The following is a 70944-nucleotide window of genomic DNA, read 5'->3' on the forward strand; positions in this document are numbered from 1 at the left end:
TCAATGATGCTCACATAAAAGATAAGAATTGAAACATAAAGAGAGCATCATGAAGAATATGAATAGCACATTTAAGTCTAACCCACTTCCTATGCATAGGGATTTTGTGAGCAAACAACTGATGGGAACAATAATCAACTTGCATAGGAAGGTAAAACAAGCATAACTTCAAAACTTTAAGCACATAGAGAGGAAACTTGATATTATTGCAATTCCTACAAGCACATATTCCTTCCTCATAATAATTTTCAGTAGCATAATGAATGAATTCAACAATATAACCAGCACCTAAAGCATTCTTTTCATGATCTACTTGCATAGAAATTTTATTACTCTCCACATAAGCAAAATTCTTTTCATTCGGAATAGTGGGAGTATCATAAGAGACTTGAATACTATAAATTGTTTCCACATTAATAGAGTAATGTTCAGAGAAAGGGTACTCATAATCATGACAAGTTATAAATATAATCATCACTACTCTTTATAGCATAATTTTCATCACAATAATCATCATAAGTAGCAACTTTGTTCTCATCATAATCGATTGAAACCTCTTCTGAAATTGTGGATACATCACTAAATAAAGTCATGACCTCTCCAAATCCACTTTCATAAATATTATAAGATTCAACATACTCCAAAATAGTGGGATCATTACTTCCTAAAGTTGACACTCTTCCAAACCCACTTTCATCAATATAATCATCATAAGTAGAAGGCATGCTATCATCATAACTACTTTGCATATCAAAACTTGAGAGGCTAAGAATATCATTATTATTAAACATAGCATCCCCAAGCTTGGGACAAACATTAATTGCAGCAAATATATTCTCAAATATCTCATCCTCATCAAACATAGCTTCCCCAAGCTTGGGCCTTTTCATATCATAAGCATAATCACTCTCATCATTAATAGTATGGATCGCACCAATAGTATAGCAAACATTATTATCATATTCTTCCAAGCAAGTGCCAAAAAGATTTTCAAGATCATAAGAAGTATCATTATCTTCCCAATCATAATTATCACAACAATCAATAGGCATAACGAGATCATCATCAAGTGCATCATCTTCCACAATTATTTTTGATTCATTTTCATGAGGCACAACAATAATAGGAGCAACATTATTTGGGAGGGATACCTTTTTACCTCTCTTCCTTTTTCTTTTCTTCTTCTTCACATTATGTGTGGGTTCAATCCTCTTTTTGGAGCTCCTTATTAATGAGATTGGTTGAATAGAAGGCTCCTCCTTGTTACCTGATTCATCATAAGAAATAATAGGAGGATATTGGGAAGTCTCTTCCCTTTCATTAGTATTCTCTTCATCTTCTATTTGTTTTCTTTTATTTATGTAGTTGGCAATATAAGGATTTTCAATACAATTCACCGCACAATACATATAAATCTTCTCTAGATTAAAATCAAGAAATCTATCAAGATTAAATTTTGGAATACCCTCAGTTATACGTTTCATTTCTTCATACCCCAAAAGAAGGCTAAGCTCTTTATGATGCTCAAGGGTAATCAAATTATCACAATATTTAGACACGACTTGATCATGAAACAAATAGCATTGGAGCTTTAAATGACCATGTTCATTGCAAAGTTCACAAGGGGCAAAAAAAATATTGAATCTTTCAGCACATTCATCTAGCTCTTCTTGCAACAATTTGGTTTCTAAGTACTTATGCCTCTTGCAATATCTATCTTCCCTATTTGGTGTGTACTTACAAACCCAATGCACTCCACAAAATTGACATGTTTATAGGAGGCATTTTCATCATAACCAGTGCAATCATTATTAGTACTATGGATATTCAAGGAGTTCATACTAACAACATTGCAATCATGCTCATCATTCAAAGATTTAGTGCCAAACAATTTAATGCATTCTTCTTCTAACACTTTGGCACAATTTTCCTTCCCATCATACTCACGAAAGATATTAAAAAGGTGAAGCGTATGAGGCAAACTCAATTCCATTTTTTTGTTTTCTTTTATAAACTAGACTAGTGCTAAAACAAGAAACAAAAAGATTCGATTGCAAGATCTAAAGATATACCTTCAAGCACTAACCTCCCCGGCAACGGCGCCAGAAAAGAGCTTGATGTCTACTACACAACCTTCTTCTTCTAGACGTTGTTGGGCCTGCAAGTGCACAGGTTTGTAGGACAGTAGCAAATTTCCCTCAAGTGGATGACCTAAGGTTTATCAATCCGTAGGAGGCGTAGGATGAAGACGGTCTCTCTCAAACAACCCTGCAACCAAATAACAAAGAGTCTCTTGTGTCCCGAACACACCCAATACAATGGTAAATTGTATAGGTGCACTAGTTCGGCGAAGAGATGGTGATACAAGTGCAATGTGGAAGGTAGATATAGGTTTTTGTAATCTGAATATATAAAAACAGCAAGGTAACTAATGATAAAAGTGAGCGTAAACGGTATTGCAATGAGTTGAAACAAGGCCTAGGGTTCATACTTTCACTAGTGCACGTTCTCTCAATCAATAATAACATAATTAGATCATATAACTATCCCTCAACATGCAACAAAGAGTCACTTCAAAGTCACTAATAGCGGAGAACAAACGAAGAGATTATGGTAGGGTACGAAACCACCTCAAAGTTATTCTTTCCAATCAATCCGTTGGGCTATTCCTGTAAGTGTCACAAACAGCCCTAGAGTTCGTACTAGAATAACACCTTAAGACACAAATCAACCAAAACCCTAATGTCACCTAGATACTCCAATGTCACCTCAAGTATCCGTGGGTATGATTATACGATATGCATCACACAATCTCATATTCATCTATTCAACCAACACATAGAACCTCAAAGAGTGCCCCAAAGTTTCTACCGGAGAATCACGACGAAAACGTGTGCCAACCCCTATGCATAGGTTCATGGGCGGAACCGGCAAGTTGATCACCAAAACATACATCAACTGAATCACGTGATATCCCATTGTCACCACAGATACGCACGGCAAGACATACATCAAGTGTTCTCAAATCTTTAAAGACTCAATCCGATAAGATTACTTCAAGGGGAAAACTCAATCCATTACAAGAGAGTAGAGGGGGAGAAGAAACATAAGATCCAACTATAATAGCAAAGCTCGCGATACATCAAGATCGTGCCAAATCGAGAACACGAGAGAGAGAGAGAGAGATCAAACACATAGCTACTGGTACATACCCTCAGCCCCGAGGGTGAACTACTCCCTCCTCGTCATGGAGAGCGTCGGGATGATGAAGATGGCCACCGGTGAGGGTTTCCCCCTCCGGCAGGGTGCCGGAACAGGGTCCCGAGAGGTTTTTGGTGGCTACAAAGGCTTGCGGCGGCGGAACTCCAGATCTATTCTCTGTTCTGGAAGTTTTAGGGTACGTGGGTATATATGGGTGAAAGAAGTACGTCGGTGGACCTCCGGGCTGTCCACGAGGCAGGGGGCGCGCCCCCCACCCTCGTGGGCAGCTCGGGACTCCCCTGGCGTGCGCTCCAAGTCCATCCGGTAGCTTTCCTTCAAAAAATAACTTCTCCAATTGATTTCGTTCCGTTTTGACTTCGTTTGATATTCCTTTTCTTCGAAACACTGAAATAAGCAAAAAAAACAGCAAATCTGGCTGGGCCTCCGGTTAATAGGTTAGTCCCAAAAGTAATATAAAAGTGGAAAATAAGGCCCAATATTGTCCAAAACAATAGATAATATAGCATGGAGCAATCAGAAATTATAGATACCTTGGAGACGTATCAGTCACTTTTATGTAAAACATGCGGAATTGTTTAGTGTTGTGTTTTCTACAGAACATGAGTGGCTGGAGATTCCTAAGGCAATTTGTTTGTTCGAATCGGATGCTGTAGTATTTCAGCGTAAATACTGTTGACCACTAGTCCCTCCTGTGTGTCAGTTCTGATGTCAAGTTATTACAGTTTAGGTGCATCCTACTACTGAACTTAATTGCAACGGCAGCGTGAGTGAATGGACTCACCAGTCATAGCATTTCACCTAAGGGAGAAATTTGATTATGCATGTCTCACATAGCATACACCCTTCCCCTTTTAGCAAGAGGCGCTCAGTTCAGCGAGTTTACAGTTTCATACCCTTATGTTCTCATGTGGCGGCTATCTAAAATAAAATGCCTGAACATCCGTCCTCCAAGCATGCCAACTGTTTGTGTTAATTACCAATTCCATTTTTTCTGGGGGGTCGAGCACCACCATACTAATACTAACTTTGTATCCATGATTTCCTCTGGTGCAGGCCCAGGGCATTAGCACCATCCCAACGAAATTGACGGACCAAGTAACCAGCTGCCAAGTTCTTCAAGGTAACTAAATGCTTTACAAGACTCTAAATAGCCAATGCGACTCTGTTTTTAAGACCTTTTGCACATTTATAAGACCCTGATCATGGACTTTTGGGGCCTTCATTTTTGTTGGTGGTTCTGAATTTGTGTATCTACAGTTCTACAAAATTGATATGACTGATTGTTTTGTTACTTGGACAACCAGCTTTGCTGGTGTTTTTCATAGAGCTTTGCTTAGCAGTGCTGCAACTCATTAGTAGATTCAGAGTTTCCATTTACATCATCTGGGATATACTTGATGCGATTACGAGTCCTACCAAGTAGTGAATAGTATAACATTTTAATTTGGAATCCCACCTAGCAGTATTCTAGGTGCCTGCCAGTCAACTCATCATATCATATGAGCCCAGAAACACCGACCAGATCACACTTGTACTAATTTTCTCAGTATTTAAGCAAATCAGGAAGAACAGATCTTATTGGCTATAAGCGTGCTTTCTAGTACTTATTAGCTGTGTTGCAACTTGCGAGCAAGTTGCGGGGTTTCTGTACATACTTTGTGGTGCTATGTGTCATGCGATTCTTGGTTCTAATAAGTATTGGCTAGTTCATGTTCACGTTATAATCCTATAAGATTGGGCTATAGTTGCGAATGCATCTCTGTGGCAATTAATGGATTCTGTCTAAGGCTTTTGCTCTTTGGTGTCACCCTGCCAGTGCATCACTTAGCATAGTCTGCATGTTAAGATGCTCAAAGCGAAGGGCGCGATAAGTGTTTCCTTTGCATATGATTGGTTACTGATGATGATACTGCCTCTGGAATAAATAGGTGGGATCCTCAAGGGCCATTCAAACCATTGCATTTGATGAATCCGACAAGACTATCTTTTATTCACTCCATACTCTATAGACATTTCAGGTACACTTAATGTATCTTGCATATGGTTGCTTTTTTTGCAGGTTCGTGAAGAGAACTGATCTGGTTTTGTGAAGGAAGGGCGAGAAAGATTATGTGGGGATCAGATTGTCCATGGCGACCTAGGAGGAGCAGCACCATCTCAGGTTTGTCACTTGCTCCTCCACTTCTCTTATCTTCTTCTCCATCTCCCCATCTAATTCATGCGTTTCTTTGCAGGTTGCTCCGATATGGTTGTGTGAAGGAACATGCAAGGTCTGCTACTGTTGTTGTGCTCCCTTGAACGATCTGGTGAAGGACAATTTTCCATTGGTCGTCCCCCCATGCTATCTCTCTCTGCTGCATAGTTAGGTTCAGTTTTTTTTCTCTTTCTAGTTTAAGCGTAAGCAGATTCCAGTAGGTCTCTATGTATGTGGATCATGAGTTAGAACATCTAATCTAATTACGGACCGCAGACTTGCTATGTCATGATCAAACTTGCTTGCATTCAGTTCAGAAAATTTCTGAATTCTCTGGTGTTTGCTTTCACTCAATGATTGTGGTACTGGTAGTCAAATTAGATGCCTCCTTTGCTGTAATTCACTCGTTTCCCTGTCATGGTTTATCTTGAATTTTGGTAGTGTGACAAACACATTAGCAAATCTAAATAACTTTGACATATTTGCTCTATTATCTTGCACTGGATTGGCACCTTTCATTACCCTGTACAAATATATCTCAATTCCGCTAACACTGATCCTTGTGTATGGTCTTAACCCTTTTGGTTGCATGATACTTCTATATCTGTAGCCTTTAATGAATTAAATGTATGATTGTGATGAGAATTATATGATACCTACCTGTTTTTATCCTTGATCAGTATCATTTATGGTCTCTGTTCTTATTACTTGTTGTACGTTTAGTGCCTATACATTGTTGTGTTTTGCAGGTCTAGTCCTTCGCTGTTATAGTTTGAAACCACTTCATAACTCATAATTTGTTTGTCATGATTTATTGCTTATGAAAATTATTACAAATATGTTGAAAATTGCATAGAAGAATTTTGTGCCATCTCTGCAACTGTGCTAGATGTGATGTTCCTGAAACTTATTATGGTATCTGTACTGTCCTTATGTTGCAACACTACAGTTATTATTTCTCATCCTTACGCAGACAAGAAAGCTAACTTTGCTCTAGCCTTCTCATCCAAGAATAGAAATAAATAAAGGTCGACACATCTTTAAAATGACATGTCAAACTTAGTTTTTGAGGCTATGTTGCATTTGTAGTTCTTGCTCTGTTAAATTTGAGGCTACGTTGCATTTGTAGTTCTTGCTTTGTTAAATCTGAGATTGATGAAAATGGTATATAGAAAGCAAAAAATTGTAGCCACATAATGATGTTGTATGGTACCCCCAACAAGTAATATGCTTGAATCAATTTGATTTTTCCTGATTATAATTATCTTACAGTATCGTGATGTTGGTAGGTATATGCGAGTCCGGCAGTGCGGTGGCAGTCCCCGTGGAATGAGCGCTGGACTACTCCCTTGGCCAGGCGTACTTGTGCAAGCACGAATGGAGCGAAGACTTACTGTTGGTGTTGCCCGCCAAGTTCTCCAGCCCGTGGTGAACCGAGGCTATCTCAAGTGCTTCGTTGGTTGGGTTGCGTTCTTTGCTGCTGGTCTCATGAATGGGGTACATTTCTGAAACTGAACTAGCTTGAGTGCCTATTTTCTTCTTAAGTTGTCATTTTACCAAACATTTGTTGATTGTTGAAATGTTATATTTAGTTCCTGATTAATGATTTTCATCAATAAATTGTTGGTCACACGAGTCAAGCTTGTGCTCATATTTAGCTAGTTTTGGATGTATGTTGATCCAAATGTCCAGAAAAATAGAAGCTAACCATGTCAAAAGTTAGAGCACTGTTGATTGCTATATTAGGGCAGCGCTGACCATGTGTTGTAGAAGGAAGTTATTTTTCTTGAAGTAAGGGCAAGGAGGAGGCAACACGTTGGAAGCTGGATGACCCAGGGATGGATAATATGTGTTGGTCTCGCCATCTACCTGGCCCTTTTGTTGATAAATCCATTGCGCAATGGTAAGCTTCTTGTGGCTCCGCTTTGAACTAGTGAGACATGTTGTATCTGCATGAATTTGGTCCATCTTAATAGTATGGAATGCCTTTACAACAATATATGTGATCCTTGACTAGTTAGTTTCTAGAATGCTAGTCCGTATGGAATCTTTTTTATATCTTTTTTAATGCGAGTCAGCACCAATCCTTGACAGGGTGACCGTGGAAGGGATGGAAGTTCATATTGCTGTTTGTAATGAAGGTCACAGCCTAATCCTGACTATGGTCGTCTAGTGAGTATGGCATATGGTTCATATGACAGGAGCATGTGCCCAGTTTGTGATCGCTATTGACAGGAGCTCCATTCTGAAGAAGATTGAAGACAATTGTGGAGTTGTAAATTACTGTAGCTAGCTATCACACTTGTAGAGCTTGTAATATTGTGATTCCAATTGTATTACGTGTTATTGGTAGAGCAAGAGCTCCATACTGATTCTGGCTGTTATTATTTGAAGTATTACATGTGTTTTCTGTCTGTTTGAATTTAAATATTTGTTATTTGTTCACTGGCATATTGAAATCTGAAGGACATGACCTTGACATGAGGGACCCACAAAATAGAACCTGACATTACGGACCCACTTACCAGAATCTGAAAAAACAAGAAAACAAAGGCCATGGCTCAAAAATAAAAAGGCTAAAATGTTGGGCTATGCCTATGTAGCTGACAAAAACTGATATATAAAATATAAATAGGCTGAATTGATGGGCTTGGCCCATGCAGCTCATGAAAATTGACAAAAAACATAAATTGGCTGAATTAATGGGCTCGGCCCATATAAACACCGAATTGGACCGGGCTGATTCTTGTGCCACATCAGATTGCCACGTCGGATGCCTACGTGGCCTCGGGAGGCTGCTAGTAACTAAAACAAAACAGTAGGCATATTTTAGTCGTAAACGTCTACGACCTTCTCACAGAGAAGGTCGTTAATTTCAGTTTACGACTGCCAGCTTTTGACCATCTGTTTTTGGTCACAAAAAGGTCACAAATGGAAAATAATGACCATTCAGTGACCAATAGTCAAGGTCACAAGTTGACATATCTCTTGTAGTGTAGGGCTGGACCAAAAGCTCGTAGTTTGTGAGCTTAATGAGCACTCGACAACTCGGCTCAATAAGCTCGTAGCTCGGTTCTTAATGAACAGAGCCAAATACTGGTTTCATCTCGTTAAGCTTAGAGAGCTTAAAGAGCGAGCTAACGAGTTTCACGAGTAGCTCGTTAAGCTCGTTAGTACATCACAACATATAATTTTATCCTCTGTGACAACATTTTTTTAGCACATCTACCGATCTATTCAAACCAGTTGACCCAACCTAGCCGATAGGTGGCGAAAAAGTAGTGCACTTCCTCTTGTCGTCACCATCTTTCTTCGTAAAAACTCCGCCTACACTCTCATCATGTAGGCCGTAACACATCACAGTTTGTTACGAGCGCTCTTAAGCACTCACGACCTTAACGAGCTGTAAGCGAATAGAGTCGAGCAGGGCTTTCTACCCGTTAAGATTAATGATCTTTAATGAGCACGAGCTTAACGAGCCGAGCCTTAATGAGCCGAGCAGCTCGTTAATCCACGCCTACCGAGCACTGAATTTGGAGGCAATAACCACCAACTAATTTGCATATACAGATGCCAATTCTCACAATCTAATTAATTAATGAATATGACAAATCTTTTGCCAAAAAAACTTCTTTCAAAAATAGTATATGTCAATTTATACATAAATGATGGGAAGAAATGGGTGAAGAACACTTTGTCCATCTCCTTTCCTTTTTTCCAACAAGAGAACATGTCGATCCTTGTACAAGAGAGATATATAGTTGATATTGATATAATGTTTTTAAAAATGAGGTACCTATGGTGATACATTAATCATAAAAGAATTACAGATCACTAGCCTCACAGGCCCCATCATTGGCTCACATTGCAAAGTGTTTCTTGTTAATTAAGATGTTCTATTTTACGATCCTTTTAGACTGCTAGGTTTAGGGTGACTAAATAGAAAGTTGACGCCATGTCATGGCGTTAATGCCCCTCCTCGTGCTCTAGCGCAAACCTGTAACCTGTGGCCCTTTGAGTAATGCATCTAGGTGGGGATGCTCTCCCCCTGTCGATTGTTCAAAAATATGTTCTAAATGCTAACTAGCGTAGTGGCCCACTTAATTGTGTGGCTAGATTTCTTACCGTTTCCATATTTGCATTGGTATTTGTTCATTGTAGCATTTATATCTATGAATTAAATTTTCATCGATTTGATATATGCAATTCTTAAAGATTTACATGGCTTAATATCGACCTTACATTAGTATAAATTATAAGATTTGCTATTGTTTTTTTATTAATTGTATTAATTTGTGTTCATTCTAGCACTTCTATGTACATGTTAAACCCACATAATCTTCAATGATTCATTTCCTAGATTTAATCTAGAGATCTCTTTAATCTACATTGTTTCTAGATTTCCTAAGATGTTATATTAATCATACAATTACATATCACTTGTCTAGTGTCCCTATCGTTGGCTCAAATTACAAAGTATTTATCAGTGAACTGAAATCTATTTTACAATCTTTTTGGACTCTACATAAAAATAGGAGCAAGTATGTATTTAAATTTTCTTTTCAACAAACCCAATAATGGCTAGTTACTATCAAAAAGTTTCCAATCTTTCCAAATTCCCAGGAAGATAATAGGATGACTTCAATAAACAGTGGCACGAATGATACTTATTGTTTGTCAGGTAAGAACTAGTGATCATAGTCTAATGCTAGCTAGCATAACGACCCATTTAATTGTGTAGCTAGATTTGTTAAGGCTTCTATACTGGCATTGATGTTTGTTCATTGTAGTAGCTTTTTCATAGATTAGATGTACATAGTTATTTATTATTTACAATGTTTAATCTTCATTGTACTTACAATTTAAAACTTAGATTTGCTTACAACATTAAACCACGCTTGAGTTTGTACATATATGACCATCTTTACTTACTACATATGCGCAACTTACATTGAACTGCTCTTGACTTTCACGTAATTAATGACAAATTTAGGCACCTATGAAAAACATGAAGTAACTTCTTAGGATTGGCTATTGCTTTGTTTAGTGAGGGTCAGGGTGAGAAGGGGGGAATTAAAGTAATTGGATATGGTCCTAGTGACATTACTCGATGTAGTAACATTGTTCACGGCATACTCTTGAGTTTGGACGCAATTAACTATTAAGCACACAACGAAACCATGAAGTAGAGAAGCAAGTTCAAAGTAGACTTTCAACTTAATAATGTAGTCCATACACCAAGCTTTAGCCTAGAAAGTAAATCATATGGATCTAGTGGCATCGCTTACGACATCCTCTTAACTTAGTCAACTACAGAAATAAGCCCCCCCCCCCCCAAAAAAAACCATGAAGCAAAGCAACAAGTTCAAAATATACCTTTAGCTTCATAATAGTAGCTAGTACACCATGCTCATAATAACCTGGAAAATAAATCATATGAATCTAATTACATCGCTCACGACATACTCTTGACTTTGTGCTTTTAAAATATGTAATACTTTTAGCTTATATGCAATCCATGAAAGATTCTCTGTGCTTTTAAAATATGTAATATCAAATAAATTCAATACAAGATCTCACAATAGGGAAAAATAATATATTTATATTATTAAAATAATAGCTAAAAAAGAACTACCTTCGTCCACACATGCTAAATAGTTATGATGGCCAAGATTTAAATCTAGGCATGAAATGTGGAAGGTAACTTATGCATGCTCGCACAAGAATAGGCATCAACCGAGTCAATACAAAACACTATATTTTTCTAAAGGAACATATTTTAGCATTACAATACACACAAAAAAGGCAACATAGCCCAACAGTCGACATGAATCCTAAATGAAAAATCAATCCATCGATATGTACAACCACAACCGACATATCACACAAACCACTCCGAGACGCAAACTCTTGAAACTATTCTTACTCGATTTGACAAAAAGCTTAAGGCATGGTCAATTCAACCAAGAGATCACTTGTAGATGAAACGATTTCCAAGTTACATATGTTCACATTGGAAAAAAGTTATATTTGTTCAATAAATCACTTATTTCATATGTATACCTATTTATAAAATAAGTTATTCCAAATTGTATCCTTGGGCTACTTGTAATTCGCCTAAAAGTAATATTCCGGTCAGTCGATCTCGCATGAAGGAAGAAGCTGACAAGGGAAGGAAGGAGCAGCCGTCGGCTCCCGGAGAAACCCATAGGGTCTATCTTAGGGTGGAAGGGGACCTCAGTGTCTATTTTAGGGTGGCAGACTCGCCGACTATCTAGCTTAGGGGTGTGTGGTGCAGGGGTGGAAGTTCACCAGAAAATTATGTTCATCGTCTGGGTTAGAGGGATGGTCAGGGCGGCGACAGCGCAGTGGTGGACGGTGGTTGAGGGGAGGCCGGGGCCGCTGGCGTGGGAGCGCCGCTGGCCGCGGGCGGCTGCGGCAGGCGGTAAGGTCGGTGATAGCTGGCAGCTCGAGGTAGAAGATGAACGTGGAAAATGGTTGAGAGGTCGAAGAAGTCATGTACACAGTTGGATTTGCATCTAAAGGCTTAAAATGATTCGACTGGCCCTACATTCATTTTCAATCGCTTAGTCTCTAGCCTCTCCCTATCAATTCATAACTATTTTTATCGTCTTGAAAACAATTACTTTTTAGGTGTAAAAACCTTCTTGTGCTTATTATTTGAGCAAGCATTATGTAGCACAAAACTCAATGAGTTGAAATATGGCACATAGGCGGAGCCACGTAGGTGTACACAAGGAAGCTAGGTGCTTAGGGAAACTCCATCACGCCACGCAAACGCATGCACGTTTTTTTGTCCGTTTTTATCTATTTAGGTCGGCCAAAAGGGCGGCGTCCATGCGCGTCTGCGTTTGCGTCCGCAGTGCGCCCAACAGGTCGGCAGCCAAATATGCACAATTTTTGCATCCATACAACTAAAAAACAACATTGCACATAGTTTTTTTATTACAACCAAATAAATCTCATAATACCACAATAATAAACATTTCACAAGCGAATAAAAATCTCATGTTTACAAACCAGATGAAATTTAAATTGTCACAAATACATCGAAAGAAAAAGAATTGATACATCTATTGGTTACCGAGGTGAGTCTACATATGTTCAACCAAATCATTTTGGAGTTGTATTTGAGTTGCCCAATCACGCACTTCATGATGAACTTGGGTGAACTGTGCAAACGTTGCAGCTCCATGCTTAGGCACAACATTTTCACCCTGAAATTAAAAACCTTGGTCGAAGATTTCGCCCTCATGCTCATCCTCTATGAACATACTGTGCATGATCACACAAGCAGTGATCACCTCCCACAACTTCCTTGTGCTTCAAGTTATAGCAGGATACCGAACAATGGTCCATCGAGATTGAAGCACACCAAAAGCACGCTCCACATTCTTTCTAGCACTCTCTTGTGCTTGATCAAACATAGCCCTTTTCTCTTCTACCGGATTGAAAATTGTCTTCACAAGAGTTGACCACTGAGGATAGTCAGCTAGGTAGTATCCCTTTTTGTAGTAATGCTCATTGATCTAAGTGGACCTTTGGGCAGTCGCCTTCTGCAAGCCTTCCGAACACTGGAGAGCAATGCAACACTTTGATCTCATTGTGAGACCCAGCCATGCCGAAAAAAGAGTGCCAAATCCAGAGATATTGGGAAGCCACAACAGCGTGGATGTGGGGGGAGGGGGGAGGGGCGGCCTGGTAAGCGCCCAAGCGGCCGAAGTTGAAGGCGGTGGCGATGGTGACGTGCCCGGACCTGTCGACTGTGGAGGGGAGGGGAGAATCGACACTGTGCCGCCAACGGACAAGTCAGGAGGGGGACAAGGGCGGGCGTCGCGTGCATCCGCGTAGTGTCCGCGCCGACGCAAATCCAACCCAAATTTGGGCGGGCGGGAGGATGACAAACAGAAGGATGCCCATTTGTGTCGGCGCGTTGGACCAAGTTATTTTCGTTTCGATGCAAACAAACACGCGACGATAAAATATGTCGACGCATTGGAGTGTCCTTTGAATTGATTAATAGTTTCTTTTGGAGGACCCACGTGAAAAGGGAAGAAATTAAAGTAACTGGATATGGATCTCGTGACATCGCTCGTGGCGTACACTGAACTGCTCTTGATTTTGTACGTAATTAACGATAGAGTTAAGCACGCAAGAAAAACATGAAGCAGCTTCTTATGATCGACTAATGCTTTCTTTAGCGTGGGTACGAGTGACAAGGAGGGGGGATTACAATAACTGCATACGAATCTAGTGACGTCGCTCACATCTACTCTTGTTTTTTTACGTAATTAACTATTAAGCCCACCGAAAAACCTTAACTAGAGAAGCAAATTTAAGGTATAATTATAGCTTAATAATGTAGTTCGTACATCAAGCTATATAATAACCTAAAAGTATGTCATATGGATATAGTGACACCGCTCATGGCATACTCTTATTCTGTTTGTAATTAACTACAGAAATAAGAACCGAGTAAAAACATGAAGGGAAGCAACAAGCCAGAGTATACCTTTAGCTCAATAATGCAGTTCGCACACCAAGCTTTTATCATGGTCTAAAAGAAACCATATGGATGTAGTTACATCGCTCACGACATACCACTAGTAGAAAAAAGCCCTTTAGTCCCGGTTCGCAACAGCCTTTAGTCCCGGCTGTGCAACCGGGACTAAATATGCGCGATTAAAGACCCCCCCTTTAGTCGCGCCTCTTACGGACCGCGACTAAAGGCTTTAGTCCCGGTTCTTGTGGCTGACCGGGACTAAAGGCCCGTCCACGTGGGCGCCAGTGGTCCGTCGGGGCGGAGGACCTTTAGTCCCGGTTCTCGTGGCCAACCGGGACTAAAGGCCTCCTCCGCAGGTTTAGGGTTTTAGCCCCCCTAAACCTGGTTTCTTTTTAGTTTGGAGTGTTTTATTTCTTTTATATTTTATTTTGTGTTTTATTTTAATTTTGATGAAGTTTCAGTACACATATTCTACGCTACTATATACATGCATATGAAATTTCAAACAAGAAGAATTCAAGAGGAATATATAATATATATTCAATCTCGGGTGACCATATACAACTTCGAACAAGTTTCCATACACAATTAGGATGGATGACCATATACAACTTCGAACAAGTTTCAATCTCGGGTATGCATATAAATTTCTTCGTCCTCGGTATAGTGTTCTCCTTTAGGATTGATGACTTCCCTCATGAAAAATCCTGCTAATTCTTCTTGAATTGGTCGGAAGCGAGCTTCTGGACTAAGCCTCCTCCGCAAGTTATCCGTCGCGTTCCGCACGCTATCCGATGCCTTCCGCTCAGAGGTGTGTCTCCGGATGTTCTCACAAACATAGTATCCACATAGATTGGTCCCCGGTGGCTGCTTATCCACATTAACTAACCTTCTGAAATCTAGCTCATGTTTGAATTCACCGACAATTTCTTCTGAGAACCGTCTCCAAACCCTACAGGGCAAAGAAAATTAAATGAACAAGGGAGTTATTAGTTACTTGATATTAGGAAATGAACGAAAGAGACCGATCGATACAGAGCTCAAATGATTGAAAATAATTACTTTTGCAGCATTTTTCTCATGTCGGCCCAACGCTTTGGATCCGAATCCATAGAGTCCATGATTAGAACTCTGGAGGTGTGAAGTTCAATATTTAGCAGAATCCAGTGGAACCTGCGGACACGTTACATGCACAGTCATGCATAACTCATCGATTAGACATACCATGCATGGAGTAAACAAAAGAGAATGGGCACAAGAGAGAAACACTCACCCAAAATGGTAAGGAAATAGAATATGACTTTTGAGTTGATGCTTTCTAAGAAACTTGTACAAGTCTTTCTCCACGTCTTCGGGGTGATGTTGTAACACATGTCCATTAACGATATGTGGGTCAATGAACCCAACATCATGGATGTTTCTTATTTTGCATTCCCAAATCTTCAATCTGCATAATAGCATACGCAACAATATAGTTAGGACAATATATATATATAGTGCAGGCAATGAAGAACGAGATGAGGTAGAAATAAATCACTTACAGAACGTAGCAACTCAGCATAGATTTGTCGAGGTCACGCAGATTGAACAGCTGGAACAATTCACTCATATGAACTTGTACAGAGTACCGTTTGGTGTGATGCTCATCTGTAACATCCGCATAAACATATTCTTTGTCGGCCCATGTTATGAATTGCTTGTACCAACGTAGCAGATTTCGCATTTGTGGTGGTAGACTCTTTTCCCGCGCAGGCTCGACGAGAGGCCCATTCCGCACATATTGTAATGCTATCTCACATACTCGCGCATCCTCAAGGCCTAAGAAGGCACGAAGAGTCAAAACCATCTCGGACGCTTGTTTCATGGCACTCGCTACAGTCAATCCAAGTGCTGCCGCAGCTGCTATGATCTCGGGGTCCTCTTCCGGACCGGTTTTCACTATGAGCGGGGGGATCGATTGTTTCTTCTGCATCCCGAGCTGGTCAACTTGTTTCCCGCTTTTTTTACTTTCTTCTTTCTCCTCCTTCAATATTTTTGCTTGCCTACGAAGTTCATGTCCATAGTCGTCAGGCATATTCAGCTCGGCTTGGGACGGTGTCGTCAAAAAATCCTTAGCCCACTTCTTTTGCTTCTCAGTGAATACTTGCTTGGGCTCAGGCTCTTTTATCGCCTTCATATCCGCCTTCCATTTCTCATAATCAGCAGATGCGGCCAATTTGGTTTCAGCTTCACTAAGTTCCCAAGGCCTTGGGAGGAGAGGCTTCAGTGATGGCTCCGGTACCCTTGTGGTCTTAGGTACATAAGGGTCCGGGTTAATAGTCCAGGAGCGGGTTTCCTTGCTGTCCGCCTGCTTCTGCTTCTTCGCCGGAGGTGGATTGGGGGGCGTCGTACCCGCCGGAGGAGGATTGGGGGGCGTCGTACCCGCCGGAGGTTGTGGATCGGGGGACGGCGTCGAATGGCGTGAAGGAGGTGTAGGTGAACCACCACGACCACCACCACCGCCACCACCGCCACCACCACCACCACCACCACCATCGGAGGGGGGTGGACTTGCTAGCCTTGGCGCCTCGCCTGGAAACACTATGTACTTCTTTTTCCATAGAATGAACTGGCGCTTGACATCTCCAAGTCTTCTCTCCCCTTCGGGTGTAGGTTTGTCAATCTCCAGGTCCTCAAACCCTTGGACTATGTCTTCCACCATGACACGAGCATAGCCATACGCAATGGGGTTGTTGTGGTGGAGTGCTCCAGGTGTACAGGGTAAAGCACTGCCGCTAGCTACCTTCGTGGAAACGTTCCCCACGGGATAATGCAGATCACATTCTTTCATCTCCTTTACATCATCCACGGGGTAGTGAGGCTCCGGTGCACGAATCTCGATCATCGGTGCACTAGCACCAGGCGGGGCATCCGTGGAAGCCACGCTGCTTCTCCGCTGCTGGCTTCCGTGATCCGCTTCATGATCTTCATGCGGCCCTGCAGCCGATTTTTCTTTTACTAGTTCATGCACGGTCTGCTTCAACTCATGGAGTTCCGATGCAAACTTCGTCATAAGATCTGCATCCCGGTCCGTCTTTCTCTTACGGCTTCTGTAACAGTACGGGTCATTGTCCTGGGAAAACCCTACTTTCCACGGAACTTTGCCTTTGCCTCGTACACGTCCTCCGTGTTCATCATTCCCGAGGGCTGTTGTCAGTGCGTCTTTCTCTCTGTTGAACTTGATCAAGCCCTCTTGAGCTTGGGTCATTGCGTCAATAAGGGCTTGGGTGGGAGCAAACTGTCTCTGCCGGTGAACACACACCCCTGTCTCCGGGTCTAGCGATCCCCCATGCCCGTACCACCAGCTTTTGGCCCTTGGGTCCCATCCCTCTGTACCTAGAGGGATTCCTCGCACCCTCAGGTCCTCCTCCATCTTCTGCCACCTAGGCTCCGAAAGGCGGTATCCTCCTGGCCCCATAATATGATGGAACTTTTTCTTACTCGCATTATCCTTATTTTTTTCGATATTTCCTTGAAATGCTCCGATTGCTTTTGCCTCACAAATTCTGGCCAATCATCTTTCAGTTTCTCATGTTGTCCATTGAAATCCGGAGTCTTGCCCTTGTTGACATAGTCACGGGTTAAATTTTTCTTGAAGTTCCGGAATGCTTTGCCCATCTTCTGAAGAGCGAACTCTTTAACTAGCCTCCTCCTCTGACGTCCACCCGGAACCTCGTTACCGAATTCATCGACTTTGTTGTATTCCGGAGGTAGAATGAAATGTTCCATAAGCTTTCTCCAGCAATCCTTTTTCGTTCTCTTGTCGACAAAACTGAAACCAAGACGTGCCTTCTTTGGCTCCTTCCATTCCTGGACGGTGATCGGGACGTTGTCTCTAACAACGACTCCGCATTGGTTGATAAACTTTGAGGTGTGCTGTAGGGGCTTGCCGGTTTCACTGACAAACTCAATGGCATATGTTTCTCCTGTTTTCATCGCCTTGGATTTGCCACGCTTTGTCGTACTCGATCCGGAGGGCTAAAAAAAGAAAGAGAGTCGCGCGCGTTAATACATATGTATTCACATTTCAGTAAGTTTGTATCACGAGAGGCTCAATGTATATATATACCTCGCCGGAGGTGGTTGCTACTTGCAATTCGAGATCGTCGTTTGTTGATGGTTGACCTCCGTCGACAATGTCCGTTCCTTCACCTTCTTGATCATCGACAATCTCTGTTCCACCGTCAAGGTTCAGAAAAGAAGAGACTACATCCTCTTGTTGCTCATATTCTGAGCCCGGCACATAAGGAATCTCGTTGTTGATGATGCCAATTAAATAACGTTCAGCCTCCGGATCCCTAAGCGGCTCGGCTCTATCGTCCGTCATATGTCACTCCTGCATGTAGTAAAAATTCTTTAAGTATAAAGGAATTAAAAAATAAGATTAAGGGGACATAGAGGAGGAGGAATTAAAAAATAAGAATATTGAGCACTGCCAAGTATTTTGTTTTGTTTTCTTTGTTTTTCTTTTTGGTTTTCATTTGGTTTCTTTCTTCTTCCTTTTTTCTTCTTTTTTTCTTCTTCTTCCTTTCTTCTTCCTCTTTCTTCTTTCTTTCTTCTTCTTCCTTTTTCTTTCTTCTTTCTTTCTTCTTCTTCCTTTCTTCTTCTTCCTTTCTTCTTCCTTTCTTCTTCTTTTTTTCTTCTTCCTTTTTCTTTCTTCTTTCTTTTGGTTTTCATTTGGTTTTCATTTTTTTCTTCTTCCTTTTTCTTTCTTCTTTTTTTCTTCTTCCTTTTTCTTTCTTCTTTCTTTTTTTTCTTCTTCCTTTTTCTTTCTTCTTCCTTTTTTCTTCTTCCTTTTTCTTTCTTCTTTCTTTCTTCTTTCTTTTCTTCTTTTTTCATTTGGTTTCTTTCTTCTTCTTCCTTTTTCTTTCTTCTTTCTTTCTTCTTCCTTTCTTCTTCTTTTTTTCTTCTTCCTTTTTCTTTCTTCTTTCTTTTGGTTTTCATTTTTTTTCTTCTTCCTTTTTCTTTCTTCTTTTTTTTCTTCTTCCTTTTTCTTCTGTTTTCTTTTGTTTTCTTCTGTTTTTTTCTTCCTTTTTTCCTTTTCCTTTTTCTTCTGTTTTTCTTCTGTTTTTTTCTTCTGTTTGTTTTTCTTGTGTTTTCTTTTGTTTTCTTTTTCTTTCTTCTTCCTTTTCTTTTGTTTTCTTTTTTCTTCCTTTTTCCTTTTTTCTTCCTTTTTCTTGTTTTTCTTCTGTTTTTCTTTTGTTTCTTCTTCCTTTTTTCTTCTTCTTCTTCCTTTTTCTTTCTTCTTCTTCCTTTTTCCTTTTTTCTTCTGTTTTTTTCTTCTGTTTTTTTCTTCTGTTTTTTTCTTCTATTTGTTTTTCTTGTGTTTTTTTTTTCTTTCTTCTTCCTTTTTCTTTTGTTTTCTTTTTTTTCTTCCTTTTTCCTTTTTTCTTCCTTTTTCTTGTTTTTCTTCTGTTTTTTTTGTTTTCTTCTTCCTTTTTTCTTCTTCTTCTTCCTTTTTCTTTCTTCTTCTTCCTTTTTCCTTTTTTCTTCTGTTTTTTCTTCTGTTTCTTTCTTCTGTTTGTTTTTCTTGTGTTTTCTTTTTTCTTTCTTCTTCCTTTTTCTTTTGTTTTCTTTTTTTCTTCCTTTTTCCTTTTTTCTTCCTTTTTCTTGTTTTTCTTTTGTTTTCTTCTTCTTTTTTTCTTCTTCTTCTTCCTTTTTCTTTCTTCTTCTTCCTTTTTCTTTCTTCTAGCTTCTTCCTTTTCCGGCAGCGGGAGGCGCGCGGAGGACGGCAGGCAGGGGCAGCGGGCGGCGGGCAAGGGCAGGGGCACGCTGCGGCGGCGGCGGAGCGCAAGGGCAGGGCAGGGGCGGCGGCGCTCACTGGGGACGGGGGCGGCGGCGCGCAGGGCTTCGGCGTCGGCTTCGGCGTCGGCGTCAGCGTCGGGGCAGGGCTTCGGCGTCGGCGTCGGGGCAGGGCTTCGGCGTCGATCGGCGTCGGGGCAGGGCTTCGGCGTCGAGAGAGGAGAATGGGAAGTGGCGGAAACTGCTAAGTGCAGTATATATAGACGTACCTTTAGTCCCGGTTGGGGAGGCGGACCGCGACTAAAGGTACCCTACACCTTCCTGTGCCTTCCATTTTAGCAAATCCAGTGTGCAGCCCAGCTTTTTCAGACTATTATCGCATCCTGGATACAACGACTTTTTGTGATTCTCTAACATGCGATCCAAATTCTCCCTATCCTTATCAGTTTCGCAGCGTCTCCGTGCATCAGCAATGGTCCGACCAAGATCATCAGCGGGCTCATCATGTGCCTCTTCTTCACCTTCACCTAACCCTTCCCCACCTTCAGCATCATCCTCCATGAAAGTATCACCGAAATGATCATGATAGTTGTCATCGATATCATCCCCTTCTTCATCTTCTTCCATTCTAACCCCTCTTTCTCCATGCTTGGTCCAACAATTATAGCTTGGCATGAAACCGTGCCGAAGCAGGTGCATGTGAACGTCTCTTGAGGAGGAGTAACCCTTCTGATTCTTACAGACAGCACATGGACAGATAATAAAACCTTGCTGCTTGTTCGCATTTGCCACTACGAGAAAATCTTTCAAACCCGTAGTGAACTCGCCGGAGAGTCGGGGACCGTACATCCATTGCCGATTCATCTGCATTATTATTATATAAAGTATATAATTAACCATCATGCATTTGTTAAACTAACTAGCTAGAAATAATACAAATTAAACAATGAACTACACACATGCGTATTTTATCAATGACACATGAAAGGTTCAAAAGTTGCTAACCGCGATCGCGGAGGAAAAATAAATGAGAAAGCTCAAGTGTGGCTCGGACACTTCATATCATGTTTGTTTCAGGCTCTCGGGCATTTCATCGAACACCTTGTGTGCATAGGAGGAACCAAAAGCAAACCCACCACCCCTTTCTGAAAATTGTGAAGTGAGCTGAGTGAAGTGAAGTGAGCTGAGTCCTATATATAGGGATGGGCCTTTAGTCCCGGTTGGCCAGGCCAACCGGGACTAAAGCCCCTCCCGTCCGCCAGCTGGATGGGCCTTTAGTCCCGGTTGGCCTGGCCAACCGCGATTAAAAGCCTTCGGGGACCTTTAGTCCCGGTTGGCCAGGCCAACCGGGACTAAAGCCCCTCCCGTCCGCCAGCTGTCGACCGAGCGCGCTGGGCCCAGATAGTTGGTCGCGGGTCTCCTCCTGAACCGCGACTAAAGGCCCCTTTTGTCGCGGTTCGATTGTTTTGGGGACTAATGGGGGCGTATGGAAGCCTCTTTTTCTACTAGTGTACTCTTGACTTTGTACGAAATTAACTACAAAAATAAGCACCTAGGAAAAACGTGAATCAAAGCAACAAGTCAAAGTATACCTTTAGCTCAATAATGCAGTTCGCACACCTAGCTTTATCATAGTCTAACAGAAATCATATGGATGTAGTTACATCGCTCACGACATACTCTTGACTTTGGACGAAATTAACTACAGAAATAAGCACCTGGGAAAAACGTGAATCAAAGCAACAAGTCAAATTAAAGTATACCTTTAGCCCAATTGCAGTTTGTACACCAAGCCTTATAATAGTCTAACAAAAATCATATGGGTCTAGTTACATCGCTCACGATATACTCTTGACTTCGTACGTCATTAACTATATAATTTACTACACATAAAAAACTTAAATGAAACCAACAGGTTCAAAGTGATATATTTAGCTTAATAATGAAGTTTGTGTGAGATTCCGTACAGTTGAATTATGCCATATCAAATAAATTCAACATAATCAACTTATATTAGGCCAAAAATAATATATTAAAATAAGAGGTGAAGAAAGCACTATCTTTGCCCACACACGCTAAATAAAATGCTCAACCGATTGCATAGTAGGTCCTAATTATGAAGGTCAAGATTTAACACCGGATATGAAACATTGAAGGTAAGTTGTGCATGCTCACAATAGCATCCACATCAATCGAGTGAGTCTGAAACACAAAATAATTCTATAAAGAAATGGATTTTAACACTACAAATAAGACCACCCACACCCCATCCATTCCAATCAAGAATTTATTCTTACTTGATTTGACAAAAATGCTTGAGCACATACCATCCATGGCCAACCCATCGATGAGATCACTTCTAGACGAAACTATTTCGAAGTTATATTTGTTCAAGAAAACCACTCATATCATATGCATAACTTTTATATAAATCACTTACTTCCAAATTTTATCTTTAGGATTATATTATCAATGGATAACAATATTTTTATGATCTTTAAGGAATCATCTTTTAAGTCTTATAAAACCATCTTGTGCTTATTATTCGAGTAAGGAGGATGTAACACAAAATTCGATAACTTCTTGGGTCTAACTCAACTAGTTAAAATATGACATACTTAGAATCTTACCTTTAAAATAAAAATTAATTTATATTATCATTTTACATAAATATATGTCCAATTTAATGTATGTGGCACTGATTTAAATATGAATTCTGGAAGAGAACTGATATTGCCAATTTTGCTCTCATGCAAAGACGTCATATGAAAACCTCAATAAATAATTAGAAATGAAATGTATGGCATATTATTATTATTATTATTATTATTATTATTATTATTATTATTATTATTATTACGTGGATAAATTATGCATCTTTTTTGTATATGATGTTTGAAATACAAATAAAAGGAAAATAACAAATGTAAGTAGCTCATTCAGAAGATGCTATATATATAAATGAAACTAATTGGTGAATAAAAGGACACTGACTTTCTATGTACAAAAGTTGAATATTATTTCAATTTTTACACACTGTGCAATATATAGTGATAAAGGAAAGACACCAACGTAACATGTCTCAAATATACGTGCATGTGTGGCCTCCATCGACATCCATGGTAATAACGAGAAGTGGCTGGAAAGTGGTAAATTGAGAAGGCCAAAGAGTATATGAATGTGTACATATGAAGAAGATGGCACACATGTCGTCGGTAAGAATAACCGACATATACATGGTATTTTTTTTAGTTCTACATATACATGGTAATGTGGTATGTTAGTGAGCGAGCATATCATAGGAGACAACGGACACAAGGTTGTGGTGGCAATGATAAAGTTGGAGTCACAAATCATGTCAAGCATATATGATAAACCAAATTTTTTTGTGCTTAAGGATGCAACTGATGCAAGCAACACATGCAGAATCAGAATAATACCAGCCAGAGAAGTTAAGTGCTACAAAATGATTACAAAGTTCCGCCGAGTATGCAACGATGAATAGACTAAGTTAGATAGACAAGGGACAACGCAAATCAGGGTAAGGTGAGCATGTGTGAAGAATTTAGGTTTATGAATTGCAATATGCATTTTTTAATTGATTGTTATTTCTAATGATAAGGTGGGTGGATGAAAAGGACACAAGTTCTAAATCGATCTAATTGTTGGTTGGAAAAATCTTTAGAAGATATTTAAAATCATTGTAATGAGATGATCATGCTTTTGTTTCTACCTACCTACCTACCGATGACGAATCATGCACAAATTGAGAGCAATGTGTGCACTCAAACTTTTCTGATTACCACACAAAATTAGTTCAACTATTCAAATAAAAAAATTATAAATGTAGTCCTCGGAGAATATTTTATGTTGTACTCCCTCCGATCCATTTTAGTGCTAAATATATTCGTATGAGCGGCGAGTAATATGGTTCGGAGGGAGTACTACAATTCATAATTTTGTCCAAGTATAATCGTATACAAAACATAGTTGTGAAAATATATCTAAGATGACACAGGCTGTATTGGTACGGAAAATGTCTTAGCAAAGTTTGCGCATTTCACCATACTAGTTGCCATGAAGAAACATTACCAATACTACAGCGAATAATGATGTGGCGGGCCACACCCATGTGTTGCATTTGTAGTTGCATCTGACGCCATCCACATCAGCAATGGACAGCCGCGCCGGATTCTCGTACGATCATGCATGCGGCCACATCATTTTGGCACGTATTCAACACCTATTTATGGTATAGTATTACATTTCTCTTTTGCAATGACTGAGACAGAACTGGATTATGCGGAATCGTGACCTCCACACGCACGTTACCGTGGCCTGTTAACAGTGACAGGGTTGTATCATGCGGGCGTGTTTCGCGTGTGGCTAGGCGTGTGGCTTAGCAGAGGTTAGGGATGCCGGGTGGGGGCACCTCATCTCCAGCGAGGAGCCGAGCCACCGCGGCACCGCACGTTGCCGCGTCACGTGCATGTTTATGCCATCGGTTGATTGGCAGCTCGTGAACGTGCATCGCGTGTAGTAGACCCACGACCACGAGTGACTGCTTGCTGAACGTCTGTGATGCACATGCGCGGTGGGCACAGACAGCCGCGATGTTTGGAAAGTGAGCTGCTCTCCTTCGGCGAGATGTGCAAAATATCGACCATTCGACCTAAATTTGCCAAAAATAAATAATATAAAGGCCAACACTATACACTTGAGAGAGAGAGAGAGAGAGAGAGAGAGCACCAATTTGTGAGGAAAGACTTGTGTGAGATCTCACATAATGTGAGATCTATGAGATCGATTTTTTTTAAAAAAAATACATGTTCAAACATTCTCAAAAAAGTTGTAGACACACATCAATGTTTGATGTACAACCTCAAAAAGTTTCAGCTCCTAATTCAACTTACATTAATAGAAACAAAAAAGAAAAAAATCAGAGTGAATAGTGTCAAAGTACTATTCACCTAAGACTGCTACTATTCACATTCAAAGTTTGTCTTTTTGAATCTCTAAATGACTTTGAATTTTGAGCTGATTTTTTTGGAGTTGTAGACATAACCACATTAATGTTGTCAAATAATTTCAAAAAAAAATAATGTCTAAATATGATTTTTTTTTGGTTGATATCATGATCTCACCTGAAAGTGAGATCTCATACAAGTCTCCCAACATTACAAAAGCTTTGAGCCCCTTTGAAAGAAATGCTCATTATAGTTGACAAAAAAATCACATAAATAATATATGTGTGTGTGTGAAGTTTTAGTCCAAGGTTCGTGCATTTTGATGAGCCCACACGAATTGAATTACATAATCTTATCCAGACTGCAAATCAAACCAAAGTGAAAACAACACGATTGGCACATTTCTCCCACAGCTAGAGTGCACAACCTATTTTACCATGTATGAGGCCAGGATTATTTAACAGACAGTGGTGCAAATAAAGAGAAAATAGACACATTTGATGGGAGGTTAGTTGAATATATGATGATATTTCAACCGGAAGTGAAAATAGTGCATTCAATGCTAGATGATTGTTGAACCCAAGATCATGAAAGACATATGTTTCTAGGAAATAACTACTAATGAGAAATGCATCAATTCAAGAGCAAACCCTCACAGATATTTTGTATATCCTAGGATTTTCTACTTAGTGCATTCATTATTACCTTTTCTATTTACTTACACGGTTACACCTTAAATAGACAACAATACATTCTAGAAACCTCAAAAGGCTTTTGAGCTTGCTGCCATGATATCTAGTGGCACTAAATATACATGAACACATACATATATTTACAATACATTTGAGTGGAAAAAGATTAATCTACAAAATACATTAAAAAATTATTCATTACAATGTATAATAATTTTGTAAGCAACAATTTTTAAGAGGTGATCACTTGAAATGGAAACAAGTAACACCATTCCAATATATGCCTCAAATTTGGCGCAAGAAAAATGTCCACGGTCGGTGTTAAAAGTTACATAATGAAACCTATTATATATTAATATTTGGGTGCATTACAATAAGGTTAATTTGATTTAACTATATTAGAAAACTTCATTGCAAAAAAGGATCAATATAAACTAAATTGGTTACGATCATATGCCAAGATAGTGGATTATGATTGTGAAGAAAGAAGGTTAAAAGTTTAGTGCAAATGTATGTTAGTGGACAACTGGATGCGGCATGTCTCAGCCGAGTCAACGTCAGTCAACACCGGCTCACGTATGGGAGGTGTCTTGGGAAAGATGGTGGTTGAAGGCATGGGATAGGGCTTGCTCAATAGCCGAAGGATGTATCAAACATGTATCAAACAGCCGAAGGACAAATCAACTTCATTGTAATCAAACATGTATCATCTCTCAATATCAATGAAGTTAATTATTCTTTTGTATTTTTTCTTGTATTAATAATTCCATTAATAAATATCCTTTCTTATTTATTTAATTGTTCTAATTTAATTCCATTTCACTATTTGAATTATACTTTATGCAAACAAGTCATTGAGTAACATATGACATGATTTGTGATCCAAATATGAAAAATAATGAGCAAAAGTTCCAACTTTACCACACTTGGCAAGGGACTTAGAAATGTTTTAAATTACCCGGATTTTGGATGCATGAATGTAATGCACATTGAAATAAGAAATTTCTGCTCTAGGGTAAACTATGGGTTGTCATAAGGGACCCATTTATGGGGGAAAATACAAATGAATCCATCGGCTTAGAGAAGAGATACATGTTGCTAAACAATGAAAAAAATAGTAATGGCTTTGATCCCAATGACACATTAATGATTAGATATGTACAAGGTGGGTGTCTAAGTTATCCTTCTTGAAATCCTAGAAAATTGTTTGTTTTCACATGCCTCTACTTGATACGTGATAGTAGGGGCATTAAAACCTTAGATGGATTGGGCTTTCGTGATACGTGATATGGTCGATGTAGGAGACACAAGTTGGTGCCATATGATCAACTGATGTGCACAAGGCACGCCAGACATCACGAGTAGGGTCAAGATTCGAAAGTGGGTGCCCCCCTCCAAGTTGATGTATATGTGACATACAAGTGGGAGGCTGAACTCTGGTGAGGGAGGGGTGATGACGGTGACGCGCGTTCGCCTCGCTTTAGTGCTTGTAGTCTTCGCTATGCTGTCTACTGACATGGATATAACTTATGTTATTCCTGTGTTCTTTGTATTGCCATGGCTTGATGAATAGATCGGAAGTTTCCTCGCATATAAAATACAATGAACATGATGGCAAACCAGCTGCATGGTTGGTGGAGGCTTCAGGCGAAGAACACTTTATTTTCCTCTACTCTTTCAATGAGAAGACAAGTCACCCCGTATAAAAGGAACATAATAAATACATGATAAAAAAGATGATATTGAATGATTAGAAGAGCGTGAGTAAATATTCACACATTTTTTCAATTTGAAACTTAGAAGAGGTCCGTTATATTGATCTTAGCCTCACCGCCCCTGTCCCTAGTGCAGATTAAAAAGTGTTTATCGATAAATTAATATGTTCTATTTTATAGTCCTTTTGGACGGAGAGCTTCACAAGACGGGCACTTAACAACACCCACTCAAACCTGGTGCCCTCGCGTCGCCTCCCCTCCTCAGACGGCTTGAGGCAAACCCTAGCTCCATCGCCGTCTCTTCCTCCCCTGCTCTCTCACCTCGCCGCCACCCAACGTGCCCGTTGGAAAAGCAAGTGCAAGGTCCATGGATGATGGCGGCTAGGCACTTGGTCACTTGATCAGTTGGCAGGACGAAGTGAGGTCGCCTGATCTGAGGTACTAAATTGGCCACTGCTCAGAGGTACGAGGAAAAGCAGCGGCGTCGTTGGTGGAGGCTTCGGGCGCCTCGCGGTAGGTCAGGTGGAAAGTGGCACATGTGTCATTCCCCGTCGCTGGATCTCCCCATATCCACCCACTGCCTTTATCATGGTGGCAATGGACCCCGATCTCCTATAGGAGTGGCGATCCTTCAGTGTCTGTGCGCGGCGACATGATGTGATGTGCATGTGGCGGCGTGAGACTGTGATGAATGAATCAATGGTGTCGTTTCAAGGCTCGTCAGTGAGGTGTCATTCAGACCCATACCCTATATATCCTCCTCATTCCTACATAACAATAGGAGTAATTCTTATTTAATTTTGTTTTCAATTAACCTAATGGTGGCTGGTTACTATTGAAAAGCATATTATTATTATCCCAATCCTCCCAGATTTACCAAGAAGATGAGAGAATGACTTTAGTAAATATTGGCATGGATGATACTTGTTGTTTTGTTACGTAGACCTTAGTGACGATTCTAAATGCTAACTAGCATAGTGACCATTTAATTGTCTAGCTATATTTGTTATGACTTCTATATTGGCATTGGTGTTTGTTCATTGTAGCTCTCATATCTATGAATCAAATTTTCATCGATTGATATACACGGTCCTTTACGATTTACAAGACTTAAGCCTCACCATACTTATAAGTTATAACTTAGATTTTCTACTGACCATTATATAATTGTATCACTGTTTGTTCACTGTAGCATTTCTACGTACAAATTAAATCCACATAATCCTTGACGATTCATTTCCGGATTTAATCTACATAGTTTTTAGACATGCAAGATTTATTCCCCACCTTTCTTAATTTGCAACTTACTGGTAAACTACTAGTAGATTGCCATCTTCAATTACTACATATGTGCTACATATATTGAATATCATCCATTGTTGTCTGTGACTTATTATTTGATGGAACTTTCTGTTATTTACTTAACTCTTGGATATCTTTTTTCCTTATGCGTGATAATTATTTCTACTCTTTTATGTATCCTAGACTCAAATTGTTACACCATAATCAGAAGTGAGAGAGTACGTATGGACTTCAAGGTATCTACATTTTCTTTTCCGACCAAACCCGGGGCCTAGAATTTTATTTTATTTTATTAATTATATATGTAAGCTATGTTGTTTTTCTTCTGGACTGCGGTTCCTTTTGTATATTCACTGTTCTTTTCCATTTATTGCCAAAATAAATCTTATCTTAGGACTTATTTCCTTAATTAAACTTCAATTGTTATTTATAACTTGTTATTAGAGCAAGTTCTAATCCTCTGTTATAACTTCATAACGATCACAAAATTTCTACTACTTTAATAATATAATATCATAATGGATAGATACATGTGAATGGAGTAGTTAAGAGAAACTTTTTGAATGTCAGAGTGGGCATCAACATATTCTTATCGGGTAGGGAGTTCAACGGGTGGTGAAATCAGGTAGAGCCTCATAGCCTCATAGGCGTATACAATGTAGCATGCTGCTTAGGGTTGATTAATGATTTTCTTTAGGATGACCCAAGTGAAAAGGGGAGAAACTAAAGTAATAGGATATGGATCTCATGACATCGCTCGCAGCATACACTTAACTGCTCTTGACTTTGTATGTAATTAAAGATAGAGTTAAGCATGAATGAAAAACATGAAGCAGCTTCTTAGGATGGACTAATGCTTTATTTAGCGAGGGCCTAGGTGAGGGGGGAGGGGGGTTACAATAATTGGATAAGGATCTAGTGACATCGTTTAGATCTAGCGACATCGCTCGCAGCATACTCTTGACTTTTGTACATGGTTAACCATAGAATTAACTATTAAGCACACGGGAAAACCGTGAAGTACAGAAAAAGTTAAAGGTATATTTGTAGCTAAATAATGTGGTTCTTACACCAAGCTAACTAAAGAATAAATCATCTAGTGGCATCGCTCCACGTCGTACTCTTAACTCAATGTGTATGTGATTAATTAAATAAATAAGCACCCAGGAAAAACGTGAAGCAAAGTAACAAGTCAAACTATACCTTTAGCTTAATAATGCAGTTCGCAGAGCAAGCCTTGTCATAGTCTAACAAAAAATCATATGGATTTAATTACATCGCTCACGACATAATCTTGACTTTGTATGCAATTAACTACAGGAATAAGCACCCAGGAAAAATGTGAAGCAAATAACAAGTCAAAGTATACATTTAGCTTAATATTGTAGTCCGTACACCATGCCTTATAATTGTCTAATAAAAATCATATGGATCTAGTTACATCGTTCATGACATACTGTTGACTTCATACACAATTAACTATAGAATTAAGTACAGTAAAAAAACTTAAATCAAACCAACAGGTTCAAAGCAATACTTTTAGCATAATAATGGAGTTCGTGCAAGATTCCCTACAGTTTCAATATGTAATATCAAACAAATTCAATATAATCATCTTATAAAAGGCCAAAAATAATATATTTATTATATTTACCCCCGCAAAAAAAGTTGTGCTTAAGGATGCAACCGACACAAACAACATGTGCAGAATCAGAATATATAAATACAAGCTAATGTAGTTAAGTGCTAGAAAATGATTACATAATTTCTCCAGAGTATGCGACGATGAATAAACGAAGTTAGATGACAAGGGAGAATATAAATTAGTGTAAGGTGAGCATGTGTGAAGAATTTAGATATATGAATTGCAATCTGTATTTTTAATTAATTAATGTTTGCAAATGATGCGGCTGCTGTATGAAGAGAACCTAAGTTTTAAGTCGATCAAATAGTTGGCTGAAAAATCACCAGAAGATATTTAAAATCATTGTAACGACGTGGTCATGCTTTTGTTTCTAACTAACCACCGATGATGAATCATGCATAGATAGAGAAAAATGTGGGCACTCCAACTTTTCTACTACCATTGTTCTAAAAAAAGTTTTCTGCCATTAGCGATTAACAAAGAAAATTATTTCAATTTGTCAGGCAAAAATTATATAGTTTTAGTCCTCCAAATTTATAATTTTGTCCAGGTATGTTCATACAGAAAACACTCACCAAAGTTGTGCAGACCAAGTCACATATATGGCATGAATAAAAGTCTAGCCGAGCATCCTAGTTGCCGTCGAAAAAAAAAGAAACACAAAATATAATGACTTGGCGGGCCACGCCCACCAGTTGCATTAATTAAATATTTAAGGTACCATTTAACGCCATCCACATCAGCAATTGACAGTGCCACAACATATTCTCGTACGGCCATGCGGCCACATTATTTTGGCACGCATCCAACACCAGCATATACTCCGTTCCTAAATGTAAGTCTTTGTAGAGATTCCACTAAGTGGACTACATACAAAGCAAAATGAATGAATTCATACTTAAAATGCATCTGTATACATTCATATGTAGTTCATAGTGAAATCTCTACACAGACTTATATTTAGGAACAGAGGGAGTAGTATACTATTATAACAGCTGTGCAGTTTTGGTTTCGTGTGAAGTGGCTGAGACCTCATTGGATTATGCGGAATCGTGACCTCCACACGCAGAATAATGTAACGGTGACAGAGTTGTATCATGCGGGCGTGAATCGCGTGTGGCATGGCAGAGGATAGGGACGCCGGACGGGAACGCCTTATCTCCAGCGCGGCAGCGCAGAGCCGAGGCACCGCATGTTGCATCGCCACGTGCGTGTGTTATGCCATCTGTTGGCAGCTCGTGAAACGTGCATCGCGTGTAGTGGGCCCACGACCACGAGTGACCCTGAAAGTGCTACCGCACCTTACACTGCCGTGATACGGATAACCGGGGCCGTTAGATCTGTGATCCAACGGAGAGCATTGCTGGATGTGCATCAAAGCGCCATTCTGAGAATGTCCGGGGGTTTTATGCAAAACTTGCACTGATCGATGCTGACCATTCGATCCACGATCTAGTGGCCCAAAAGCGCGTATGACTATACCATCTAAAGGTGCAGTAACATCTGCGAAGATTCGCAGGGGCACGCACCTGCGGAAACGCTTGCCGCATGGGAAAATTCGTTAGAAAATGCATGCAATTTTTTTAATGTGTGAATACGAGAGAGTATACATGTTTTTAATACAAATACATCGTCTATGTGTACTTCTACGGTCGTGCACTTCATGATACGCTCCATCACACCGTTATGTTTTAACAGTTATTCACGACGGTTCATCTTCTTTCTCCTTCATCTGTTCTTCCACTGCTTTTCCATTCCTATACCCGTGATTTCCTTTCAACCTTCTAATCTTCTTCATTCGCTATTGCTTGTTCTTGTATTCTATTTATTTACCTTTATCTCATTCAGACTCATCATTCATTTTCTTCTGTCGTTTGCCAAGTTCACTCTATCTTTTTTCTTGAATACTTCACATTGTGTATATCTTTATTTTTTATTGTTTTATGATGCATGAGATCGTGATAAATCTATCTTTAAATTCAAGAAAGCAATACTTGTACGACCAAATGTGATCTTATGTGCTGAGTTGATTATTAGGAAGTGTAGGATAGACCAAGATTTGTTCCTGTCTTGTCTTGTACTTCAAGTAAATCATATACTTTTACATATACGCCCACGAGGTTCGAGCAATCCATCAACTATTTCATCAATCCCTCTCTATCTCTACTAACATGATAGTAGCCTAACCGATTTAACCCTAGCCGTCGCCCGCCACTTCCGCCCCGCGCACCGCCCTCGGGGTGGCCAGCCTCTATGACCGCCGCCGGGGGCCGCGCAGCCCGTATCTAGAGTTCGTCCGCCGATCGCGTTGATCGGCTGCTCTAAAGAATCTTTTTCCCGACCAATTGATCCGGTTTTTTCTCTCTCGCCTGGTCGTCTGATTGATGTTCCTTTTTGATTTTCCGATTTAGAAATTGATTTGCGTCGCCTGCCGCCGTCACTCCTACACTTCCTAATAATCAAATCTTAGTCGACGAGAGGTCTACAACGCGCATACACTCTGTCGACATCTTCATCATCTCGATTGGATCTGAATCGGGCCTCTCGTCCTCGCCCGCGACTCCGCGTCGATCCACACCGCGTGCCGCCTGCGTGGCCGTGCCTGATGCATGGTGGCTGCTTGTGCATGCTGCGTCCCGTGCTGGTGGAGGCTGCGCGCATCGAGCACAGCCTCTTCGCACCGCTTGGTGTCCCTGCTCGGTCGTACGCTTCTGGTATCTCCGGCCATCTGACGTATGTCGTCCGGTCTGATCGACCGCACGTCGGTGCCTTCGTCAAGTTTCCAGTGAAGACAGAGGCGGAGCCAGGATTTCTCGAAGCCTAGGGCTAAAGCTAAGGGGCTATACACAACGCCAAACACCACAACCCGAAAAACACAACAAATACAACACATAGCGATGCATATTACCAGTACACCATAAATTTTGATTAAGAATAAAATGTGAATTCCAAATTCAGTAAAACTCAAATTTTTATCACTACGAGGCAAATTCAGTAAATGCATCATCAATTTAACAAAGAGCGTCGTTTACTGAGACCAACATTTGATTGTCGAATGATACAGTAGCATGCACTTGCTGAAGATATGTCGCAGGCCGCCTTTTTTAACAAGCAATGTACATGGTTACATACATGAATGTCCTGTAATTCTTACATGGATCGGTTGTAGCCAAAAGAAAGAGGAGGTCTCGATCAATTAGAAACATCTTTGTGAAGCAATTTTTTTCATGTGGTTTGCAACTGGCTTCGTTTATACATAACCTTGGACTGAAGCGCGCTGACAAACAAACATAGTGCAGGGACAAAGAAGGGAACTATGGGTCCCACCTCCAGAGACTTGTCCGTTTTGCTCAAAAGCCTTGATTTCCGAACACTGATAACCGCACGAAGTCATGCCCACTTGGCATAGTGGTCGTTCCACAGGCCATGGCGCTGGAGCACCGCTTGCTTGAACTCGTCGAGCACTTGATTTTTCTCGTAAGCTAACTTCTTTGTGTACCTCAGTGATTCTTGGGATATTCCACCCAGTATATCAATCTCCGCCATCTTGTCTGGCCACCAGATCTTTCCCTTCTATTGTGTTCCATTCGTTTCTCTCTTGCGAGTACTTTCTTTGAAGTTCAACTGGTATTTCTAGTGCATCCCACTTTCACAATCCTAGTGTGGATGCTAAATCTGTCTATGAGCGATCATAAGTTTTTGCTTAGTATTTTGTGTGTTAGTTTGCCGTGGAGTCAGAGAAATATGGATGCATCGTGGCTCGTTAGATGATTGATTTTTGGATTTTTTTTTTAGGCAAGTGCATCGTGGCTCGTTAGTGGCCTTTCTTTGAAGCCTTGGAGAGCTCGGTGCGCTGGGCCTGGGGCCGCTGGGTTTGCACATGCCTGGGGCTGGGCCTCTACAAGCCTACAAATACATGGGAAATTCCTCTGCATGTATAGCCTATTAGATGGGCCACGCCTGGGGCTATAGCCCCAGTTGCCCCAGGTCCAATTCCGCCCCTGAGTGAAGATCTCCACGAGTAACAGCGCATCCCTCCACCGATTTGAGCAACGGGCTGCAGCTATGTCGTCCCTTCGGACCGTAGGGTCGCCGTTATGTGATTCTTTCCGCGGCTGCATTGATCCGTGCGCTACTGCTGTGTCGCCTCTTCGGGCCATAGTGTCGCGGTCCACCGCCATTTCGAGACCGCTTCAAGCCATCCTCGTGGCTGCACCGGCCCCCGTGCTGCTGTTGCGTCGCCTCATCGAGCCGTAGTGAACGTGACACACGGTCTCTGCCATCATCCTGTGGTTCTTCCCGTGGCTGTACCGTCCAGCGCGCTGCTGCTGCGTCGCCCCTTCGGGCCGTAGTGCTGCGGCCCACGTTCCACGGCAGCTCCGAGGCCGTCCACTCCAGGACGTCCCCGTGGCTGCACCGACCCTTGCGCTGCTGCTGCATCGCCCCATCGGGCTGTAGCGACCGTGGCACACGGCCCCTGCCGCCGTCCTGAGGTTTTCCCTGCCGTAACCCCGACCCGCGCACTGCCGCTGCGTCGCCCCTTCGGGCTCTATCGCCGCGGCACGCGGTCCACTTCGTCGTCCATGTGCGCCGACTTCTGTCTGGTATGCGCCACGGCGTCTTCCTAGGCGCGGGAATGCCACCGTCCGCGCCGGTCTTCGTCACGCTGTCGGGTTCTTCCTCGCCAACTTGAAGCACCGTCGTCGCGCTCCTAGCCGCCGCCGCCGCCGCTCTTCTTCCCGGTCCACAACGACTACCTTGACACTGGCCACCCTGACTCAACATCGACCACGGTGTCTCTCGCACGGGTACCTCGACCACGGCTACACCACCCTATGCTCTCAGCTGCCACAACATCAGCACAAAGGGCTACCGCCTTACTTGAGCAACCTTGTCGGTTTTAACTCCAGCCACACCTTCCGTGATGCATCGACCGTTATGACTGTGGGGAGTGTTCATCGGCTTACCTTCAGATTCTTCTCCAGTCTCACTGTCTGTGACGCTACCGTTGTGGCTGCGGGGGGATGTTGAGTATGATTATTAGGAGGTGTAGGATAGACTAGGATTTTCTAGCTTGTCTTGTACTCCAAATAGATCATGTACTCCTATATATACGCCTACGAGGCTCAATCAATCAATCAACTATTCCACCAATCCCTCTCTATCTCTTCTAACATTATGAAACCATTCCGTTAGTTCGTTAGGTAAATATTTTTCTAACACATTCCGTTCTTGCAATTGTAATGAATTACCTAAGGTTTGATTTCATTTTCGGCTACTATGGTTAACCCTGTTTGTTCAACCAGGTTTTTTATACGAAACTTAGAGCGTAATATTTTCCATTCTTCATTTTGAAACTTACGATCACTGCTACCATGCATATTTTATTTTATTCATGGGCACACCCAACTAGGGGCCCTAATTAGCCAACATTTATTTTCGCTTGCGGAATCTGAAGCATGTCTTATCTTCTTTCAGGTTACTCTCTTGCTCTCATCTTCTTCCTTTCTACTACGATCCTGTAGATCTACTTTCTTTCAGCTCCTACTGAACGTTTCTACAACCGGTTGCCGCAAGTCGACGTCCTCGAGTATCGACTGGTATTACGCTAGTTTCACTGATTCTTTCCATGTCGCTCCAATTTGTGGCAGCCAAGAAAACCCCAATGAAGGTCGATGCAGTTCATGAAATGGAGGTAAATTACAACATACAGATGTTTAATTTCCTGTAAATCACGAGTCCAATATTACGGCCTACTAAATCGGTTGTTCATTAATTTCTGGTGCCCTATCTGTAATGGCCGTAGGGGATTGTGCGGCGATCATTACGCTCTTAGGAACAAGTCCTTATCCTTGTTTTTTCTACAAAGAAAGAACGAAAATTTTCTAATTGTAGTTCAAATATTCTTCATGTCTTTTTTCCTCAATTTTACTGCACACGGCTAACCATACTGCTGAACAACATCTTTAATTAAATTTCTATTCACTGGACAAGACGTTCACTGAGTAAAATATATTTCAACATTCTCTTCCTCATAATTACTGAATTTTCATCCTTAGGCAAACACACATTTCCATTCATAACATTATGTAATTTTGCAAAATGGTACATCAGCGTATTCAGATACATTGATTCTGTTTTGCATACCATTTATGTACTATCAATCGCCCAATTTCTAAATGAAGTGTACATATCCTTCTCCCAAATAGTGTTTTTTGAATTATATTCTCACTTAAATTCAATAGGTTCTCTGAATGAATATAATCTTTATATTCCATTTTAGTAACATTTTTTTCCTTTGGTTAATGTTTCCTAGGAAATCCCCTGCTTTGCAAGAAAAGATTTCTTAAAAAGGATTGGTATTGCAAAATCCGCTTTTACTCAAGTCACAGCTCCGCTTGAGACAAAAGAAGGGTCCATTTTTGTTGTTAATGTGAGCAACGAACAAGACACAACTTATTTTCTGGTAGGTATTGGAAACAATTCTTGGAATTGTACCAGCTCTGGGTGGGTAAAGAAATGAGCGTCACTTTAGCTGGTGACACTGATCGATCAATATCTGTCAACCTGCCCAATCCTCCAATTGCTCATCCTTGTATGGTCTTTCCTTCATATCCATGTCTGAATACAACATTCATTACTGCTTCTATTGAATTTCAAATGTTACATTTTAACTAAGGTTCTTTATATACACATATACATATGACAACTTATTTCAAACTGGATAAAGCACACAAAAACATCATCTAGAGCATTGATACTACATTTGGAACAACAAAAACCTAGGAAGACATTGGCCATGCTATTGAGTTTATTAAGCGTATGCAGAATCTTGATGATACATTTATTCTGTCCCTACACACCGATGAAGACTAACATAAAGAAGAAACTCCTGGTGCGCTTTATATTGTATATTATGTTTCGAACCATCTTCTGTTACATTATGTACAATAGTTTTTTTACCATAATTTTCTTTTGACAGTGACTACCGAAAAGTGCGATGCCTAACATCATAGATGAAGCAGGCTTTATCAAGATTATTTTGGATCCCACTGCAGAATTCACATGTAAGTACACATGCTCAGTCGATGATCGTGTCATTGTCAACGGATGGACAGAAATACTCAAGCTGGCAAGATTTAAAGTTGGAGAGAAACTCTTGTTCATCAAGCACGAGGATACTAAAGGGGGTCTCCTATTTGTTGTTCCACTTAGATTTATCTTAGTTCCAACTGTATGAAGAAACCCTATGTGTAGGGGAACATTGCATGAAAAACAAAAAAATCCTACGAATTCACCCAAGATATAATCTAGGAGATGCTAGCAATGAAAGGGACTGTGTCTACATGCCCTTGTAGATCGAAAGTGGAAACATTCAACGAACATGGTTGATGTAGTCGTACTCTTCACGATCCAATCCGATTGAGTGTCGCACGAACGTCACCTCTGAGTTATGCACACATACAGCTTGGTACGTCTCCTCCTTCTTGATCCAACAAGCGAGGGGAGAGATAGATGGGATCTAGGCCAGCACGATGGGGTGGTGGTGGTGGAGGAGGAGGAGGAGGAATTTTTGCAGGGCTTCGCCAAGCAACTACGGAGGAGGAAGTGGAGGGAGAGAGAGGAGGCGGCGGCCAGATGGATGGGTGGGTGCGCCCAGCCCCTTCCATCCCTTAATATAGGGGGTGAGGGGGTGCGACCAGCACTGTCCCTCGTTCCAAGCCAAGGGGCGGTGGCCCCCCTCCAAGCCTAGGGGCGCCCCCCCTTTTTAGGGTTTCCACCCTTAGCCACATGGGCCCTTGGTGTGTGGCGCCTGGCCCATGTAGGGATAGTGCGCCCCTCCCCTAAGGGTCCATGTGGCCCCTCTGGGGCAGGTGGCCCCACTGGAACACCCCTAGAACTTTCTAGAACCCCCCGATACAATACCGGTAAATTCCCGAACTTCTCCAAAACCCTGAAAAACACTTCCCATATAGAAACTTTACCTCCGGACTATTCCGAAACTCCTCGTGATGTCCGGGATCCCATACGAGACTCCAAACTACCTTCGGACTCACCATAATGAATATCCCAGTACGACCCTAGCGTTACCGAACGTTAAGTGTGTGACCCTATGGGTTCGAAAACATCTAGACATGATCGAGACACCTCTCTGATAAATAATCAATAGCGGGACCTGTATGCCCATAATAACTCCCACATATTCAACGAAGGTCTTTATCGGTTTGAACCATGGTGTTAAGGATGATAATCTCGTATACAATTCCATTTGTCTCGCGATATTTTTACTTGCCCTGGATTTGATCGTCGGTATCGTCGTACCTAGTTCAATCTTATTACCGGCAAGTTCTCTTTACATGTTTCGTAATACAATATACCCGTCACTAAACACATTAGTTACATGCTTGCAAGCTACTTAGGATGTTTCAGAGAGCAAACATGAGTCCCAGCCCAAATCGAGGGAGCGCAAACCCAATTCTTTGCCGTCCTAACTACTAATGATTAAAGGAGAAGGCCCAAAATATAAATTATACACTAAACTGACACATCTGAAACATATATATAATTTTGTACTGTTTTATTTTATATTTATGGCATATTGGCATAGTTTTGGCATCAATTTATATTATTTTCCGTACTAACCTGTTAATTCAGTGCAAGTGCCAATTGATGTTTTCTACATGATTTGGATTTTCAAGAAAATCTATCTTTTCTGGCTCAAAAATCCAAGAAAAAATTAGCAAAAATTTCCATCCAGAAGTTTCAGGTGGCAACCAACGTAGGTTGGGGGCCACCCACAGGCCCCACATGGCCAGGGGCGCGTAGGCTCCCTAGTGCTCCGTTCCATTGCATGTCAGTCACTGTGCCTCTACATATACCTAAAAAATTAGATGATTTTCAACTCTAATTTATCAACTGTTGCACACCTTTTTTCATGGCGATCCAATCTGGAGGCCTTTTTCGGAGCTCTGTTGGAGGGGGAGTTCTTGACAATGGCCATCTCCATCAACTTGAAGGCCACCATGATCGCACGTGAGTAGTTTTCTTTGGACTATGGGTCATGGCAGTAGCTAGATGGTTTTTTCTCCCTTGCTTCTCACACAAAGATCCCATGAGCTACCCTACATGATTGTGATCCATCTGATGTAGTCCGCTGGTGTGTTTGTTGGGATATGACGAATTATCACTTATGAACAGATTTATCCATGGATCTTTTTAAGATCTATTTGGTTTCTTTGCTGCATAATTCTTATTCCTCTCTAATCTATTCTTCTTTCTTTGCCCAAGTTTGAGATTTGATCTCCAAGAGGGAGTTGTGTATGATAGTTGGGTTCAATCTTACAAGGCAATCCATCGTAGTGACAAAAAGTGGAAAAAACTTGTATTGTGTTGTTGCCACTAGGGATAGAAAGATGGTTGCATAATTGTCCTTTGAATGCAGGGTGAAGACAATATACCATCTACTTCATGTCATCATGCTTATTGCAATACTCTGTTTCTTACTTAATACTTTAAGATGCATGCTGGATAGCGGTTTTGGATGGAGTATTAGCTATAGATGTAGTTGGATAATGGTATATAGATATTAGGACGTTGTGCTCATATTTTGATTATATTATGGATAGTCATAGTTATAAATATTTCAGTTTAATCGATGATCAACAGTAATTTGCTTACCACACCATGCTTTCTTTTGGAGAAAAACCACTAGTGAACCTATGGACCTCGGTTCATTTTCTTCCTATAAACCTTCAATCTCAATCAATTCTTTTTTCTAATTCCTTGCTTTTACTTTTCGCTTGCAATTAAATCTTCCATATACTTCTGTTTTTAATCCTTGTAACTAGCAAGCTAGTAGGACTAACAATCTCACTGGTCATGTTGGGGCCAAGGCAAGTTTTGTATCTGTGTGTGCATGTGCTGATCATTGGTTGTGCTACTAATCTCCTATTGGTTCGATAAACCTTGAGCTTACTTGAGGGAAATTACTGCTTGATACAAACCCTTGCACTTGGCGAGTCCACCATCTTTCTAGTTGAGAGGAAGCAAGCATTTTTCGGTGGTCATTGTTGGGGAGCTTACACCACAGTCATGGGTACTACACTTGTTTGTTTTACTTTCTTATTTTCTATATTGCTTAATTGCTTGTTATTTTGCTTTTCTGCTTTCTAAAAAACTTGAAAAACACAAATAAATAAATAAATTTTAGCAGGCCCGCTTGAGGTAAGAACGGCCATGCTTGACGGGTGTAGATCCCTAAAGAAAAGTACTTCTTGGGTGTGGCCATGGGTCGGTCCAGCCTTTGCTCGCCCTGGTCTCCGCCCTTGTCTGGCAGGAACGGTCCCCTTGACCTACCTTCTATTCTCAGTCGTCCGATCCGTGAAGAGGAGTCCAGGTATTGCCCTACGGTGCACAAGAGATAGAAGAGAAACAGTGATATGTTGGTACTAGAGTCTAGGGCCCTCTCCCATTTTCACTGTAAGGGTCACTGTTCCTTGTGACTTGCCTTGTGCACGTCAGTGGAACCGTTTCCGTATCGTGGACATGTTGCTGAACAACCGAAAATGAAAATGGAGGCAGGAAGCCATCCACGAGAGAGTATTTAGTGAACGAGATATAAATGAGTTAAAAGTACATGTGTGTTTCCTAGGGCTACCGTGATATCAAAGTTCAATCTTCCCGTGTGCAGGATACTAGTGGGACAAAGAACAGAGCAAAATTTTGAGATTCGGAGATGATTTATGTTAGTGTGATTCACTGACTGCTGTTTCATCGTTCGTATATTGAGCTATCTGATACCCTGTTGTGGCATTTCATTTGTGTTGTTGATTATTTTTGTGCGACCCTGTTGTGGCATTTCATTTCCTCCGCCTTGGCCTTCACAGTGAAAGCCTCCTCCTCCGCCTTCCTCTTGGAGCCACACCCCGCTTTGACGATGAACGACGGCTCCTCGGCCTCCTGCTCCGCTCTGGCCTTGACAGTGGACGCCTCCGCCTCCTCCTTCTCCGCCTGGGCCGCGGTGAAGGGTAAACCCTCGTAGCCGGTGGCCATCGGCACAGAGAACTGCATCGTGTCGACGAACATCGTCGGGTCTGGTCCGCACCTCGCCGGGTTTGGTGGATTGGGGATTTCTCTCGCTGGAACGAACGGGAGGAGGCGGCGGCTAGCGTATATATGTCGAGGCCACCAGCGTCTCCGGAGCCTCTTCCAGACTCGCTCATTAGGCTGGGCCGGGATGGGCCCCTGTCACTTCTTTGACGGGGGCCCGCGGGATGGGCTCATTAGAAAATTGTTCACACTTTGAAAGAGGTTCAAAAATAAAATAAAAAGTATACGTAAAAAGGAACATGAAAAAAAAATAAAAAAAAAGAAGGGACAAACATGAAAACAAAGAAGAAAAAATGACAATGAGAAAAGAAAATGGAAAAGCATAAAAGATAAAGATAAAAGAAAGAAAAGCAAGAACGGAAAAAAGAAAGAAAGAGAAAACTAGTTCAGGGGAGGTTCTAGAACCTTCCTAAAACTGGTGCGCACGGAGGGGTACACACCGTGTCGCTGCTTGGCGACATGTGTGCTGAATAGGATTGGCCCTGCTCGCCTTGGTCTCCACCCTTGTTGGGCAGGAACAATCCCCTGACCCACCTTGTATTCTCAGCCGTCTGATCCGTGAAGAATGGTCCAGGTCTTACACTATGGTACACAAGAGATATTAGAAAAGAAACAATGATATGCGAAAATTCGTAGGAGAGGAAGAGCGCGTGCGCTCCTGGTATCTGCACCCATCGATTTCGCTATGGGGATGCGTTTTGCAGAACGTAGTAAATGCGATTTTGACATGCTAGATTCAGAGTTGTGCACGACCAAGAACAAATGCAAATGTTGCTTCATTTTCTTCAGGAAGTAAATTTTCATAAGCAAGCAATATGTACGTACAGCAGTAACACAGGTTTTTCTACCTCACTGTCGATGGAATACTGTTGAGAGCAAAGGTGCAGCACTCACTCTTTTTTCAGAGTTATGCATTCTTAAAAGAGGAAGTACACTTTTACTTTTTACAGTTCTGAAATGTTCATATGTATCTTGCTGTCCTAATTTTTCAGTCAAAATCTAACTATGTTTTTCATCGGAAGAATTCAGTTTTGCCAAGAGAGCACCATGCAAGCAAGTAAATTATTAGTTTCGGAGATCTATATTTGTAGGAGGTAAGCATGCACAGGCCCGAACGAGGATACCTTTTTGTCCATCCGGGGACAGCTGCACCATCTTTTCCTGTAGATGGCTGCGAATCGGCCGGCGACAAGCTCGGTGCTTCTCCGGCGGTCTTCAAGGCCAACTCCATTGTGAGAGACGCCTCGCCAACATCCCCCATGCTCGATTCAGTAGTTGATTCCGTATGTGCAGAACTAGGGTCACCAGTCGTCATCAGATGGTGGGATGCAAGATCCGCAGGGGAACCTGTGAGATGAAGCGTGAATCCATAAGGTTGTCTCGCAGAATGAATCAGATTTCAAAGTTTGCAAAATAAGGAATGGAAACCATACCTGTCCACCGGATCTGACAGGAACTCCAGTCCTACGCCGTCCTCCTCTGCAGTCGCCATCAGCTGTCGATTTGGTTCCTGCTGCTACGAGGTGGGCCCGTATTGGCATTTATTATTATTTTGTCCATCGCACGTTGTTATATCAAACGGAACTTTTATATGTGTCCGTCCAGTATCGTGGTTACTAGTTTTTGTACCGACAGCACAGGTTGATCTAATACGGCGTTAACCAGACAGGAGCATGTCGGAGACGTATATGTCAACAGTACAGTCATACCATTTAATACTTACATCTCATCAGTACCAATCGGACAAAAACTGAGTGGCTTCCTCCATTGGTCCACGTACCAGGAGCGCACGCGCCCGTCCTCTACAACGCCATTCTCCAATGATATGTTGCCTCTTGGTCATCCCTTCTTCCTTTTTCACAATATAAGAGCCACTGCCCCTTCGTGACTTGCCTTGTGCACGTCAATGGATCCATTTTGGACATGTTGGTGAAAAACTGAAAATGAAATAGAGGCTGGAAGCCATCCACGAGAGAGTATCTAGTGAACGAGAGGTATAGCAGAGTTAAAAGTATAAAGTGTATTGCCTAGGGCTACCATGATATCAAAGCTCAAGCTTGTTGCATGCATGATACTAGTGGAATTCACTAACTGCTGGTGCAAGTCAGGGCAAATTTTTGAGATTCTTCATAGATGATTTCTGTTGGTGCGATTCACTGACTGCGGTTTGATCTTCTGTATACTGAGCTATCTGATACCTTGTTGTTTCATTTCATTGTGCTATTGATTATTGTTGCGCAACATTGCTTCACATGTATCTACTGTTGCCTGCAGTCTGTATCTCACGTTATTCGTTGGGAGTTGCTGGCTAGTTACTTTGTTGCTTATATTTCAAAATATTCCAACTATAGCTACTATAAAAATCACTTTACATGCAGAATTGAAAAATGTCAATCATGTATCTATACTCCTATATAGTGTAGCAGTGTGAACATTGATAGGTACACCCAAAACTGTCCCCAGAATAGCCTACATGACTTGCATGCCATTGATTTACAGCATCGGACGGTGTTAAATGGGAGAAACGCTAGACGGATGCCACTTACGGCCGCGAATCCCTGCATTCTTGGCCATAGATCAGTCAAATCGGACAGCTACTATGCCCCGTGTGCATGTGTGGTGTCCAGGTTCTGGACATTTCTCGCATAGGCTACAGTGACTGCCTGCATAGTGACACACGATGGTGACCGCCTGCACAGCACATAGTGCACAGCGAGAGAGAGATGCACACATACCGATATAGAAGAAGCAGCGGGATAGGTTCAGATTTTTTATTTTTTAGTCGGATGGATAGGTTGAGAGAAATGCACTCCTGGACATAGCCAATTAAATTAAGTATTATAATAAAGTACAGCTGTTGCAAGTGCTTTGGCGTTAAGAATCAGTTTTACTTATAATGAATGGTCGCTGGTTCGAGTTGTGAAGGTTAACTGCCATCAAAAATATATGCAAAAACATGATTTATGAACACTCTTTTTTATAGAAATAATAACTAATCGACAATAATAATATAACAACTAATGTGTGAATTCAAGTACATGGAAAATATATTATTATTTTTACAAACTCGCGGGTAAATGTCATGATTGATGTATTGATGAAGCAAAAAAGTAACTGCTACGTTAATCATAAAATCCGGGAGAAAAGCGTAAAAATGCCCAAACAAGTATTCATGATATTTTCTAATGCATTGTTGCACTTTTGTGATTTGACGTGAAGAATTAAAAGCTTCCATGAGTTCCCACTAAAAAATACAAATCCCCTTTAAAAAATTACATCATAAATTTATCATAACATTGGTGCTTTAGTTTTAATGACTTAGTGTTTTCTATACATACTAATCTGACGTGCAAAGCACGTACAAATTACTAGTATTTAAAAGTGTTAAAGGTCGATAAAAATTGTTACTACTGATGTATACAAAAAATGTACAATTTGTATAGAAAAGTAGACATAAAAACATATATATGAGAAAATTGTTAATCGTGTATTTCAAATGTTAAACGTGTGTAACTGATGTATACAAAAAATGTAAACATAAAAAGATGTAAGTTTTCAAAAAATGTTAATAATGTATTTGGAATATATTAAACGTGTATGAATTATTTTCCTGATAAAAATGTACAATGTTTATGAAAAAAGTAGACATAAAAAAATAATATTTTTTACAAATGATAATCATGTATTTGGAAAATGCTAAATGTGCATACAATTGTTTTAATGTAAAATGTACAAATTAAATTCGCATGGAAAAAGCAGACATAAAAACATTATATATTTGAAAAAAATGTTAATCATGTATAAAAATGCATGTGTAGTTTAAAAAGAATGTTTCTTACCATAAACAAATGTTCAATGTGTTTTTTGAATAAATCTAGTCACCAAAACATGTATTAAAAGAAAATGTACATTGTATATTTGAACAATGTTCAACGTGTTTCAAAAAATGTTTCCCATGTACCCTAAAAATGTATATTGTGTACTAAAAATGTAGACATGGCTTGAACAGTAAACAAACCGATAAAAATCGACAAAGAAAGAATGAAACAAGGAAGAAATCCAATAAAAATTTAAAAATAAAAATAAATATACAAAAAAGAAATGGAAACCGAAGAAAACCAATGAAAAAAACCTGATGAAACCCGAGAAAGAAATAAAGAAAAACAAAGAAAGCCGAGAAAAGAAACAAAAAAGCAAACAAAGAAAGAAAAGAAAAAAATAGTGAAAACTAACAAAGAAACAAGAAAAAAATAGTAATAACCTTGAAAGAAACAAAAAAACCAGTGAAAAAACAAAGGGTAACGAAAAAATCGAAGGAAACCATGAAGAATCAGAGAAAACGAAAATGAGAAAAGAAAAGAAAAGAAAAAAAAACTGAAGAGCTGAATGAAAGTAGAGTAGCGATAGAGCCGAGGAGAAAACCGGAAATGTACAAAACCAAGAAGAGCCCTGCACTGCATGGCAGATTGTGGCATATTGACGTGAAAAGGCAGCAACTACGACCAACCAAACGAAAAAACAAAAAGTGCTAGACACATGGACTAAACAAACGGAACTTTACGGTCCCGTTTTAATTAGGCTAAATCAATATTGGGGATATCGCTTATCGGGAACTTATCGGTCGACCCATGATAAGTGGTAAATAGGCCAGTTTATCGGCATATCGGCCGATTTATCGCCATACTGGTTGATTTATTGGCCAATTTATCTTATCGGTCAGACATCGATAAGCGATAAATCGGCCGATTTATCGGAATATCGGAAAATATCTTGAACAGTGGGCTAAATAACCTACTCCTAGGGAAAGACAGCCCCAGATACCTAAATTTTATTGGGGAGATGAATTGAGTAGCATAAGAATTTACAAACACAAAAACAACTAATTTTTCAAACAAAACTGCCCTCATGGCACTGCTTTGATGTAGATGTGGTCATGAAAACTGGTAGAGAAATAATACTAATTCGTTTTAAAGATCCTGCTGACACCAGATCTTGTTGCAAATCATAATGGGAAATTCAGGAAGCAATCTGTAACGCATGAAGAGACAGGAAGAGCAAGAAGCACTAGTAGAAAAAACCCCATTCGTCCCGGTTCGTGAAGGCCATTTGTCCCGGTTCCCAAACCGGGACTAAAAGGTCGTTACTAAAGTCATGTCCCTTTAGTCCCAGTTCGCCTAGGAACCAGGACAGATGGGGCTCCACGTGACCGCTGCCGCTTGCCCAGGCAGGGGGGCTTTTGTCCCGGTTGGTGCCACCAACCGGGACCAAAAGGCTTCCACGTGTCAGCATTTCAGAGGCTGGGTTTTTTGTTTTTTTCTGAAGGGGGGGGGGGGGTTGGGGGGTTTTGTAGGGTTAATTTAGGGGTTTCATATATTGTGTTAGCTAGCTAATAGAGAGAAGTGTCCTCTCTTATCTTCGCGCTTGGTCGACGCTACGTATAGAGAGGACTCGACACGCTACCTAGCTAGTAAGCAAATGAAGGAAACTATTAAGTACAGAAGATCATCATGAACATATACAGAAGTGACCGACCTCTCCTTCTCCGAGAGATTGGTCGAACAATAAGTTTTCGTATATCTTACCGACGGTACTGGCTATATATATATATATATATATATATATATATATATATATATATATATATATATATATATATATATATATATATATATATGAACTCAACTTCCACATGCATGGTGCTATTCTCCGGCTTTATTGATGACGTGGTCAAGAAAGAATCCAGCCAATTCCTCTTGAGTTGCTCGCAGGCGATCTTATGGTAGGAGTTCATTCCGCATCTCCCACATCTAATTTGAATAAGGGGGTCAATACATATATATGAATGAAACTCAACAGAAATGATGGTAATAAAATAAACTTGTGAATATTTTTGCTTACGCACTTCATATTGTCTTTTAGAGTAGCCCCGCCTATTCTTGGCCGTCGCGTTGTAGATGAACTCGCAGACGTAGTATCCACAGTAATTATTTCTGGCTTCCTTCCACAAGCACTTTACGAGAAATAGAGGTCAATCAAACTGATAATGAAGCATTATAAATGGCATTGATGAAAGTAGATAGAATCAACGGGAGATGCGCGGAACTAGCTAACTAGCTAGTAGTACTACTTTCGGGTATTTCCATCGCAGATCCCGCGGCAGTCCCGAAACTTGTGCGGTGAATACTTTCCAAACCCTGCGAGACAAAGAAAACAATTACTTGATATCATGAAATGAACAAAGTTGCCGATAGGTGCGATAATGAACGATTCAACTTACTTCTCGAGCATTTTAGACATGTCGGCATAATCCTCGGGATCTTTTTGTCTCGAGTCTAAGACGTTTACTAGTCCCTACTCAAGCTTAATCTCTAGGAGAATATAGTGGAACCTGCGCACACATGCATAACTCATCAATTACATTAATTACTATAACCTCGAGTAATAATTAAGGGAAACCGAATATGCACAAGACAGTAACACTCACTTGAAGTTGTAAGGAAAGAGTATTGTATCTTTGTTTTGATTTATTACCAATGATCGTAGCAAGTTGTCCTCGGTTTCTTTGGGATGAAATGTAACCGTAAATTCATCTATGAGATTTATGTTAATGAACCCAATATCATACATTTTAGCTTTTCTGCATTCGACGATCTTCAATCTGCATAATATAGTGAGGATAATTATATATACATGCAATGAAAGAGCTGAGCTATATATAGACTTAATGACAGAAGTAGTACTTACAGACAGTAGCAAGCGACCGTTAATTTATCCAGGGCCTTTAGATTGAAAAGCTGGAAGAACTCCTCAAATGGAACAGACAACTCCTCAATTCCAACGAGGTCGTGTTGATCCTCTTTAATTTTCAGCGTCAAAGTATCGATTTTCTTCCCAGCTGACTGCTTTCTGCAGGTTTCCATGTACCAATCATGGAATCTTCGCATCATCGTTGTTAGAGTAGTTCCATCTTTGACGAGAGGCTTCCCTACTCGTATTTGAATTCGTCCACCTCCATTATATCAACATGTGCATCATCGTAATCTCCAGTATTGGTACCGGGCAAGATCCCCGGATGATTAGCGACGATATCGCTAGACACCTTGAGCGGGGGGCACGATTGGTTCGCTTGTTCGCCGAGCTGGGGAATTTTTTCCCAGTTCTTCGTTCTTGTAACCTTTTGTCACTGCAAGTACTTCCCGACCGCTTCGCTTCCTTATATGTCTTTTCAGTAATGCGCTCATAGTTGGTTTGTGGCGGAGACGGTGGTGGTCGCTGCAGGGCATCCAAAGTGCGCTTCGCTTTCACTGGATCTATCTTCTCCTCCGGAGGTGGATGTCTCTTAGCTCTTTGCGTTTCGAAGTAGTCCTTCACTTGGGCTTGACAGATCTCCTCGTTTTCCTGTTCGGTCATCTCGTATGGTAACTTCTCTGGAGTCTTGAGAGATGGACCGAATCTGTATTGCCTCCCGCCTCTGGCTATACTGCTAGACGCCGGAGCAGGCCGAGCGGCTGCGGCTGTCTTCTTTCGTTGCTTACGAGGCAGAGGAGAAGGACTACGACGCGCCAGAGCAGCCGGAGCGGCGGCGGGTCTCTTCCGCCCTTGCTGAGGAGGCGAAGAAGGAGGAGGATGGCTGGTCGGGCGCGCCGGCGCAAGAGGAGAAGGAGGCGGAGTGCCGCCACGCGCCGGAGAAGGAGACGGAGTGCCCTGATCACTCGCCAGAGGAGGAGGCGGAGTGCCCTGACTCGCCGGAGGAGGAGGAGGAGGCGGAGGCGTCCAGTTCGGAAGGTTGATGAGCTCCTTCTGCCATAGGCATGGAGTCTTCAAAGCAGAACCTAGCTGAGCCCCCCCTTTAGTCCCGGTTGGTGCCACCAACCGAGACCAAATGTCTCTTTTCAGCAGCCCAAAGGGCGGGAAGCAGAGGCCTTTGGTCCCGGTTGGTGGCACCAACCGAGACTAAAGGGGGGCATTGGTACTGCCAACCGGGACCAATGCCCCCCTTTAGTCCCGGTTGGTGCCACCAACCGGGACCAAAGGACCTGTGCTGCCCGCGTCGCGGCCAAAGTTTAGTCCGACCTCGCTAGTTAAGAGAGCTCGAGAGTGGTTTATAAGCGCTGCTGCGCCCACCCTCTCGAGCTCCTCTCAACTGCAGGCTTTCGGACCTAATCTGTCACTATGTGCCTGTGGGACTACTGGGCCTACTGCGGGCCTGAATCCTAGCCCATTGTTGGGTTTCTAGTCGTATTCAGGCCGTGGTGGCCCTTTAGGTGGCACTTTTTTTTTGCTTTATTTATTTTATTTTGTTTCTACTTACAGCAAAATACTTACTAGTTTTTCAGTGATTCTTTTTGCTTTTAGGTAATAAAAATTATAAACTTTCTGTTAGTGCCATTTGTTTTCCAATTTGAATAGTTTAAATTTGAATTTTTGGAAATTTGTGTGAATCACTAGTTTTTGAATAGCTTTACTATAAAAATAGATTTTTGAGTAATTCTTTTTCCTGCTATTTAATATTACTGTGTTTTATCATTATATTCAAAAACATATTTTGTTATTTTAGTTTCTAACAAAAAATTCTTTATGATAATTCTTTTTGCTATTAAAGTTTCTAACAAAAAATTTCTTTATGAAAATTCTTTTTTCTTTTAATGTTTTGAACAGAAAATACTTTGATAATTTTAGTTGCAAAAGTTTTATATAATTTTAGTTTCAATAATACCAGAGGTTTTATAAAAGTTTATTTTGTTTTTACTTATTTATTAAAGTTTATTTTGTTTCTACTTATTTATTTTCTTTTATTTTTTGCTTTTTTATTTATTTTATGAAAATTCTTTCTTTTTTGCTTTATTTTTTTATTTTTTTCTACTTACTGTTGCTATTTTTATTTATTTTACTTTATTAAAGTTTATTTTGTTTCTATTTATTTATTAAAAAAAATTCTGTTTCTACTTATTTATTTTATTTTGTTTCTACTTATTTATTTTCTTTTCTTTTTTGCTTTTTTATTTATTTTATGAAAATTCTTTTTGCTTTTAATGTTTTACACACAAAAGCCCTCTCCCCTGGCTGGTTCATTGGTCCCGGTTCGTGGCTCGAACCGGTACTAAAGACCACCCTTTGGTCCCGGCTCAGGCCACCAACCGGGACCAATGGTGGTGGGCCAGGAGCGAGGCCCATTGGTCCCGGTTCGTCCCACCAACCGGGGACCAAATGGGCCAGACGAACCGGGACCAATGCCCCCACGAGGCCCGGCAGGCCCCCTGGCCTCACGAACCGGGACCAATGGGCCCATGGGCCCCGGTTCTTGACTGAACCGGGACTAATGAGCTTATCTGGCCCGAACAAAAGCCCTGTTTTCTACTAGTGAAGGTATAACAAGGCAGGACAAGATTAAACCCAAACTCAAACTGGCAATTGAAACAATCTAATCTGAAATGGTTTGCAAGAAGCGGAGAAACAACACATAACAATGTAAACCAGCAGGTAGGCACGGAGAAGCTGAGAGACAATCAAACATCACAGACAACTATGGAATAGAATACTTCAGTTGAGATGATTATAATGTTGATAGTAGATACATGCCATTGCCATTGGTCCATGGGCACATCTTATAACTTGATAATACTAAGATCACACACAAACATAGATAAATGGATCGCTAACATAGATGTCCTCCGGATTGATCAACTACTAGCGTAGATAGATAGCATTCTGTAACCTATGTCAATGCATGGCTTCTTCTCTGATTGTAGGAATACGCCAAGAGTGTTGAGAAGATTGTAAGCATCAACAACTACGCGCTCTTTGGACACCCCGATATCCTGAACGTTGCGGCGGAAGCCGCCGAGAGGTGCATCCAGGTTGTTGAGCTTGTTCTCCCCGTGGTGGTCAATGAGTTAGCTGACTACCCTCCAGCGCATCCAGTCATCTACAGCCCACAACGTTCTTCTTGCAAAAGACTGCCGGTTTGTGATTGCCGAGCGCAAGGAGGGGTATGTCCGGAAGTGTCCACTGCTTGATGCGCTTTACCACTTTAAATGCCAGCCGTCGGGATTATCCTTGATATGGACTTGGGCGGGGTCCCCGGCATCCCGAAGCCCTTCATGCCCATCATCTCGTTCCCAACAGAGGTGGAGAAGGTGGCCCACTTTAGGGGTGTGGCGGAGGAACTCGATAAGTTGACACGCATCGTTGAGTCGTGCGTTGAAGAATGGATCAATTTCAGCAAGTCAATTGGGGAGCGTGATCTCCTTGTACAACGACGAATAGAGGTGAGGTCATTGCTGCCTCAGTCTGTCCTTTTACATCCGTTTATGTACTGGGAAGTATTAGCCATCTGCAAAATGTTGGTTTAGACTCTTTAAATGTTGGGTCTGTAAAGAATTTTTTATGGTGACGTGCAGGTATCGTGAATGACTAGACGTCCCCACACGAGATTTTGCTCGTGTTGGCTAGGAGGAGGCCCGGCCGCTAGAGCCGTTCCAAACAATTTTTCGGCCCAGGCCGATGTAAACAATTGTTTTCATACTAAACTTTTAAACTTATTTTAAACTAATTTTACCATATTACAATTTAAATAAATATAATTTTTTATTACTCAGCAACATAACTATGTTTTCAAATAAGTTATATACATTGTTATACAATGTAATATATAGAACTGAAAGTTTTGATCCTGTAATTTTTAATTATATGATCGTATGATGTATCAAAAAATTCTCTTCACTGTAAAAAAATCGTTCAAATTAATTTTCTAATAATGCATAAATTATATAGCGTATATACATATATTTGCATATCTATGTGTGTGTTCATATATCTTTTAATATTACTGAATAACATGGTAGATATTTTTATAAATCATATACACACTAACATTTTTTTTATATAATAGTGGTTTCTAGTGTATATTAGGCAACTATATTCATAGAAATTTCTAGGGCATAGCAAATGTGACTTTCAAATTGGGTTTCGTAATAGAATTATGGAAGAACCGAAAATATTGATGCATCTACGTTTGCACATCACTCGGTTATTTGACATGCTCATGTGGATTCAGTTGATTTGATTTGCTGCAAATGAGATGTCATATCCGTTTCTCAAATGTAAAATTGTGCGTTGGTTTAAACACTGAAATATAGTTATCATATATTTCATTATGATACTAAGACATCCATCATAAACGAGACTATCATATTTGAAGTCAGCTTCGCCAGTCAGATTGGTTTGCCTCCACATGGAATAAACTATTAGTATGTGGACAGGAAGCCATCCACGAGAGAGTATCTAGTGAGTGAGAAGTATAACAAGGTTAAAAGTACATGTGTGTTGCCTAGGGCTACCGTGATATCAAAGTTCAAGCTTGTTTGTATGCACGCTACTTGTGGAACAGATAACAGAACAAAATTTTGAGATTCAGAGATGATTTCTGTTGGTGCAATTCACTGACTGCTGTTTGATTGTCCGTATATACTTAGCTATCTAATACCTTGGTGTGTGTCATTTCATTGTGCTGTTGATTATTGCTGCTCAACGCTGCTTCGCATGTATCTACTCCTGCCTGCAGTCTGCATCTTGCGTTCTTCGTTGGGAGCTGCTGGCTAGTTACTCTGTTGCTTATATTTTAAAAAATTCCAAATATATCTATTATAAAAATCACTTTATATCAAAACATATGTTTGAAAAAATGTTAATCATGTATTAAAAAATGTTTGTGCAGTTTAAAAAGAATGTTTATTACAATAAAATAAATGTTCAACATGTATTTTAAAAAATGTTGTCCATTTATTCAAAAAAGTGTTCAGAACATGTATTAAAAGAAAATATACATTATATATATGAAAATGTTCAGCGTGTTTCAAAAGAAAAGCTCCAGGTGTACACTGAATATGAATATGATGTATTCAAAAAAATAGACATGTGTTGAACAAAAAAATCCGATAGAAACCGGCAAAGAAGCAAAGGAAAAAAAACCAATACAAATCAAAAAATAAAAATAGCAAAAAGAAAAGGAAACAGAAGAAAACCAATGAAAAAATAAAAAAATGTTGAAATCCGAGAAGGAAACAAAGAAAGCCGAGAAAAGAAACAAAGACAAAAGAAGAAAAACAAAGAAAGAATGGAAAGCAAAAAATCAGTGAAAACCAAGAAAGGAACAAGACAAAGTAAAACCGAGTAAAACCCTTGAAAGAATGAAGAAGGCCGGTTTTAAAAACAAAGACAAACAAAAAACTGAAGAAAACCCTGAAGAAACAAAGAATATGAAAAGGAGAAAACAAAACAAAAAGAAAAGAAACTGAAAAAAAACGAACTTAACGAAGAGTAGCGATCGAGCAAAGGAGAAAGCCAGCGAACGGAAATGCACTAAATGAAGAAGAGCCCTGCACTGCAGAACAGATTGAAGTGAGTGGCATATTCAGGTGAAACGGCCGCAAGTGGCAACTGCGACCAACCTAAAAAAAATGAACAATCGCTTAAGACTTTTTTTAAAGAACAATCGCTTAAGACTTATTATGAGGTTAGGAAAGTAAGAGAAAATGGTGGATACAAACAAGGAAGTCTTTCGTTATCTCAGATAAATTAGTCTCTCCGTGATGGTTGGACTGGCTCATTTCAACTTGCGGCACTGTCTCACTAGTTCCTCATTATTGCCAAACTAGACATCTAACATTGGAAATGATTTCACGGAAGGACAGCCCAAGATAGCTAAATTTTCCAGAGAACCCTCGGAAGCATAAGAATTTATAAAACAAAAAAAAGATGGCACTGCTTTGATGTAGATGTGGTCATGGAAACTAGCAGAGAAATAGTATTTCGTTTTAAAGTTTGTGCTGACAACAGATCTTGTTGCAAATCGGTAGCTCCCTCAGGGTGACACGGGAGGCGAACTAACCTAGCCGCTGCCGCCACCAACTCCCATATCTTCTTGCCCTCGCCGCCGCCAGAGGAAGCAGGCGAGAAAGCCCCCGGCCCTTCCGAGGACGGCGGCGGCAGGGCGCTCGTTCCCGGTGCGAGTCTAGGCCCACATGTAGCGATGGAGGAGCTCCTATGCTCCGGTGTTGACTGGCGAGTGGCGCGGGCGGCGAGGCAGGGCTGGCAGCGACGCATCAAGCTACGGGCCAGAACACGCGGTGGTCGCGCAGGGTGGTCTCGATGGTGTCGTGGCAGAGCGAGTTCCTGCTGGATCTAAGGAGGGCCATTGCTGAGCGGGCTCGTGGTTGATGTCGCCGCAGAGGAGAAGGGTCAGGCAGGAGTGAGCTTTTTGGCAGCCTCCGGGTTGTAGGCATATCTGTGCGCTGGCGGTCGTGGGCTTGATGGGCTCCGGGGGTGTGTGGTAGATCGAGCCCCGGCTTCCTCATCTACTGGTGGTTGCGATGACTGCTAGGTGCATGGTGCCGACGGTTATCTGGCGTGGACCGGTGACAACGATGCAGATCTAGGCCTCGACGTCTAGATTTGAAGGTGGTTGCAGCGAACATTGGGCATGTGGGGCCGGCAGCCGCCGAGCGTTTAACCGCGGTGCTGGTCTGGCCCGGGGTAGGTGTTTGGCGGTGCATTGTTGGGTGAAGACCTTGTTGTCGGTCTTTTGGCCGGGGCAGGCGACGGCGACGCCTGCGGGTGCTACTTCCTTTTCGAATGTGTCGCTGAGGCCTTTCTGCTTGCTCCACTATGCAAGGAAGCTCAGGGAAAATCCTTGATTCCCTGGGATCGACAATGATGGTGACGTGCATCGCTCCTCTTGGGGCATCGTTCCAAGAGCTTCTACCGCCAAAGGGACTAGTGATAGGTGGTGGTTGACGTTCATGCTGCTTGGTCATGTCCATTTGGCAATTTGGGCGGTAAGGCTTCTGTGGCAACAATGGCGGTGGTGAGCATTGTCGGAGGCATGGCATTGGTCATGGTAGTCGGCTCTTCTCCAGCGTGTCTGTGGGATTGCCTCGGTTGCTTGTTGCTGTGAAGTCGAAGCTGCGGTGCAGGAGTCCGGTGGGGTATGATGATGGGCAACGGGTGGCCTGCGATCTTCCATGACGCCGGCCTTGTCTAGTTCTCGTTAGTTCTCGGTCGGAATTGCATTGCCTTGTTGTGGGTGGATGGCTACCCTCCACCGATTCACCATGTGAGTGTAGTGTTGTTCTGTAGCCAATAGGGTCGTCGTTTTCTTCTTTTTCCTTGATCTTCGGATCCTCCCCATGTTGTTCTTCCGCTGCTTTCTGCTAAATCTAATTGAAGCTAGCATTTTTCTGGATGTTTCAAAAGATAAATATATTGTTGCAAATCAAGATGGGGAATTTGGGAAGCAATCTATATAATGTAGCACATGTGAGAGTCGGGAAAAGCAAGAATGCATAGCAAGGCTGGACAAGAGTAAACTCAAACTCAAACTGACAATTGAAACAATCTAATCTGAAATAGTTTGCAAAAAGCAGCTAAACAACAAATAACAATGTAAACCAGCAGGCAGGCACGGACAAGCTCGGAGACAATCAAACATCGCAGACAAGCACGGAATATCATACTCGAGTTTAAGATGATGATAATGCTATTAGTATATACTGTACTTGCCATTTCCATTGCCATTGGTTAAGGGGCACATAGCTCGTCCGAGTCCTCCACCTCCCCCTCCGCCTTGGCCTGGACGGTGAAGGCCGCCTCCTCCTCCGCCTTGGCCTTGACGATGAACGCCGCCTACTCCTCACAGTCTTCCTCCGCCTTCCTCTTAGAGCCACACCCCGCCTTGACGACGAACGACGCCTCCTGCTCCGCCCTGGCCTTGACGGTGAAAGCCTCCGCCTCCTCCTTCCCCCCTGGGTCGTGGTGAAGGGTAAACCCTCGTAGCCGGTGGCCATCGGCACGGAGAACTGCATCTTTTCGACAAACATCGTCGGGTCTGGTCCGCCACTCGACGGGTTTGGTGGATTGAGGATTTCTCTTGCTGGAACGGGAGGAGATGGAGGCGGCTGGCGTATATATATCCAGGCCAGCCGCGTCTCCGGACCGGCCTCCTTAAATATTTACTTGGGGTGCCTTGGGCATCCCCAAGCTTGAGCTCTTGCCTCTCCTCCTTCTCCTCATATCGAGACCTCCTCGATCTTTGATCACTTCATCCACACAAAACTCAACAAAAAGCTCGGTAAGATCCGTTAGTATAATAAAGCAAATCACTACTCTAAGTACTGTTGCAAACCAATTCATATTTTGTTTTTGCATTGTAGCTAATGTAATATAACTTTTCTATGGCTTATACCACCGATAGAATCGGTAGTTTCATCAAAACAAGCAAAACAATCCATCAAAAACCGAATTTGTCTTAAACAGGACAGTCTGTAGCAATCTAAACATCTACCATACTTATGGTACTCCAGAAATGCTGAAAAAATAGGAAAAAATAAACAATTTGTAAGCAATATTGTACAAAAAGTTTTAGAAGCTTTTGACGTTCCAGTAAAAATTACAATTCACACGCTACAGCCAAAGTTTATGTTTTTACACCAAACATACCAACACACAATCTAATCATCCTAAAGGCAAATCTTGGCACATTATTTTTTTAATACAATGGATTTGTACAAGGGGATAATTATTTTTGTGAGAATATTCATGAAAAGTTCTACATTGTTTCCATGAGCATGAACACAAATGTTCAAGGTCGACCCTCACTTCTCCAATGCATCACCTTTCAATCGCTTATCTTTTAGAAAAAAGGTTTTTAGGTTCCCCTCTATTTTTTTGTTTTTAAACTTTATAAAAGCACTCACCAGAAATAAATGAATCTCTAAAACTTCTGGGTTGTCTCCCTGGCAACACTTTCTTTAAAGCCATTAAGCTAGGCATGAAGTGCTCAAGTAATGGATCCACCCGGATCCCAAGGTATATCAAAGCCAATTTGAATTAACGATGATTTGTAATTTAGTAGTGAGCAAAAAGCAACATAAATCATGCAATGACGAAGTCTAACTCTCTTCCTATTCATCGGCATGTCATAAAAGAACAATTCATGCACATCAAGTAAAGACTAATACATAGCATAAATAGTTTCTTGCAATTTTGTCGTGTTGGAAACATAGAGAGGCGGATATGTAGTTCCTCTCTCATAATAATTGCAAGTAGGAGCAGCAAGCATATGCATATTATATTCATCAAAATCATCATGTGCAACGGTAAAAGGCAACCCATCAATGTAATCCTTAATAAGTGCAAATTTCTCCGATATAGTGTAGTTTGGAGAATTCAAGAAGATAATAGGACTATCATGTGTGGGTGCAATAGCAACAATTTCATTCTTAACATAAGGAACTATAGCAAGTTCGTCTCCATAAGCATAATTCATATTGGCATCATGGCCACAAGCATAACAAGCATCAGGTTCATCAAAAAGGGATATTTCAAAAGAATCAACGGGATCATAGCATTCATCCTTCTATAAGAACAAAGGGACATTAAACAATGTATGAGTTGGAGGGTAACTCTCATTTGAAGGTGGGCACAGGTAGCTGATCCGCTCTTCCTCCTTTTGTTCTTCGCTCTCCTCATCATCTTTTTCATCCAATGAGCTCATAGTTTCGGCAATTCCTTTTTCCATAGACTTCTGCAAAATATTAGTCTCTTCTTGGACAGCGGAGACTTTATCAATAAATACATCAATATCGGAATTTATTTACAATTCTCATAGCAATATTTAAGGATAGCAAAATTTTCAGGTCTATAAACTGAATCATCAAAATATTCAAACTTTTCAAACAAAGATTCAATTTGATAAGCACCCCTAAAAGCAACAAATTCCTCTATTCGTTCCACATCATAGTAATCATATCTACCATTAGCATAACAAGCTAAGGTTTCATTATCATTGAATTTGCATGAAAAGGGAAGGTGGGGAGCCTTCATCCAAGAGCAACAAGTAAAATCATATCTCTGGCATAAATTCCAAGCATACCAATGCAACATATCAATTTGATCCCATAACAGTTTCCCTTTTTGTGTCAAGCGACAATCCCTAAAGTATTCACGTTGATCCAATGTGTCTCCTTTTATCAAGTTGAACGGGGTTTTCTCAGGATTATCAAAGCAGTGCATAATATTTTTCACATAACGAGCATCGAGGGTTTTAGGAGGTTCCCCATCTCCATGAGTAGCAAGTACAACTAATTTTGTTGGTGTTTCGTGTTCCATATCCATAACTAAAGATAGAGAACAACTTAGAACGGAACATAAAAACTACTTAGTGATAAAGCAAACAAGCACACACGAGAATATTCACCCCACGCTATTGCTCCCCGGCAATGGCGCCATAAAAAGGTCTTGATAACCCACAAGTATAGGGGATCGTTTCTAGCCTTCTTCGATAAATAAGAGTGTCGAACCCAACGAGGAGCTAAAGACAGAACAAATATTCCCTCAAGTTCTATCAACCCCCGATACAACTCTACGCACACTTGATGTTTGCTTTACCTAGAACAAGTATGAAACTATTTTGCAAGAATAAGACTACGAGTATTTTCGGGAATAAAACTACGAACAAATTGCAAGGTAGTAAAAGTGGATAGCTTTTGTCAATAAGAAAGTCATTTGTCCCTAGGCAATCGATAACAAGTACCGGTAATCATTCTTGTAATTCTATATGAGGGAGAGGCATGAGCTAACATACTTTCTCTACTTGGATCATATGCACTTATGATTGGAACTCCAGCAAGCATCCACAACTACTAAAGATCATTAAGGTCGTGAAACCCAACCATAGCATTAAATATCAAGTCCTATTTATCCCATACACAACAACCCACCTACTTGGGTGTAAGCTTCTGTCACTCTCGCAACCCACCAAAAGCGAATCATGAACCTATTGCAACACCCTACAGCGAGGATCCCTCACGTGTGCGCGAGACGGAGGGCACCATAGGACAACACCATAAATAAAATGTACAAACATACCAACCAAGATCACAATTAACCCACAGGACAAAATGGATCTACTCAAACATCATAGGATAACCATAGATAATTGGGAAATAATATATGGAGTTCAGCACCATGTTTAAGTAGAGATTACAGCGGGGAGAAGGGGTGTTACACCGCTGCATATAGGGGGATAAAGTTGGTGTTGACGGTAGCAAGATTGTTGATGTAGATCACCGTCACGATCCTTGCCCCGGCGGCACTCCGGCGCCACCGGGAGAGGGGGGGAGAGAGCCCCCTCCTTCTTCTTCCTTGGACTCCCCCTAGATGGGAGGAGAGTTCCCCCTCTGGTCCATGGCCTCCATGGCGACGAAGGGGCGGGAGCCCCTCCGAGATTGGATCTCCCTCTCCGTTCTCTTCTGTTTTGCGCTGTCCAGATCTGGCCCTTCACCATTTCTTAAATACCCGGAGATCCGTAACTCCGATTGCGCAAAAAAATTTACACGATTTTTTCCATAAATTATCTTTCTTGCACCAGAAGAAGGGCCCCAACCAACTTCCGAGGAGGTCATAAGACACCTGGGCGTGCCAGGGGGTGCCCGGCATGCCCTAGTGGGTTGTTGTCACTATGGGCCCCATTTGCGTTGGTTCCAAGTCCCAAAAATCACATATATTCCAAAAAAATCTCCGTAAATTTTTATCGCGTTTGGACTTCGTTTGATATGGGGTTTCTGTGAAACAAAAAACATGCAACAAACAGGAACTGGCACTGGGCACTGGATCAATTGGTTAGTCCAATAAGTCATATAAAAAGTTGCCAAAAATATGTGAAAGTTGTATAATGTTGGCATGAAACAATAAAAAATTATGGATACAACGAATACGTATCAAAAACCGCTTGTCATTTCCTTCTTCTCCTCACTGGGTTCGACACTCTTACTTATCGAAAGGATTACGATTGATCCCCTATACTTGTGGGTCATCAGTGGTCGCGGTGCCTGAGGGCGCCACGGGTGGCTGGGGCTTCCTCCAAGCTAACACCACCAAGGGCTCGTGTGGGAGCGGCCTCTTGGCTCTCGCGTTGCCGGTGGGCGCCACGGGCGGCTGAAGCTTTCTCCATGCCAACACTACCGAGACATCGCGCGGGGACGTGCTGACACTCGTGCGGCCAGCGGGCGGCTGGGGCCTCCTCCCGGCCAACAAGACCACCTGGTGCGGGATCGGGCTCGTCGCGCTGGCGGAGCCGGCTGGCGGGTGGGGCGACAGTCCCTGAGGGTGTTGGTACGGCAGGGGTGTGATACGTCTCCAATGTATCTATAATTTATGAAGTATTCATGCCATGTTAGCAATAATTATATGGTTTTGGTGCACTTTTTATATAACTTTTATATGATTTTCATGGACTAACATATTGACCTAGTGCCTAGTGCTAGTTGCTATTTTCTTCTTGTTTTTGGTTTTCTAGAAAATCCATATCAAATGAAGTCCAAATGCAACGAAACTTTTTGACGATTTTTCTGGAAGGGAAGAGACCCAGGAAGCTTCTAGGGAGTACCAGAAGACCCACAGGGGCACCCACAAGGCACTAGTGCGCGCCCAAGGGGGTGTTCATGCCCTAGTACCTTGTGGGCCCCCTGTGGCACCTCTTCGCATGATTCCAACGCCAAAAATTCCTATAAATTCATAAACCCCCGAAAATTAAACTAGATGAGTGTTCCGCCGCCGCAAGCCTCTGTACCGAAGCAATCTCCATCGGAACCCTGTTCCAGCACCATGTCGGAGGGGGAAGGGATCACCGGAGGCCATCTTCATCATCCCGGCGGCCTCCATGATGAGGAGGGAGTAGTTCACCCTCGGGGTTGAGGGTATGTACCAGCAGCTATCTGTTTGATCTCTCTCTCGCGCGCGCATTCTTTATTAGGCACGATCTTGATGTATCGCGAGCTTTGTTAATATAGTTGGATCATATGGTGTTTTACCCTCTCTATCTTTATGACGCCCCAGATTCAATCGTGCACTAATCATAGACGCAAATGTGCACGATCAAGATTAGAGACTCATGGGAAGATATCACAACACAACTCTAAACACAAGTTAAAGTCATACAAGCTTTATATTACAAGCTAGGGGCCTCGAGGGCTCGAATACATAAGCTCGAATACAAACAAGTCAGCGGAAGCAGTAATATCTGAGTACAGACATAAAGTAAGCAAGTCTGCCTTAAGAAGGCTAGCACAAAAGCAACAACGATAAAAAAGGCAAGGCCTCCTGCCTGGGAGCCTCCTAACTACTCCAGTTGTCGGCAGACTCCACGTAGTAATAGGCATCGTCGGGGTAGTAGTAGTCATCGGCTGTGGCATCTGTCTCCTAGGATCGGCCATCTAATCGCAACAAACAGGTATAGGGGGAAAAGAGGTAGCAAAGCAACCGTGAGTACTCACCAAAGTACTCGCAAGACTTACATCAGATCTACACTACATATGCATCGGTATCAATAAAAGGGGTAGTATCTGTGGACTAAACTGTAGAATGCCAGAATAAGGGGGGAGCTAGTACTATCAAAGACTACGCCTTCTGGCAGCCACCATCTTGAAGCAGTAGAAGAGAGTAGCTGGTATGGTAACAAGTATCATCGTATAGCAATAATCCAACTCGGAGATCCTCTCCTCGGCTCCCTGTGAGAGAGCGATCACCGGGTTATATCTCTCACTTATCACTACAAAAAAAAGACACATCCGTGACATTTTGGGCCGAACGAATTTTTTTTCTGTCATACTTATGACACTTCTATGACGATAATTGTGACAAAACCCGGTATCATCATAGATGTGGTGGGCTCCTACTTCTATGACAAAAAATCATGACAGAAAATGGGCTTTTCGTCCTGGGCGGTCCGGAGACGCAGCTGCATGACATTCTTTGGGCCGTCCATGACGGAAAAAACCATGGTAGAAGCGAGGGCGAGGAAAATTTCGGGGGAGTTCCCGGTTACGGTGGGTGGCCGGGGGCCGAGCAATGCGCGTTTCTCTCGTACACGTACGCGCGTGTGTGCGAGGCATTGGGCTCTAACTGAACCCGAGCGAGGCGTCGCCTAACTGAACCCAAGCGATTGCACTGCAGGCTACGCGTTACTAAACCCGAGCGATCGAGCGATTTCTTCGCTACTGCTGCTAACTGAAGCCGGTCGATACTGCCTCTGGATGAACAGTGAGCGTTGGAGGGGGGTTTGGATGAACAGTGAGTGTTGCGGGGGGTTTGGATGAACAGTGAGCGGTGTGGGTGGATGAACAGGACCCCGTGGCGTTGCCTCTGGATGAATGATACATCTCCAACATATCTATATTTTATTATTGTTCCATGCTATTATATTACTTGTTTTGGATGTTTATGGGCTTTACTTTACACTTTTATATCCTTTTTGGGACTAACCTACTAACCGGAGGCCCAGCCCGTATTGCTGTTTTTTTGCCTATTTCAGTATTTCGAAGAAAAGGAATATCAAACGGAGTCCAAATGGAATGAAACCTTCGGGAGCGTGATTTTTGGAACAAACTTGATCCAGAGGACCTGGAGTGCATGTCAAGAAGCAATCAAGGCGGCCACGAGGGTGGAGGGCGCGCCCTTCCCTGGTGGGCGCGCCCCCTGTCTCGTGGGCCCCTCAGGCGTCCACCGACCTACTTCTTCCTCCTATATATACCCACGTACCCCGAAAACATCAGAGGCGACCACGAAAAACTATTTCCACAACCGTAACCTTCTGTATCCGCGAGATCCCATCTTGGAGCCTTCACCGGCGCTCCGCCGGAGGGGGAATCGACCATGGAGGGCTTCTACATCAACACCATAGCCCTTTCGATGAGTTGTGAGTAGTTTACCACAGACCTTCGGGTCCATAGTTATTAGCTAGATGGCTTCTTCTCTCTCTTTGAATCTCAATACAAAGTTCTCCTCGATTTTCTTGGAGATCTATTCGATGTAACTCTTTTTGCGGTGTGTTTGTCGAGATCCGATGAATTGTGGGTTTATGATCAAGTTTATCTATGAGAAATATTTGAATCTCCTCTGAATTCTTTTATGTGTGATTAAGTTATCTTTGCAAGTCTCTTCGAATTATCAGTTTGGTTTGGCCTGCTAGATTGATCTTTATTGCAATGGGAGAAGTGCTTAGCTTTGGGTTCAATCTTGCGGTGTCCTTTCCCAGTGACAGCAGGGGCAACAAGGCACGTATTGTATTGTTGCCATCGAGGATAAAAAGATGAGGTTTATATCATATTGCATGAGTTTATCCCTCTACATCATGTCATCTTTCTTAATGCGTTACTCTGTTCTTTATGAACTTAATACTCTAGATGCATGCTGGATAGCGGTCGATGTGTGGAGTAATAGTAGTAGATGCAGAATCGTTTCGATCTACTTGTCACGGACGTGATGCCTATATACATGATCATGCCTAGATAATCTCATAATTATTCGCTTTTCTATCAATTGCTCGACAGTAATTTGTTCACCCACCGTAATACTTATGCTATCTTGAGAGAAGCAACTAGTGAAACCTATGGCCCCCGGGTCTATCTTTTATCATATAAGTTTGCTATTTACTTTTATTCGCATCTTTACTTTTCCAATCTATATTATAAAATACCAAAAATATATTTATCTTATCATATTATCTCTATCAGATCTCACTTCCGCAAGTGGTCGTGAAGGGATTGACAACCCCTTTATTGCGTTGGTTGCGAGTTCTTTGTTTGTTTGTGTAGGTGCGTGGGACTTTTGAGGAGCCTCCTACTGGATTGGTACTTTGGTTCTCAAAAACCGAGGGAAATACTTACGCTACTGTACTGCATCACCCTTTCCTCTTCAAGGAAAACCAACGCAAGCTCAAGACATAGCAAGAAGGATTTCTGGCGCCGTTGCCGGGGAGGCTTCCACCAAGTCAAGTCAAGATTCGACCTCCCGCCAACGTGCGATTTCTGGCGCCACTGCCGGGGAGGTCTTCGCTATAGTCAAGACATAACAAGTACCCATCACAAACTCATCTCCCTCGCATTTACATTATTTGCCTCTCGTTTTCCTCTCCCCCACTTCACCCTTGCCGTTTTATTCGCCCTCTCTTTCCCAATCTTCTTCGCTCTCTTTCCCTTGCTTTTTGTTTGCTTGTGTGTTGGATTGCTTGTCGCCATGGCGCAAGATAATACCAAGTTGTGTGATTTTTCCAATACCAATAATAATGATTTCCTTAGCACTCCAATTGCTCCTCTTAATGATGCTGAATCTTGTGAAATCAATGCTGCGTTGCTGAATCTTGTTATGAAAGATCAATTCTCTGGCCTTCCTAGTGAAGATGCCGCTACCCATCTAAACAACTTTGTTGATTGTGTGAGATGCAAAAGAAGAAAGATACGGATAATGATATTGTTAAATTGAAGTTATTTCCGTTTTCACTTAGAGATCGCGCTAAAGTTTGGTTTTCGTCTTTGCCTAAGAATAGTATTGATTCATGGAATAAGTGCAAAGATGCTTTTATCTCTAAATATTTTCCTCCCGCTAATATCATCTCTCTTAGGAACGATATTATGAATTTTAAACAACTTGATCATGAGCATGTTGCTCAATCTTGGGAAAGAATGAAATTGATGATTCGCAATTGCCCTACTCATGGTTTGAATTTATGGATGATCATACAAAATTTCTATGCCGGATTGAATTTTGCTTCTATAAATCTTTTAGATTCGGCCGTGGGAGGCACGTTTATGGAAATCACCTTAGGAGAAGCTACTAAACTCCTTGATAATATTATGGCTAATTATTCTCAATGGCACACCGAAAGATCTACTAGTAAAAAGGTGCATGCTATAGAAGAAATTAATGTTTTGAGTGGAAAGATTGATGAACTCATGAAATTGTTTGCTACTAAGAGTGTTTCTATTGATCCCAATGATATGCCTTTGTCTACTTTGATTGAGAGTAATAATGAATCTATGGATGTTAATTATGTTGGTAGGAATAATTTTGGTAACAATGCTTATAGAGGAAACTTTAATCCTGGACCGTTCCCTAGTAATCCCTCTAATAATTATGGAAATTCCTACAATAACTCTTGGTAATTTTAATAAGATACCCTCTGATTTTGAGAATAGTGTGAAAGAATTTATGATCTCTCAAAAGAATTTTAATGCCTTGCTTGAAGAAAAATTGCTTAAAGTTGATGATTTGGCTAGGAACGTTGATAGACTTTCGCTTGATGTTGATTCTTTGAAACTTAGATCTACCCCTCCTAAGCATGATATCAATGAGTCTCTCAAAGCTATGAGAATTTCCATTGATGAGTGCAAAGAAAGAACCGCTAGATTGCGTGCTAAGAAAGATTGCTTTATAAAGGCGTGTTCTTCTAGTCTCCATGATAATAATGATGAAGATCTTAAAGTTATTGATGTGTCCCCTATTAGATCTTTGTTTTGCAATATTAATCTTAATAATGATGCGACTGGAGATGAGTCAACTTTAGTTAAAAGGCGTCCCAATGATTCGGAGTTTTTAGATCTTGATGCTAAATTTGGTAAAAGTGGGATTGGAGAGGTCAAGACTTTAAATAACGTTGAACCCACTATCTTGGATTTTAAGGAGTTTAATTATGATAATTGTTCTTTAAAAGATTGTATTTCCTTGTTGCAATCCATTGTGAATTCTCCTCATGCTTTATAGTCAAAATAAAACTTTTACCAAACATATTGTTGATGCCTTGATGCGATCTTATGATGAAAAACTTAATTTGGAAGTTTCTATACCTAGAAAACTTTATGATGAATGGGAACCTACTATAAAGATTAAAATTAAAGATCATGAGTGTTATGCTCTGTGTGATTTGGGTGCTAGTGTTTCCACGATTCCGAAAACTTTATGTGATATTCTAGGTTTCCATGATCTTGATGATTGCTCTTTAAATTTGCACCTTGCGGATTCCACTATTAAAAAGCCTATGGGAAGAATCAATGATGTTCTTATTGTTGCAAATAGGAATTTTGTGCCCGTAGATTTTTTCGTTCTTGATATAGATTGCAATCTTTCTTGTCCTATTATTCTTGGCAGACCTTTCCTTAGAACGATTGGTGCTATTATTGATATGAAGGAAGGGAATATTAGATTTCAATTTCCATTAAGGAAAGGCATGGAACACTTTCCAAGAAAGAAAGTCAAATTACCTTATGAATCTATCATGTGAGCTACTTATGAATTGAGTGCCAAAGATGGCACTACTTAGATCTATCCTTGTTTTTATGCCTAGCTAGGGGCGTTAAACGATAGCGCTAGTTGGGAGGCAACCCAATTTTCTTTGTGTTTTTTGTTTTTGTTTCTGTTTAGTAATAAATTTATCATCTACCTTCTGTTTAGATGTGTTTTTATGTTTTAATTAGTGTTTTTTCCAAGTAAGACCTATAGGATTTTCTTGGATGATAACTATTTGATCTTGCTGAAAATTCCAGAAACTTTCTGTTCACGAAAACAATTGTTTAAAATCACCAGAACGTGATAAAATACTGATTCTAATTGCAGTAGATCAATAAACAAATTATCTAGGTCTTCCTATTTTGGTAGAATTTGTGGAGATCCAGAAGTTTGCAATAGTTACAGATTACTTCAGACTGCTCTGTTTTTGACAGATTCTGTTTTCCGTGTGTTGTTTGCTTATTTTGATGCATCTATGGCTAGTAAAATAGTTTATAAACCATAGAGAAGTTGGAATACAGTAGGTTTAACACCAATATAAATAAAGAATGAGTTCATTACAGTACCTTGAAGTGGTGTTTTGCTTTCTTTCGCTAACGGAGCTTACGAGATTTCTGTTGAGTTTTGTGTTGTGAAGTTTTCAAGTTTTGGGTAAAGATGTGATGGACTATGGAATAAGGAGTGGCAAGAGCCTAAGCTTGGGGATGCCCAAGACACCCCAAGATATTCAATAATAGCCAAAAGCCTAAGCTTGGGGATGCCCCGGGAAGGCATCCCCTCTTTCGTCTTCGTTTATCGGTAACTTTACTTGGAGTTATATTTTTATTCGCCACATGATATGTGTTTTGCTTGGAGCGTCTTGTATGATATTAGTCTTTTCTTTTTAGTTTGCCACAATCATCCTTGCTGTACACACCTTTTGGGAGAAACCCACATGATTAGAATTTATTAGAATACTCTATGAGCTTCACTTATATCTTTTGAGCTAAATAGTTTTTGCTCTAGTGCTTCACTTATATTTTTTAGAGCACAGCGGTGGCTTAATTTTGAAGAAATTGTTAGTCTCTCATGCTTCACTTATATTATTTTGAGAGTCTCTTAGAACAGCATGGTATTTGCTATGGTTATAAAATTGGTCCTAGAATGGTAGGCATCCAAGTTGGGTATAATAAAAACTATCATAGAAAGTGAATTGGATGCTATGATCAATTTGATGCTTGATAATTGTTTTGAGATATAGAAGTGGTGATATTAGAGTCATGCTAGTTGGGTGATTATGAATTTAAAGAATACTTGTGTTGAAGTTTGTGATTCCCGTAGCATGCACGTATGGTGAACCGCTTTGTGATGAAGTCGGAGCATAATTTATTTATTTTTCCTTATGAGTGGCGGTCGGGGACGAGTGTAACATCCCAAAATTCTAAATTTTGGAATGTTATAATAACAGATAGATTGGATTGATTGTTTGATTGATTGACTGAAAGTGAGTGGAATTCGAAATCTTGTGAAAGTTAAATGAGAGGGAATAAAAGGACTTGTCCCAAACTTTCATTTTGCTTTTATGATCTCCATTAATTCAAATTCTTTTCACCACAAAACCCTGGAGAGAAGATGACATGACTTCTTCCATTTATTTAAAAGACAAGGGGTGTTGAAAATATTTGAATTTCATTTGAAAATATTTCCCATTTCTGAAACTTTATGCAACTCAATGATTTTTACGAGAGAAGATAATATGACTTCTTCAAAACATATGAAATATGAGTTGGGAGTTTCAAAGGATTAAATTCAAAGTCCCATTGAAATTATTTTTCAATATTGGAGTTATTTGAGTTTTATTCAAATTATTTTTTTCCAAAATAAAAATATATAGAAAATAGGGTAACATGATTCCCTACATCGGAAAATTGGAGAAAAATAAATTTGAAATCATTTTGGTATTTTTAAAATGATTTTTATTGGATTTTATTAAGGCAGAAGCACTGTTTGATTTATTAAACTTTGTGTGGATTTTATTTGACTTTACAAAAAAGTGGGCACTGTAGGAAATCTTTTTCTGCAAATTTTGATATATAATATGCCTATATAAAGTTTTATTTTTATTTTCTTTATTCAGTTTTTCCTTTCCTGTCTCTATTTAAAAAGAAAAACTACATGGCGCGTACTCTGTGATTATATGTCGCCCTACCGTGCAGTATAGTAGCTTTTGGCGCCCATTGTTTTTTTTCTCTTAAATAGGCCAGGCCCAGCCGGCTATATTCCTCCCCATATTTCTTTTCTATAGTTTTTTTTCTTTCTTTTCTTTCTTTTCAATTGCCAAAAAAAAAGACTGCCGCGCGGCCGCGACGCGCTCCCTTTTTGTCTTTTCGTCTACGTTTAGTCCCACATTGCCTAGCCTTTAACCCCTAAACCTCTTTTCCACCTATAAATATAGACCCATAGAGCCTCCAAAAATTATCCATTGCGGGTTAAATCAATATTTTGGTTTGACTAGCTAAAAATATATTTCTCCTCTCCGGCGGGACTTTTGGAAGTTGTCTCCACACTCTGAAGTCGTCTATTCTATACCTTATAAAGGTATATTTATTCGTTCTCTGTATTTATACGTTAGATCTAGAATTCTTTTATCCGTAGCTATTTTTTTTCTTCTGCAAAACAGCTTGGCCCTGATTTTTCAAATAGTCATAACTTTTTACTCGTTCATCCAAATTAGATGAAACCAGCGCCTATAGTTTCGTCTTGTTTACATCTATCCAGTTAACCTGTCACGTCAACTTTTTGAAATTTTCGAATTTCGAAATTTGTTCAAATTCATATTCAAACTTCTTTTGTTCATAACTTAAGTTCCGTAACTCCGTTTGAGTTGATTCTTTTTGCAAAGCGAAGCTCTTGACCTAAACTTTCTGATAAGGCCAAATTCACATAATTTTGGTACTGTTAGAAATTGTTTTATGTTGCAAGAGTTATTTGCTTTGTTTTGATGTTTTCCGAAGTGTCTTCTTCGTTCTTCTCGATCTTTTGAGTGATTGCTTATGTGTGGTTACTATTGCTTGCTTACGATAGATTGACCGGAGTGTGGCGAGTAGATCTATCAAGAGTTTTGAGTGCGAATCATCTTCATCAACATTGCAGGCAAGTTCACACTTTGATCATACCCCTTTCATACCCAGTTTTTTTATGCATTAGATTCAACCCTCAAACAATTGCATGATTAGGATCTGATTAACATGTGGGTATTGGGAAGTAGTTGATGAGGTAGTACCTATTGCCCTGTTTACAATCAAACCCTTGGGAGTTACTTCCACGTTGCTATTATATTGCCATGCTATGCTCGTAGACGTGGATTGGGTTTGAGAGATATTCATGACAGACGTGAGATTGTTAATAATGGTTTACTTAAGGTGGCAACTAAAACTCACATCTGGGTGGATTGAGGCACCTGGAGAACCCAGTGTTGTCTGTTTGTATAACGACCGCCACCCAGGCTCAAAGGGATCATAAGATTATTCATGCTAGAAACTTCCGTGTGCAGGCACAAGCTATTATGGGCTCTAGCATAGTTGAGTAGGTTACATGATCTCTTGAAGAGGTGGGCTAGCAGATGTAGGGGAAAGTAGGTGTACCGGTCCACCCGGAGTAAAGAGTGATTGTTCCTGAAAGACTGTGTCTCGGTCATCCGTTTCTCAAACATCATCCAGTGCGAGAATCAAGCGGAGGCGATCGAGTCTTGTGGGGAAAAGTGCGCAAACCTCTGCAGAGTGTACAAACTAATCATGATTAGCCGTGTCCCCGGTTATGGACATCTTGAGTATCTAGTTCTTGGATTATCCCGTTGATCTCATCATGTTACTTTAATTAATCTTGTTGGGATAATGATGATACTTAATTGGGATTGAGATGCTGTCAACCATCTCAATGTTTCACAACCACCATGATAGTTAAATAAAATTTATTCCTTTGAAGTAGGGAAAAATTGGCTTTTCGCAAAAACATTATAACCATAGAGCTTTTCCACCAGCCATATATGCATGTAGTGATAGCCTTTGTTCATCATTTCTCTATGGTGTGAATTTGCCAGCATATTCCATGTGCTGACCCGTTTTTGGGCTGCAACGTTTCATGTTGCAGGATATCTTACGACGAGTAAGTGATTCGTTAGGGTTACGATTTCTACACTCAACTTTGCCGTTGGTGTTGATGGGAATCCACAGCCTTGTTACTTCCGCTATTTGGATTGAGGTAATAGTATTTACGTTACTTTATACATGTGATTTACCTCTGTTATAAATCCTCGAGTACTGCGTGTGTGTCAGCATACCGATCCAGGGATGACACTTAAGCACAGAGACTTGATCCATTCGGGTCGGGTCGCTACAAGATGGTATCAGAGCACATGTTGACTGTAGGACGTGACCCTAGAAACTGGCAAGCCCATAGGAAGTATTTTCTCAAAAAACTTTCCTTTTCAAAAAAGATCTTTTACCTCTCTTCTTTTTCCGAGTCTTATTCAAATATTCCCTTTTATTGAGACCATACCCCCTTCCCCTTTTGACCATTCGAAGATTCGACTGATGAGACCACTCCAAGAAGTACAGGATATCGGACAACTAAGACCATTCGGAATGAAGAGGATTTTACCGTGCATTATGATAATGGAAACTACAACGGTTGAAGATT

General features: G+C 41.0%; 1 long non-coding RNA gene across 1 annotated transcript; it reads left to right on the forward strand.

The window, feature by feature from the left end:
* Positions 1–33349: 33349 nt before the first annotated feature.
* On the forward strand, positions 33350–37334 carry LOC123050448 (uncharacterized). Its single transcript, XR_006423775.1, has 4 exons — positions 33350–33519; positions 35521–35737; positions 36359–36508; positions 37025–37334. It is a non-coding gene; the product is annotated as an uncharacterized lncRNA (long non-coding RNA).
* The last annotated feature ends 33610 nt before the right edge of the window (positions 37335–70944 follow it).

This window comes from Triticum aestivum, chromosome 2D (assembly GCF_018294505.1).
Source record: "Triticum aestivum cultivar Chinese Spring chromosome 2D, IWGSC CS RefSeq v2.1, whole genome shotgun sequence".
In the NCBI taxonomy this organism is placed as follows: Eukaryota; Viridiplantae; Streptophyta; class Magnoliopsida; order Poales; family Poaceae; genus Triticum; species Triticum aestivum.